We start from the raw sequence: 63115 nt of genomic DNA, 5'->3' as shown, positions 1-63115 counted from the left end.
CTTATTTAACTGCTGTTTCAGGTACCATACATCTCATAATATTTCAGTGCTCTAGTCATATACACAATGTAGAATTTTAATTTCCTTTTACAGTCAGTGGATTGAATTCCAATTCCCATTCACACCATGTGCACAGTATTCTAGTACTCATTTAAATCTGTTGTCTAGAATCCTGTATCATTTATTTCTAGTTTGCAAGACTCCACTTTATATCCAATTTCAGTTATCAATTTCTGTCAATACTTCACCAAATTGCACGTTTGATCATGTTCTAAATTTACATTATGCAAATACTTATATTGTTATGGAAATTAAGCTATAAAACCATACTAACCTAAAAGTGGTAGCAGTGGAGGGATAACCAAGTAATAGTTAAAATCAAAGGAGGCCTAGGCGTAAATAATGACAACCTATTTACCTTAGCATAGGGATCAAAAACTAGGGAGCATGAATGTATAAGTAATTAGTGGAAGGATTAGGAGGGAGATGAGCAAACATTTTCTCACCTAGAGGTTGGTAGGTACCTGGAACACTCTGCCTGATAGAGTGGTAGAGGCAGAAACCTTCATTATGTTTAAAAAGTATTTGTGTGTCTACTTGAAGAGCCATGATCTGCAGGGCTATAGAACAAGTGCAGGAAGGTAGGGTAGCTCTTCATCAACTGACATGGAGAAAATGGGCCAAGTGCCCTCCTTCAGTGTTGTAAATTTTCTATGATTCTATTTGATTAATTTCATATTCCAGTGACTGTCAGTAGTAAGTTATTGGTACTGTCATCCTGCACCAAATATGATTTGTTATTAAACGAGTATGTTCTAAATATGTACTTCTGATACTGTAATGGTAATTGAGCTAAAATAATGAAAGTATAACTAACTGCTTTGTTTTAAAAATGTATAAATGATGAAGTACAGCACAAGAAGTCACACCAGTTTATTGGTTGCCTTAAATAGTCCCTCATCAGAGGCTTTTGCTACTTTTTATTTTGGGATATTGATCTGATACTAAAAGTCAATGAACCTATAATTTATGCAAAAAAGAAAAGCTGCTCTCAATTCTGAAACATACTTGATGAAAACCTACTTTAAACTCTATTTTTTTAAGCACAATTTCCCATTCTATCTCATGCCACAGCATCTCTGTTACCTCATCCTAGTGGTGGAATTTTCTTCACTAAGCCTATTGCTCCCTGAGTCTCATCACAGCTGATGTGTATAGCCATGCACTTTCTAAAATGGTGTCAGTCTATAGAAATTGACAGATGAACCCGAGCTGTTTTTGTAACCACGCTGGAGCCTGGAAATGCTGAGATAAGTTGTGGTTGCTGAAAACTAATAAAGCATGACCACCTAATTACATATTCACTCCCATGAGACAGGCTGTTTCCATGGTGGGCGGGCTCTCATTTGCCCGGCTCGCCATCATCCTGGCTGTTATCTTTAGAAGGCAGCCGCCAGCAAAGTTCTCATCACCACCAGCTCACTACCACTGCTTGGCAGACACGGCCAGCAAAGGAAAAAAGGCTGCAGCCCCCCCAACTTCGACGACGGGTCCCTCGAGCAACTGCATAATGCCGTGGAGGTTCCCCAGGATGTGCTCTACCCCTGTTCTGACTGCAAGATGGGTAGCAATGTCACCAACCCAGCTTGGGAGGTGGTGGCAGTGGTGGTCAGTGCAACTGCCCTGCAGAGGAGGGCAGCCACCCAGTGCTGCAAAAGGATGAATGATCTCCATTCTGCCAGGGTAAGTCACTGTTTTCATCACTCCCAACTCACATTTGCAAAGCAATCACACACACACAGGGCCTTCACTCACTACCAATGCAAGGGACATCACCTTTCACTCTCTCACAATCATCGTCATTGTCCTCCTTCTATCCAGGGGACCACTCATCATCCACACATTCCAGGCATACTTATCATCTAGCCTGGCAGACATCCTGATCCACTCTCCCCATCTGTATCTATGCAGGACAAACTGATTCACAACAGGAGGGAAAGGTTGCAGATAGGTGGAGGAATGCTGGAATTCAAAGTTCTCTCAGAATTTGAAAACAGAGCCATCCAGCTGGCCAGCGATGACCGGGACCGGTCCTGTGCAGACAGTCAGGTTGGCACTGCTCTACCAAGTGAGGATCCAGCAGTGCAATATCCATCAGACAACCGTACCTCGTTCACAGGTCACTGCCATACATTAATTATCTCCCCTTGCTTTTGCAGGCACATCTAGGAAGCAGCCGATGGAGTCCACGGGCCCAGAGCCTAGAAGCAAGCTCCAAAGAAACCTCTGACAAGGAATCTGAAGGCACCCTCCCTGAAGTCCCGTCACAGCACTCACCTACATTGTCCAACTGTGCAGAGAGAGAAATCTCGGTGGGACCTAGCATTTGAGTAGCCTCACACTCACAATCACAATCTGGTGAGCACATCATTTTTCTGATCCACTGCAGGCAGAGGCAGGGATTTCCCAGGTCCCCGGCACTCGAGGGATTGCTGGAGGCCAGAATGTTGCTGGGTCTGGGTCAGATTATGAGCCTCTGGACTTGGTCATGTCACAGATACTGGGGCTGCAAAGACAAGCTGGGGAACAACAGGAATGGATGTCCACTGCACTCCTCGGATTGCAAAGCAGGATGGAGGAGTCCATCTGTCTTCAGGCTGAGGTGATAGCACCGGCATTGCAATGTACCAATGTCAACACTAGCAGGATGGCAGCCGCTATGGAGACCTTGGACCAGAAAATCACTCCCACTGGGGACCTCTGCCGATGGATAGCAACAAGGCACACCAGCACGTGTCCAAGTGGTGGGTGAGGGCAAGGAAGTGAAAGGTGTGCAGCAGCAGCCCATACAGGAAACCCCTCCGTACTGTGCTAAAGGACACAGAGGGCAATTCTGTGAGGTAGCTCAGTTTGCAACACCGGCTTCCAAGGGAGAGTTTGGGTCTCCGGGTCAATGTGGAATTCTGTCCGAATAGTGGTATGCTCAGATGGAAGACCACTGCGCATCTGTGCCACCTTGAGACCCAGGATGAGATTAGGGATGAGCACAACCGTCCAAAAGTCATGACTGGCATTGGCTGCGAGTCGGATGTCCATGGGCATGTGATGCACCAACTCCTGTGGCTGTTGGCTACCCAGCATGTCCCCGATTCTGGTCACCCTGGCAGCCACAACCCTCTTCTCCACCAGCCGCTGAAAAGAGTGGAAGGGCAGATTCCTGAGCAGCGGCTCTCTGATGATAGCTGCTACTGCCTTTGATGGAGAACTGCGTCATGAGGCAGCCATGTTCCAGACTTTGATCAGGTCCTAGTAAAAGACGAGCAACACCTGCAAGGAGTCACGAAGGCCCCTCTGGTCTACAAACAGGAGCTGCACGTCATAAATCAGGCCATGCACCTGGCGGAAAAATTACATCACCAGGGCACACCATCTCAGAGGGGGCTTGACATAAAGACATCACTGCAGGGCCTGAAAGTGGAAAGTCGCCACCTGGGTCCGTAGGCACACCAATGCCTGACCACCCTCCCTAAGCGGGAGACTCAGAACCTCAGCAGTGATAAAGTGTAGCCTTTTGTCCCAGAAGAAGAAGTCAATGAGCATTTTCTGGATTTTTGTGACAAAGTCCGGAGGAGGGGTTAAAGTGACCAGCCAGTCCCACAACATGGTGGCAATCAGCTGGTTTATGACCAGAACTCGACCCCAGTAAGACAGCATTCGGAGCAGTCCTGTCCAGCACCACAGGCAAGAGGTGGCTTCCAGCTCCCGCCAATTCGCCGGCCAGGATTCCTCAGCAGGGCGAAGGTGGACCCACAGGTACAGGAGGCTGGTCCTTCTCCAGGTGAAAGGCCTGCACACCTCAGATAGGGGTTCCATCTGCCACTGACTGACCAGGAGGCCTGCACATTTGCCCCAGTTGATCCTGGCAGACAACGCAACAGACTAGACCTCCTGGCACTCGCACATCCTCTGCAGGTCAGCCTGGTCGGTGAAGATGAGGAGCATGTCATTGGCATGAGCTGAGAGGACCACCCTGATGCCAGGTCTGTGCAAAACCAATCCCGACAACCACCTCTGCAAGAGGCACAGGAAAGGATCCACAAGGTAGAATACAATTGGCCAGGCGCGGGCAGCCCTGATGCACCCCTTTCTCCAAAGCAAAGGTGTGCCGTTAACCTTAACTAGTCACTCTGTGGCAGTGAACAGAACTCAGACCCGGGCACAAAATGTGTCCCGAACCCGAATGCTCACAGAGTGCCGTATAAATATTCATGATCCACCCTGTTGAACAGCTTCGCCTAGTCAAGAAACAGGAAGGCGCTCGACAGACTAGCCCTCTGGGAAAAGTGGAGGATGTGCCAGACCAGATGGATGTTATCAAATATAGAACAGCCCAGGCCATGTAGGACTGGTCAGGGTGGATCATGAGGTCCAGCACAGCACCAAGGCGGGAAGACATTGCTCTGGCAAAGATCTTGTAATTTGTGCTGAGATTCGTGCCAGTTTTTAAGTAGGCGGAGATACCCCCTTCTTATGCAGCGGGGCAATAACTGCCCTCCGCCAAGAGAGGGGCATCTCCCCAGTTGTGATACTCTCCCTCTGGACCCCCACGTAGTCACTACCCAAGACACCTCAGAACGCCGTGAATAACTCCAGGATCAACCCGTCCAACCCCAGGGATTTCCCCTTGAAGACACGGTCGTGGGTGCCGGTCAGCTCCCCGAGACTTACAGGGGAGTCAAGCTTTCCGGTGACCTCCAGGCCAACCTGCGGCAGGTGCTCCCACAAACCTCTGCAAGCCGCCTCGCTGGATGGATCCAGAGAGACTAGGGCAGTGTAAAGGTCTCAGGCGATGTTCCTGATGACTTCTGGATCCAAGGGAAGGGATCCGCTGTCGGCCAGCAGTGTAAGGAGCTGCTGACAGACCCCGTGCCTTTTTTACAGCAAGTAGAAAAAGGGGGAGCCACAGTCCAGGCCCCGGAGGAACTGGATCCGCGACCTCATGTATGTGCCACAAGACCCAATGAGTTGCAAGTCCCACAGCGCGCAATCCTTCTCTCTGTATGCCAGCCGCAGGGCCAGGTCCGCATGGGGCTGATGGAGTTGTGCCTCCAGGTGGACCATCTTCTTCTCCAACTCCTTGACACTGGATTTCCGCCTCTTTGTTGACTTCCTCGCGTACTCCTGACAGAAGACGTGGACGTGGGCCTTGCCCATGATCCACCATAGCCTCTAGGAAGGGAAGCCCCCTGCTTCCTTCTCCAGCCAGCCCAGAAACGATGAAATGAGTCCAGGAACAGCTCATCCTCCAGCAGCAGGTTGTTAAAGTGCCAGTATGCGGACCCTATCTGAGCGCAGAATGGAGCGAGCTCCTCCCATGCCAGATGGTGATCTGTGTGTGGCACTTGCTGCACAGAAGCAGACAGAACGCAGGACACAAATGCTTGGGAAACACAAAGACAGTTGAGTCTGGACGCTCCAACTCCAGATGACAGGAAAGTAAAAACGCTGGAGTCAGGATGAAAATGTTGCTAGACGTCCATCAAGTCAAAGGGCCCGACTAGGTCCCGCAACTTACTCACACCTAGTGAGCAGTGCTGGGCACTGTGATAGTCCTGGGCCTCGGGGGTACAGTTGAAATCCCCCCCCCCGCCCCCAAGGACGATGCACTGACTCTCATTGATGGAGCCCAGATGAGTGGACACTTCCTCAATGAAACTCACTGGCTGCTGCACGCCCAGGGGAGTGTACACATTCACAAAGTGAAGCGCCGCACCCCCGAGGTGCACAGTAAGGTGCAGCAACTGGCCTGGCACTGGCTCCTTGACCCCCAAGATCTCTGGTTGAAAGTGTGGGGCCAACAAAGTAGCCACCCCACCAGAATTGGAGGCTAGGTGACTCATGTGGACACCCCCTCACCGTTCCAGGAGCGAGGCAGCTTTGTCTCCTGGAACAGTATGGGTTTCCTGCAAGAACCACACCACATACTTCCTGTCCCTGAGGACCGAGAGGTTCTGCATCATGCGCTATGTGTCCCTGCTCCCTTTGGTGTTGAGGCTGGCTATGGTAGTCTTCGTTGTCAGAAGTATGTGCTACCAACACCCAGAAAAAGTGTAAAAAGGAGAGGACATTTTTATGTCTTTCTTTCCTTCAAAAACCCAGCGAGAAATGTCTCAACCCTCCGCCGGGTGTTCTGGTCCATCTTGGGGGCTTTTAATGCCTTGCGGGTGGGCCAGAACACCAGTGGATATGAATGCCACCGGTCCAAGACCAACTCGGTGACTGTGATTGCTCACCAAAAAATCCCAGAGCTCCCCAACGGGGATGAGGGGGGAATCAACAATAGAAACCAAAGCCCCCATCACCTCACCAGGCTCCAATGACTCTGGGTCATCAGTGGTGCTGGCTATCGACTTCTCATCTTCTTCCGAGTCGTGGCCTCCGTCTTCTGAACCCTCCCCTGCATTGGATGCGAGGGCTGTTTCAGAGCTGCCAGCTGGTTCTATCCCTGCCTCAATCCCACCCCCAGGATCAAGGCCAGAGGGGTTCCAGGCCCAGAACAGTAGCACCCAGTGCCAGAGGCTGAGATGGAGTGGGAAGGCCCTCCTCACCACCTCCACCCAATGGCCCAGGTGTTGGTGCCATGAAAGGGCTGCCACAGTCCCCTGGTGAGCCGGATGGCTTCTCGTGGGTACAAGGTGGGTCAGGGTGGGGCACCACCGCTTGGGTTCTACCCTCAGCAACCACCAAGGGGCCCTGCTCAGGGGACAACAGTGAGGGGCCAGGGGTTTAGACTCCCCCCAGGGGACAGAGCAAGGACTTCTGAGATGAAGATGCCACGACATCTTCACTGGGGGAGGGGACACATACAGCCTCACTTGTCAGGATGTTCTCCTCCTCTGAGGGGTAGGCTGGGGGCTTGGGAGACCTCCATCTTTGAGGCCCCCATTGCCTCATCCAGCCCTCCTGGATGCTCTGTCCTCTGGGGTTTGGGAAAGTCCACCCTTTTTAACAAGACCACCGGCTCTGTTTCATGTGCCCCACCACCGCGGGACCTGGGAACTCATGCCAGGACAACGTCAGACCCAGCACATGGCACTGAGGTGCTCACTGGCCCGGGAGCATGTGTGGACACCTCGCCGGGCCGGCTGATTTCTTTCCCCCCGAGCCAGCGTCATCAAGGGTGTTTGGTTCAGATGGTTTTGAGGGGTCTGGGGAGTCAGAGGGGCCACCCCCAGGTGGCGGGTTTTCCTCTGCACCTTATTGTGGCGCAAGAGCTCTCCCCCGCCTCGCTGACAGCCAAGATGGCAGTGGCTACCGGCGGCACCTCCCCTTGCATGGAGCAAGATGGAGTGGTGGCGGGGGAGGAGCGGCGGTGCCAGCTGCAGCTGCCTGGGTGGTGCTGGCAGCCTTTGAGGCAGGGCAGTTCTTTTGGATATGCCCCACCTCCTTGCAGGATGACACTGTCCGCCGACAAGAAGACGCAGTAGGAAGCCCCTTCAAATTTGGAATCAAACCACCCCTATGTGCACTCATCCTGGGCCAGGCAAAAAAGGACTTGGTGCCAGAAGGTGTACACATGGTGGAGACTGTGCTCCCTGAGGCCGAGCAGGATCGGCACCACCCTGGACGAAACCTCCCCAAGTTGGTGAAGGTGGGGGAGGAGAAGCACACTGGGAATGAAGGGCAGGACATTGGATAAGACCTGCCTCTCCGCGGTAGCCTCAAGCGGATCCACCACCAGATAGGTGCCACCTACGGTGAGCCCCTTGGCCAGGGCCAGGTGTATCGCCTGCTAAGGCCTCAGGAAGAACACTGCCTTCCCATACACATGTGAGGGTACAACAATGGCCGAGGGGCTGACAACCCCAGCTAAAGCCTTCACACATGTTTCTACAGTCATCTTGGGGTGAATGTAGCCCTTTACCCCCATGGCCCTGGTCAGGAGGTGGAACAGTGACAGGGCCGCGGGAGCAGTGGAGGCCACTGAAACAGCCAATCCCACATGGGTCTTCTTGGTGGGCCCTGCCACTGGTGATAGAACTGCCTCCACAGCTGCCCTGGAGGGCCTGGCCACCAGTGACCTCGAGGCAGGCATAGGGGGATGAGCCAAAACCACCCCAAGCTCTGTTGGTGGTAGCAAAAGTGTTTATAAAGGGGAAGATGGGGAAATAAGGATTATCCTCTCCCTCCTGATGGTGTATAAAGACAGAAGGGGAGGGGAGAGAGAGAGGGGAAAAGGACAGAGAGGCACAGAAGGGGAAGGGGTAATGGGTGCAGGGTGGTTGGGTGTCACTGGGTGGAGTGGAGCAGGGTGGTGGAGGCTTAGCTGTTCCTCCCGTAAGAAGAGGGTGATGTCTTTGCCAGGCAGCCGGTATTGCCTGGCACATGGAAGTAATGTCCGTCCATGTTCACCAGGCAGCACCCACTACCTGGACTTGGACAAGGGCCGGGTGAGAAGGGTGGAAGCAGGGAGAAGGCGGTGGTGGAAGATCTTATATGGACACACGCATGCACCCCTTCTCCCTAAGTCCCTTCAGTAGTCTTCTTCCTCCCTCTACAGAACACCACAATCTTCACAATCCCGACCAGACAAAAGTCCAGACACCCACTGCAGATCAAATGAAAAAGTCCTTGCCTCCCAGCATCCCTGTCTTGCAGCACCTCCTCTCTCTCTCTGTCTCTCCTCCAATTCTTCAGAACTCAGCCTTGCAGGAACAACAGTAGAAAAACAGCCACAGAGAAATGGTAGTACGAACAGCCAGAAGGAAATCCCAGAGCAGCAGCAAAACTGCAGCCAGATCCACAGGAGTAACAAACCCAACTCCCATCTGCGGTAGCAAAAAGGTGCAACTGAGACCATTCAGGGAGAATTAACTCTTTTGCGTCCATCCAATTAAACTAACTTAACAAAATGAGGGACAAAATAAAAGTAGCCCCTTGAATTAAGGAGACTGCAAACAAAAAGACAATTTAAAGGAAACTTACAAACTTTAAACCAAAATGTGATTGGGAGGGTGAATAAAGCACCCCAGTCACTGCGGTGCCCACCGGGCATGGAAGGCCTTGACAGTGCCGGCTGACACCGTGTTCTCCCTCTTCAGGGACACTGGCTGTGGACATAGCCATGGAAGAGGGGCAGACAGTCGGGTCAGACGACCTCCTTGATTGCCCACTGCCTGGGCCTGTTAATGGCCAACTTGGCTGGGCCCAGGAGCAGGTTCATGAGGAGGTCCTCCTCCCTCCCAGCACCCCCCTCTGCACTGGGTGCCCGTAAATCAGGAGCGTGGGACTGAAATTCAAACAAAACTTCAATAAAATGTTTTTCCGGAAACTGAAAAGGGTGTGCAGCCTATGACATCCTAATAATATATGGTCCATGGTCCCCACAAGGCCGCAAAAGATGCTATCCTGGGAGCCTGTGAACTGACGCAACTGACTGCTGTATGAGACTGCTGCATGCAACACCCTCCACCTCAGGTCTCCAATAGAAACTGGGAGAACACCCCCGTAGAGGACACCCCACAGTGGACCTCCGCTGCTGGACGGCACCAAGGCACGCCAGGGTGTGTCTGGGAGGTGGGCAAAGACAAGGAAGGGTGTGCAGCAGCAGCCCATACAGGAAACACTTCTGTGCCATGCTAAAGGACAAGGAGGGCGATTCTGTGAGGTGACTCAAGTTGCAGGGCACCGGCTCCCAAGGGAGGGCTCTGGTCTTGGAGCCAATGTGGAAATCCGTCCGAACAGGGATAGGCTCAGTTGGAAGACCACCACGCGCTATGACACCTCAAGAACTGGGGTGATGCCAGGGCTGAGCATGACTGTCTTAAGGTAATGAATGGCACTGGCTGCGAGCCATTCATCCACGGACGCACGAGGCACCAACGCCTATGGAAGCATCCAGCCCACTCATCCACTACCCAGCACATTCCTGATCCTGCTCACCATGGCAGCCACAGCCCTCCACTCCACCAGCCACTGTAAAGGGTGGAAGGGTGGATTCCTGAGTAGCAGCTCTCTGATGATAGGCCCTACTCCTGATAACAAAGAGCTGCGTTGCGAGATGACCATGTTCCGGACTTTGATCGGGCCCTGGTAAAAGATATGCAATGCCTGCAAGGAGTCACAAAGGCCCCTCCAATCTACAAACAGGAGCTGCACATCATAATTCAGGCTCGGCACCTGGCAGAAGAAATGCTTCACCAGAACACACCATCTCGGAGAGGATGTAACAGTATCGCTGCAGGGCCTGAAGGTGAAAAGTCATCACCTGACCGCCCTCCCTAAGCAGGAGACTCAGAACCTCAGCAGTGACCCAGTGCAGCCTTTTGTCCCAGAAGTCGTCGAAGAGCATGATCTGGATTTTTGTGACAAAGTCTGGGGGAGGGGTCAAAGTGAGCAGCTGGTACCAGAACACAGCGGCAATCAACTGGTTTACAACCAGCAGTCGACTCTGGTAAGACAGCACTCGGAGCAGTCCTGTCCAGCACTGCAAGCTATTGGTGACTTTGGTCTCCAGCTCCTGCCAGTTCGCTGGCCAGGATTCTTTGGGCAGGGATCCACCCACCATGGATTGACCAGGAGTCCAGAACATTTGCCCCCCTTCACCTCCTCATCCTCACCTTGTCCCCTTCTCCCCACTTCGCCCTCTCCTCCCCACCTTGCCCCCTCCCTCCCCTACCCCCCCACCTTGGCCCTCCCCACACCTTGCTCCCCCACCTCCCTCTTGACCCCTTCCCACTTCACCCCTCCCCACCTCGCCCCCTTCCCCCTCCCAACACCCCTCCTACCCCCTTGGCCTCTCACCCCCTTGCCCTCTCAGCTCACAACGTCCCCCTTGCCCCCTCCCCCTCTCCCTAGACCCCTCCCCTGCCCCTCCCCACCTCACCTCACGTCCTTCCCCCTCCCAGCTACATCATCCCCTCCATGCTCCCCCCCACATCCCCTCCCCGTACCCTAACCACTCCCACCTCATTCCCTCCACTGCCCTCTCCCCACTCCCATGTCTCCCTTCCCCTCCCACCTCGTCCCCTCCCATTTTGATCCCTCCCCTCTTGCCTCCTCTGCCCTCCGACTGCTCCCCCTCCCTCCCACCTCGCCCCCTTCCCCCACATCACCCCCTTGCTCCCCACATCACCCTTCCCCACCACCTCACTTCCTACACCCTCCCTCCTACCTCGCCCTCCCCTCTCCCTCCCACCTCCCCTCTCCCTCCCGCCTCCCACTCCCCTCCTTCCACCTCCTCCCCCCACCTCGACCCCTTCACAGACCCTCCCCCTATCCCCACACACCTACCCCATCCCCCCACAAACCCTCCCCTTCCATCCCTCCCTCTTCCCACTGCTCCCTCACCCCCTTCTCCCCTCTCCTTCCCCCCGCCCCCCTCCCCCTCCTCCTGCCCCCTCTCCTTTTCTTCTTCCCCCTCCCCTCCTCCGTCCCCTTTCCCTCCCCTCCCTCCCTCGCCCCCTCTCGAGGTGGAGCCTCTTGCGCGTTTAGCTTTTGTGCAGCTGTGAATTGTGCAGCTAACGTGTGTGTGTGGGTGTGTGATGCCCGCGGCACTGGCTTGAAGAGAGGAAACCGAGTGGACAACACAGCTCCCGCCCCGCCCCCCCCCACCCCCTCTCAGACTAATATCCCCAACACCTCTTCTTGCGCATGACGTGACCTTTGATTTCAGGTTTAGATAATAGGCTTTCAAAAGTTGGTGAGATCTAAACCGCTGCAATTTATGCTTACAGCTCACACCGTGGCTTGCAGGTTTTACTTACAAAGTGCACCCAGTATTGAAACCGGAAGATTGTAAGCCTGATATCGAACGATTGCACATCGCATTAACTGGAAAACAAAGTCACCTTCCTCTCCCCGCGCCCCGCCCAACCAACTGAGGGTCTGGTGCTCAGCCGGTACTCAGTTCCAAATGTCAGTATGTCTGGAAGTACCCACCTTCAGCCCATACTCATCCTGGCCCTTTCTTGCACAGGTACGTGTCTTCAGTTTAACAACCCCTACATCGAAAAGGCTGTAAATTAAGCTGATGGGAATAATTAGAATGTATATGTGTCAAATTGCATCGCAAGTTAGAGCAGAAGTAGTTTTATATTGTTCCTTATAGAGTTTATTCTGGTCGCTCTATATTCAAGAAAGGAGATATATCGAATTCAATTATTTTTGTCCCGTTTCCTTCCAGAGGTATTCCACTCGCCCTCTTCCTCCCAGAAATACATGTTTTGTGTTTTTGTTTTTTGCAGTAGTCGCCGGCAAAGTGGTACAATTACCTCCTAAGAAAAATGCAACCACAGGACAGACGGTGACTTTTCACTGCTCGTTCCCGCTGTTCAGAGATAAATATAAAATCGTAGTGCGCTGGTGGAAAGGTGGCGAACAGGAATTCTTAAACTCGCAGCACGATCCGAGGAGAAGCTTCAGGGTTGAGAGCAAAGCGAGCGCCATTCTGCGCCTCCAGAAGGTGCGTTTTGGAGACGCTGGAGTCTATTATTGCAGAGTGGAAGGAGAATTTACTGGAAATGGGACCGGCACACAGCTGGATGTAAGCGGTGAGTAATCATTCACAGCGAAGTGGAAAATATAGCAGTTACATTTACAAATAATAGCAATCGGGTCCAGTGATATAGGACAGAGGGATGGCGTGAGGAACGGCTGGGATGGATAAAGCTAACTGTCATTAATTTCTCATTTGTGACCTTTCCTTATGGTACATTTACGATGCACAACCGGCCATTGTGACTGTGGTTTGAAGCTGGCAGAATTTGGCCACAGAAGGTCAGCGCTTTTGTTAGTGAAAGCTCAGAACAAAAAAAAAACAAAATGCTGAGTATTGCGCAAATCGACTCATACCTCGGCATTTGTCTGTTGGGTTCTGGGGTTTCCGTGAGACCGTGCTTTAACTGCTATTTCGAAATCATTTTCTGCAGAAAGTGACATTCATTTTAAAATATATACTTCACAATCTTTTCTAACAGTTACAAGACGTCGTTGAGAAATATAACAAGCGTTTGCAATTATCTATCGCCTCGCGTCCGGTGAAATCGCTAATTAACCCTCCAGTCTTGAGTCCTTTACGTTTAGAACAAAATCCGCTACTTTTAATGCACTTTTTAAAATCTTTCATTATTACTCCCTTCAAAAAGTTAGTCGGGGTTTTCTGAAATGAAAATCGAGGGCTTGGCAACACAGAAGCGTAAACCTAGGCTAAGGTATTTGCTGGGCGGCTGCAGGACGGAATCTTTTTTATATAATAATAACAGAAGGTGCTAGAAATATTCAGCCAGTTTGGTAGTGTCTGTGGTGAAAGAAACAGAGTTAATGATTAGAATCGAATGTCTCTTCAGCAGAAGAATACTGAGAATTTCAGAGTTCTCCTCCAGGATACATTGGAGGTACTTCCGCGGAACTGAACAGAAACAGATCCGAATAACATGGAAACTTGTCCACTGGAGGGTGAAGAATGTTTCACGTTCAAGGATGTGTAGGATCTGTCTCTTACGGTCGGCGTTAGACACGAATGGAGATTTTTTTGATTGGGAATCTGGAGCGAAATGGTCGTCAACAATGTTATTTTGAACCAATTGTTCCAGTTCGTCAATTCTCCCAAACTCAGAATGCAATTTCACTCGGATCAGAGAGATTCTAAAGATAGAGGATTATAACCGCATTGTGGCATTCCGTCGACTCTAGTTATTGCTCGACTCTTGAGCATCAGACGGCGTTGTAAATCAAACATGAAAGTATTACCGCCACCTGTAATTGATACAGTCTGCAATTTAATGTATCCGCAGCTCTCCTGCCTTTGCTTAATTTGTTTAAGTATGCTCCGACTAGGAGTATCAAAGGCATTTTAAACAACAGGCCAAAATTAAATTACCCTCTATGTAGTCAGAGGTACATTACTGAACGAAGAGTGTTGATAGCGAATCGACAAGCCCATGTTACATCTCTCCAATGTTTTATTCCCATTGATATCATTCGTTTAGCATTATTGCCAAAATCACTCCCAGTCGCCCTAAAGTATAAAAGCAAAAAAAACTGCGGATGCTGGAAATCCAAAACAAAAACAGAATTACCTGGAAAAACTCAGCAGGTCTGGCAGTATCGGCGGAGAAGAAAACTCTTTCTTGGACTCGAACTCAAGTTCTGTCGAAGGGTCATGAGGACTCGAAACGTCAACTCTTTTCTTCTTCGCCGATGCTGCCAGACCTGCTGAGTTTTTCCAGGTAATTCTGTTTTTGCCCTAAAGTATTGTTGCGAATTATTACAACAAACTGCAACTTTCTCCACAGATGCTGCTAGACTTCAGTTTTTCCAGCATTTTCTGTTTTTGTTTTAGATTTCCAGCATTCGCAGTATTTTGTTTGTATCCTGTATTAACTGATCATTTTGTTTTAACTCACGGGCTACACACAAAGAATCAGGTTAGCAAACACCGAAATTCGGGATTACACGAGCGAAATGCGTCCCTAACTGAAGTTATTAGAAGGCGTGTTAGTGCTGCGGCTGTTATTTCAGGAGCGATCTTCAACAGGACCCGTCTCCCTATGGAGAGAGTGTCTGCCGCATCTGGCCCGCCGGCTCTTCCTCTGGTCTAAGTGAAATACCCAAAAGATTAATCCCAAATCTACATAACAAACTCTTCTATCCCTATAAAGTAAAAGTATTTAAATGTTAAAACTTATTTCAACTTTGTATCAAATGTATGTTCTTGCCAAGCTGTTAACAGACAATTCAGTGGGTTTAAACCCAACCATTCACTTCAACCTTGATGCGCATGAATAAATAGTTGAGCCAACTAATAACTGGGTAAGAAAATTCAAGGTCTGAGTCTGAGGCGAATCTTTAATCGTCGTTTGAATCAAGGGTTAGCCTTGGGATTTAATTTGTGGTGCACATTGTGCCCTATAATTTATGACCTTAGCTAACAAACAGTATTTCTGAATTCTAATATAAATTAGGATGTTTGGTGTATTTTAAAAATGCTGTCACTAGCCTGAAGTTAGCTGGCCCTTCACGCACCTGCCGTTGTAAATGCAAAGAGTGCAACGACTTTTATCTCGTCGTTTTCTTCAACATTCCAGATATTTTGAACCTTACGACAAAACAGGAAAGGTAAAGAATGACAATTTCAGTTTCATCCAGCGACTCGCCTTTTACCCACAGCACCAAGCTATTGTTTAATTATTGCATCATATTGCTGAACGCAAATTATTTATAGCATAGATATACCGGGAAAATGGACCGTGTGGCTTATGTAGTCGATGTGAAGAACCTAAGAAAAGAAAGTAAGAAATATGACCTGAGGAAGGACATTTGACCCTTCCAGCCTGCTCCGCCATTCAGCTAGATCTTGACTGACATTTTAGCCAACTCGGCCTTCACGCACTATCCTTATATCCCTTCCATCCCTATCCCAATATCCCTTTCATCCCTGTCGCAATATCCCTTAATTCCCCAGGTGTTCAAAAATCTATTGATCCCTGCATCAATACAATCAACGACTGAGCGTCCACCGCCCTGTGGGGTAGATAATTCCAGATTCACAATCCTGTGAGTGAAGAAATTTCTCTCCATTTCAGTCTTAAATGCTCGACCTTTATTTTGAAACTGTCACCCTTTGTTCTAGATTCCCCAGGCAGGGGAAACACTCTCTACCCCATCAAGCCTCTTTTAAAATATTTTACAGGTTTCAATTAGATCAACTCACATTCTTCTAAACTCTAGGAAACATTGGGCAAGCCTACTCAGCCTCTCCTCATAGGACAATTCCCTCATCTTTTTCTGAGCCCCCGTTGCACTCCCTCTAGGGCAAGTATGTCCTTCTTTAAGCACGGACAGCAAAACTGCACATGCTGCTCCAGGTGTGGTCTCACCAATGCCCTGTATAATTGTAGTGAGACTAATTTTACTTTTATACTCTAATCCCTTTGCCACAAAACTTAACACATCATTGGCCTTCCTAAGTGCTTGCTGTACCTGCAAGTTAACTTTGTGATTCTTGTACAAGAACACCCATGTCCCCCTGAAATGAAACATCTTCCCAGCCTCTCACCATTCAAAAAATATTCTGCTTTTCTATTTTTTTTAACCAAAGTGGGCAACTTCACCTTCACCATATTATATTTCATCTGCCTTGCTCTTGTCCACTCACCCAACTTGTCTATGTTTCTCTGCAGCCTCTTTGCATTCTCTTCGTGGTTTACTTCTCCATCTAACTTTGTATCATAAGCAAGTTTGACTACATTGCACTCACTCCCCTTATCTAAGTTACCAATATAGATTGTAAGTAGCTGAGATCTAAATATTGATCCTTGTGGCACCCTGCTAACTGCAGCCTGTCAAACTAAAAATGCCCTACTTTTTTGTTTTCTCTCCATCCATGCTAATATATTATCACAAATCCTATGAGTCCTAATTTTGTTTAATAACCCCTTGTGCAGCACCTTATTGAATGCTTTTCGAAAATCCAAATACACTATCTAGCCTTTATCCATCTTCCTAGTCACATTCTCAGAAACCCTTAACAGATTTGTTAAACCTAAGTTTCCTTTCCTAAATCCACGTTGACTCTGCTTAATTATATTATGATTTTCTAAGTGCCCTGTTACCATGCCCCAAACAATAGATTCTCCATTCTGCCTGCTACTGATGTTAGAATAACTGGTTCATTGTTCCCAGCTTTATCTCTTTCTCATTTATTAAATAGTTGGGTTTATGCTTGCTACCTTCCACTCCTTCGGAATTGTTTTCAAATCTAAGGAATTCTGGAAGATCAAAAATTCATCCATTATCACTTGCAGCTCCCTCCGTTAAAACCCAGGATGCAGCTTATCAGGTTCAGGGATTTGTCACCTTAGTCCCATTAATTTCTCCAGTACTATTTTTCTACTCATACTGATTTTCAAGTTCCTCATTTTTGCTAGACATTTGGTAGCTCATTATTTGCAGAATATTTCTTCCCACCGTGAAGGCAGATACAAAATATCTGTTTAATGTCTCTGTCACTTCCTTATTCCCCATTATAACTTCAATTTTCTCTGCCTCATTTGGACCCGCATTTACTTTCAGTAATCTCTTTCAATTTACATATATATAGAAAAAAACCACAATCGGTTTTTATGAATTTAGTCATAGAGTTATACAACACAGAAACAGGTCCTTTGGCCCATCATGTCTGCGCTGCCCAACAGTCGCCCATGTATTCTAGTCTCATTTTCCAGCACTTGGCCTGTAGCCCTGCTTGCTATGGTATTTCAAGTGCTCATGTAAATACGTCTTAAATGTTGTGAGGGCTCCTGTCCCTACCAACCCCTCAAGCAGTGTGTCCCAAGTTTCAATGACCCTCTGGGTGAAAAAAAAATCCTCAAATCCCCTCTAAACCACCTGCCCCTTCTCTTAAGTCTATGCCCCCTGGTTATTGACTACTCCGCTAAGGGGAAAAGCTTCTTCCTATCTACCCTATCTATGAACCCATAATGTCCCCCCTCAGCCTTCCCTGCTCTAAGGAAAACAACCCGAGCCAACCCAATCTCTCCTCATAGCTGAAACGCTCCTGCCCAGGCAATGTCCTGTTGAATCTCCTCTGCACCCTTTCCAGAGCAATCACATCCTTCCTAGAGTATGGCGACAAGAACTGCACACATTACTCCAGCTGCGGCCTAACTAGCATTTTATACAGCTCCAACATAACCTCCCTGCTCCTATATTCTACTTCTCAGCCATTAAAGGCAAGTATCCTATCTGCCTTCTTAACCACCTTAACTACCAGTGCTGCTGCCTTCAGGGGTCCGTGGACATGTATACTAAGGTCCCTCTGATCCCCGTACTGCCCAGGGTCCTACCATTCACTGTGTATTCGTTTTCCATGTTAGTCTTCTCAAAATGCATCACCTCACACTTCTCTGGATTAAATTCCACTTGCCACTGCTATGCCCGTTTTACCAGCCAATCTACATTATCCTAAGGCTTTCCTCCTCACTATTTACAACACCAATTTTTGTGTCATCTATGAACTTACAGATCATACCTACTATATTCATGTCTAAATCATTCATGCACACTACAAACAACGAGGGTCCCAGTACTGATTCCTGTAGTACACCACTTGTCACAGGCTTCCAATCACAAAAACAACCTTTGACCATCACCCTCTGCCTCCTGCCATTAAGCCAATTTTGGATCCAATTTGCCAAATTGCCTGGATCCCATGGGCTCTTAACCAACTTGACTATTATCCCATGTGGGACCTAGTCAAAACCCTTACTGAAGTCCATGTAGACGACAGCAATTGCACTACCCTCATCTACACAACTAGTCACCTCCTCAAAAATTTCAATCAAATGTTAACCTCTTTTTTCTTAGTCTCTTTTCTCTCTCCTTATCAATTTCTTGGCCCTCCTTTTCTGAATATTAATACTCTTCATAATACTCAGGCTTACTGCTCATTTCCAACATTGTAAATTTCTTCCTTGACCTTTTCTTTTCCTTAGCTCCTGTGATTAACCATGGTTGAACCACTTTTTCAGTGAATTTTTTTGTGCCTTAAAGGAATTTATAGTTGATGCAAACCATGTCGCAATTCTAGAAGTGCTAGACATTGCTTGTCCACTGTCATCATTTTTAATGTAGTTTCCCAATTTATCTTCATCCACATAGTTTATTTTAAAATTTAAGAGCCTAGTTTCAATCTTAACTAAATCATTTTCAAACTCAATATAAAATTCTATTATTTTATGGCCACTCTTCCCCAAAGGTCCCTACAAGTCTATTAATCAACTCCTTCTCATTGCACAATGTTAAATCCAAAATCACCTTTTCCCTGGCTGGTTCCTTACCATACTGATTTATATAACTATCTTCTATACATTCCATGAACTTTTCCCCTTCCACACTGTTACTGCCAATTTGGTCTGTACAGCCTAAATGAAGATTACTGTCCCGCTGACTACTGTATTATCTTTATTTTATGCACGTCGAATTTCCTGATTTATAATCTGCCCTACACCACAACTAAAGCTAGGTGGCCTACAAATAACTCCCAACAATGTTTCTGCACCTTGCTTTTTCTTAGCTCCCCTTCCTCCTTCAGGTACCATGCCCATGGCGACCATTGCATTGCTCAATTGTTATGTTTGGCAAAGTACTGCAGTAGTTTGCTGTTGCCTTCTGCAGTATGACTGACCAGGAAACTCACCAGCTCTTTCCACCTGCCATCAGGCATATTGGAAGGATTTACAGGTTGATGATCAACCTCTTTGGCCACATCATGAACACACCTTCCATGTTCTTAGCTCTACCTTTACTGATTCCACTTCTTGATTTTCTGAGTAAGATCCATTTTTTCTCCACTGACTTCACCCCATTCTTTATTTTCACGGCTATCCTCCTCCTTTTCTATTTTGCCTATGTCTTCTAAAAGTTAAGTATCATGAATATTTAGTTGCCAACCATGGTCACTTTGCAATCACATCCCTGTAATAGCTATTAGGTCAAACCTATGAATTTCTGTCTGTTTTTCCTGTCCTTTTTCTTAAACCTTTCGCATTCAATCAAAAATCTTGATCCTCTGGTTCTAGACTGATTTATTATAATTTCATAGATTCGATTTAATTGTAGATTAGGATAACCATATTTAACAGCCTTGGGTTTGAATTCAAGCAGCACTTCAGAGGCTTGGGCTCATGGGCTGAAATTCAGTGCAATCCAGATGGAACAATAAGCCAAGTACAGGACCACCCACTCGGGTGCAAGTATAAAATCTCATGGCACTATTTAAAAAAGTCGTGTTGTCCCAGTGTCCTGGTCAGCATATATCCCTCAAGCAATATCATCCAAAAGCTGATCTCATTGTCTATCACAGAATCGCAGAATTGTTATGGTGCAGAAGAACATTTGGCCCATCATAACTGCACTGGCTCTCTGAATGAACATTAAGACTCAGCACCATTATTCTCCCTTTTCTCCATAACCCTGCACATTGTTTCTATTTAAATAATCATCTAATGCCCTCTTGAATACCTTGATTGAACCTATCTCCATCACACTTCCAGGCAGTGCATTCCACTGAACCACTTGCTGGGAGAAAAAGATTTTTCTCACATCACATTTGATATTTTTGCAAATCACTTTAAATCTCATCGTTCTTGATTGTTATACAAGTGGGAACAATTCTCTCTATCTACTATGTCCACCCACCTCATGATTTTGAACACCTCTATCAAATCTCCTCTTAGCCGTCTCCTTTTCTCCTCTCCTCTTTATAGGAATTTGCTGTGGCCAAATAGGCTGCATTGTAAAAGAGGCTATGTAAATGGAAGTTCAACTTTAATAGTGATGTGCATTTCATCTGACAAAGGAAACAATCAGATGGAACTGTTTTTTATGGTTTAGCTCCTGACAATAAATAACATCACAGCATCTTTTTGTGATTTTAAAAGAAAAAATGCTCTTTAAGGTTAATGCTGCAGAATGCAAATCATCCCATTTGGACACCCAGTGTTAGCCCTCCGTCCCTCCGTTTGGGAGGATGCACCTCCCAGGTCAGGTGTAGCATAGCCAAATGAAGTTTCACTTAGGCAGTGGAAGTTAAAATTCCACATTTTTCCCTGCTTTGAGACCATTTCTCACCAGTTTTGTGAATGTTTAAATGAAAATGAATTTAAGTATTTGCATTTTAATTATGCTTGCATGTCCCTGAACACAGTGATATGAAGCAGAAAGATAAACTTAATATGAAAATGTAAAAATTCGGGGAAAAATCTGTCTTAGTTGCATTTTTTATGTTAAAATGTCTGCTAGAACACATCAGGAGGAATGAAAATTACTATGGTTTTATGTTACACCATGTAAACATAGTCATAAAGATTTCCTGTGAATGGAGATTCTAGTGAAATTGGAAAGAATACATTTAGAATTTTACTATAAACTTTAACTAAGAGAATTCTTTCCCCTTAAAGGAGAATCTATAATTAGAGATTCAATTTCACAATAAGGTGTTGTCCATTTAGGATGAAGCTGAGGAGGAATTTCTTCTCTCAAATTCATGAATCTTTGGAATTCTCTACATCAGACAGCGGTGGAAGCTAAGTCATTGAATATATTCAAGGCTGAGACAGACAAATTCATGAACTATAGGGAGGTCAAGGTAATAAGGAGCAGACTGGAAAGTGGAATTGAAATCAGAACAACCATTGTTTTATTTAATGGAAGAGCAAGCCTGAGGGATCATCTGGTGGTCTCCTGCTCCTAACTGTAATGTTAAGTCTTGAAGCTGTACTGTGCGATAATGTGTAAATGATTTAACGTATTTATATGAAATTGACCCACATGAATGCACTTAAACTGTTGCTATGCAGAGTAACCAGCAATTTTCCTCCCCCACAACCGTGTAAGAGCTAAATCTATTAGTGTTTAAAGAAGATTGCATCGTCACCTTTTAAGGAAGGCTTGATGAACAAATGAAGAAGGGAATAGAGAGATATTAGGTAGCATGGGAAATGGATTGTTTGGTGTATAAACGCCAGCATAGACTAGCTTGGCCGAATTATCTGTTCTGTGCTGTAGATTGTGGTGCTGGGTCTTCTATTAAAATTGACAATTATTATTCTTGTTGAAACAGTATTCTGGAAAAAAGTCATAATTAGTTTAAAATTTTTCTTGATCCTAGCTAATACAAATTTATAGCAACAGAATAGAATCATAAAATGGATGTGGCACAAAAGGATGCCATTCAGCCCTTTGTGTCTGTGCCAGCTCTCTGCAAGAGCAACTCCTGCTCCCCTGCCCTTTCCCCAAAGCTCTGCATTTTTTTTTTACAAATTTAGCAAAGTGAAATGTCACATTGTACACAAGTAGTTTACATCATTTACCATTATCATTCAGCTCCCTCTCTTTTATCTGTTGAACAGCAATGGTGCTTAAATATCCAATGTGTTAGCCTGGGCAATGGGTTTCATGAAACATTGCAATTAAACTCAATTGTAGCCTGGACTGATGTTCTCACGTGACAGTTCCACAGGCACTGTTATGTATGCAATTTGAAACATGGGCTGATTTAATTTTCTCTACCTAGCTCTGGGATGCTGAGCCAAATTTTAATTATGCATAAATGAGACTGGTTAATCCAGAGCAGACCAGAGATTGAACCAACAAACAACATATTCATCGAATAAATTCTTGGATAACCTACATTTTTGTATGCAGTGTTATTGCATGGCAATGTGTTGTGAACACGCCACGTTTCTCATTTTTGCTTGTTCTCAGTTGCCCAGCTCTGAAAATTGATGCAACATAATTGACAGCCAGAATGCAGTTTCGATGAACTACGGAACAGTTAATACTCATAGGTAAAGCACAACTGCAATATTGTGAAATGATGTCCAAGAGGAATAAAAACAAAAAAACTGCGGATGCTGGAAATCCAAAACAAAAGCAGAATTACCTGGAAAAACTCAGCAGGTCTGTCGAAGGGTCATGAGGACTCGAAATGTCAACTCTTTTCTTCTCCACCGATGCTGTCAGACCTGCTGAGTTTTTCCACATAATTCTGTTTTTGTCCAAGAGGAATATATCAGTATATCGTATCCAACTTGGAAATTCAGAAATTTGTTGTTTTTTAATTTTTCTCTAGCTTCTCCACATCCTCTGACGATTTTGCCAAACTTTTCTGCAAATGGCTCTCTAACGTGTTTGTGTAAAACATCTGAGTTCTATCCTGCTGATGTCACCATTGTTTGGCATAAAGATGGTCAAAAAGTTACAGCTGGAGTCAAGACATCCAGCGAGAAGAATGCTAAGGGACTATATGAAGCTTCCAGTTATTTGGAAGAGCCACAGCCTCCTCAGAGTGGGACCGTTTTTATCTGTGAGGTCTATCACTCGACTCTCAAGGTTCCAACTTGGGTCAATTACACTGTTCGCTTTGCAGGTAGGAACAAAACCTATTTAATTGTGAAAACACTGTATATTGTGGTTTCACTGCTATTGGTAGGAAATATTTTCACGGTGATGCCAGGAAGGCAGTAAGTGCAGTGCTGGTGATTTTTCAGTTATTGTGAACTCGGTGGAGCTGGTTCAGACTCGCACAGTCCATCAGCTGCATCTGCTGAGCTCAGTGATATGATTTTACACAACTTTTAAAACTTAATTTTATGCAATGTTTTTCTTTGTTCTCTCTGTTCCTTTCCTCAGTGCCTTGAGCCTTGCTGACGTAATCTCATAGTACCTCACTTAATTGCTTGTTCTTCATGTGTGATCAGGACACATATGCATGCCCACATGCACGTACACATGTAATTGTTAATGGAAATCAATTAGGCATTTTGGCTGATCTGTTCTTTTATTCTCCTTAGAAGACTAGTATTAAGACCAAAAACAAAAATACCTGGAAAAACTCAGCAGGTCTGACAGTATCTGTGGAGAGGGACACAGTTGACCTTTCGAGTTTGGATGACCCTTCATCAGAACTAAGACATACAGAAATGAGATGAAATATAAGTTAGAAGAAGGGGGTGGGACAGGAGAGCTCGACAGAGGGCCAGTGGAAGCCAAGAAGAGACTGCCAAAGATGTCATAGACAAAAGGACAAAGGAGTGTTGATGGTGGTGGTATTATCTAAAAGGTGCGCTAATGGGGACAGTGGGGGTAGCAAACAGGACAAGCTAGTGGCAGATGGCCCTAGTGCGGGTGGGGTGGGGGGAAGGGATCAAAATGGGCTAAAAGGTGGAAGCTGAAACAATAGATAAAAATAAATTTAAAAATAGGAGGGAAAAGGAAAAATAGTGTATAAAAAAATAAAAAAAAAATTATAATTAAAAACACTATAAATTATTGGAAAAGGGAGGGATCAGAAAGGGGGTGGGGATGGAGGAGAGAGTTCATGATCTGAAATTGTTGAACTCAATATTAAGTTCAGAAGGCTGCAAAGTGCCGAGTCGGTAGATGAGGTGCTGTTCCTCCAGTTTGCATTGAGCTTCACTGGAACAATGCAGCAAGCCAAGGACGGACATATGGGCATGAGAGCAGGGTGCTGTGTTGAAATGGCAAGCGACAGGGAGGTCTGGGTCATGCCTGTGGACAGTTTGCATTTGGTCTCTCCAATGTAGAGGAGACCACATTGGGAGCATCGAATGCAGTAGACTAAATTGAGGGAAGTGCAAGTGAAGTGCTGCTTCACTTGAAAGGAATGTTTGGGCCCTTGGACGGTGAGGAAAGGGGAAGTAAAGGGGCAGGTGTTGCACCTTCTGTGGTTGCATGGGAAAGTGCTGTGGGAGGGGGTTGAGGTGTAGGTGGTGATGGAGGAGTGGACCAGGGTATCCTGGAGGGAATGATCCCTGTGGAAAGCCACCAGTGGAGGGTGAAGGGAAGATGTATTTGGTAGTGGAATCATGCTGGAGTTGGTGGAAATGGCAGAGGATGATCCTTTGAACATGGAGGCTGGTGGGATAATAAGTGCAGACAAGGGGGACCCTATCATGGTTCTGGGAGTGAAAGGAAGGTGTGAGGGCGGATGCTCGGAAGATGGGCTGGACACGGTCGAGGGCCCTGTCAACCACCATGGTTGGAAAACCTCAGTTAAGGAAGAAGAAAGACATTCACAGGAACTGTTTTGGAAAGTGGCATCATCAGATCAGATGCAACGGAGGCGAAGGAACTGAGAGAATGGGATGGAGTCCTTACAGGAAGTGGGGTGTGAGGAGCTGTAGTCAAGGTAGCAGTGGGAGTTGGTAGGCTTGTAATGAATATTGGTGGACAGTCTATCACCAGAAATTGAGACTGAGGTCAAGGAAGGGAAGGGAAATGTCAGTGATGGACCACATGAAAATGATGGGGGGTGGGGGGGTGGAAATTAGAAAAAAATTAATAAATTTTTCCAGATCCAGAAGAGAGCATGAAGCGGCACCGAAGCAGTCATCAATGTACCGGAGAAAGAGTTATGGGAGGGGGCCAGAGTAGGAACTGGAACAAGGAATGTTCCACATACCCCATAAAGGGACAGGCATAACTGGGGCCCATGTCCCAGTATATTAGTATTAAGACCACTTGCAGCACATCAACAGTTGCTCCCTCTGGCTAGCCTAACACAGATTATGATTTAAATTTGGGACTTTTTGACTGAACATGAGTGAAAAGACAGAAGACATAAAAGGGCAAAAAAACCCAAACTAACAATTTAAGTCAACCCAGGAATTACATGGTCACCATCATTGATTCTAGATTTAATTAATTAAATGAATTTAAATTTTCCAACTTCTGTTGTGGTATTTAAACTCTTGTGTCTGGATCATTAGTCCATGCTTATGGGTTGCTTCTCCACTATACTACCATTGCTCATTGCCACAGCCTGCCGTTTTGTATGATTGAAGTACAGATCTCAGATGATATGTTCTGAGGGCTACAATACAGCAATAGCATGGCAATTTGTGGATAGTAATTATGAAAGATTAAAGTTAGAGTGAGAATAACTAAGAAACACGGTTGTCTCACTATCCCACCAATTGTTTTCAAGTCGCCAGAAAGTTACTTGTTAGTGGAGATCAGTGGATGATGGCCCTTCATAAGTTTTAGAGTGTTTGCCTAACTCTGCCTTTCACATTTCAGTGACATGAGCAAGCAGTGATACCTTGCTGACCAGCGGCTTCACTGTTTGATGCACACTAATTCTTGTAGGACAAAGGGGTCTTAGAGCAGATAACCTAATAAGTAAAAGATAGAATACATTCCCATTGGCAGTAACCTCATGTTTTTCCTACCTTTCTCTTCCCTCCTCTTCTAAGAGACAGACATCTACCACATCACCAGTACCTCATCGATATGTAAATTTAGACACTGTCTGTCACCAATTATTTAACCCACAGGAGACAGGCAACTTAGTCTGTCCTCTCAGGTGGTCGTGAAATATTCCTTGACACTTTTGAAAGAAGAGCAGGGTAGATCTCCCAATGTCCTGGCCATCATTTATCTCAACTAACGTTACTGAAACAGATGAAGCAGTCATTTATTTTATTGGTGTTTGTGGGACCTTGCTGTACACAAATTGGCTGCATGTTTCCAACATTATTACGATAACTACACTTTAAAATGTACTAAGCTGGTTGTAAGGCACTTCAGGATTGACCAAGGGTGTGACGCATATTTATATAAATGTAAGTTCTTTCATTACGCAGGATAGACAGAAACAAATGGTGGCCAATTATCCTAATTATTCATGTGATTTCTATATAAAGAGTTAAAGATTCAACATTTGACTTTTGAAATATGTGCAAACCGAGATATTGTAGCAAGAGTTCAAGCAATAAATACATGTTTAAAGATCTACTCTCTTCAGCATTTCTAAATAAACTGTGTTCTTTACCAGCATATTTATAATTTCTTTGGAAATAGGAGCAAAAGTGTTCACAAACATTTATGAAGTTGTTGCTGCATTTTTACAAATGTGTTTCCCCCAGTGTAAAAATCTTTTATTGCTGCTTTATGTTGGACATATCATTTTTAAAAATTATGTCCGGCGGAGCTTTATTTTGATCTACACCAAGGCAAATGCTGCGGAGAAGAATATTTTCTTTGTTAGAGCTTCAAACACTTCTGAGTCCAATTAAGAACACAAAAACGCACAAAATAGGAGCTGTAGTAGACTATGCAGCCCATTGAGCCTGTGCCACCATTCATTGTTATCATGGCTGATCTTGGGCTTCAACTCTACATGCCTAAGATGCAGAGTAAATGCTCTTAACATCATCTTTATGAGAGCACCATCAACTATACCTATGCCATTTGTTCACTTCTATTAACCAACCTTGTTTAATTGATAAAACCTAACCTGGACTTAATCGTGGACAGATTTAGCCCACACCAACCAGGAACAAGTTTGAGATTCTCACACTCATTACACCTCATGAAGTGGAAGTTTATGGGTTTGACAGTCATGATTCAAACCTTTTATGGCCCAAGAGCTGTAATTGGAATATTGGGTGTGAAGATTGGTATTCTGTATTTGTGCAGGAAGTGTATATTCATAACATCACCCATATAGAGCCATGAGAAAGCACTGGGGTCTAAGAATCTGCTAACATACTTCTGAAAGTGAATGACTATGTTTTTGTTTTGCATGTGTCTTGCAGAAAATGAATCCAATCCCACTTTTCCTTGGTGGATCTACCTCTGTGGAGCAATAGCTTTACTGCTTCTAATTATTGCATTGGCACTTTGTTGTAAATTCTGCTGTTGCAAAAAATCTAAAGGTAAGGAGGAGCCACCTCACTACATTAATGGTTGACTTCTTGAGTTAATATTCATCAATTATACAAATACAGAAATGATAACAGATTGAAAGGATATGTGAACTAATTTATTAATCTGCAATAAGTAAACTTTTGGATGAAAAATTCTACTTCAATTCTTAGATGATATTTTATGCAATTTACTTTTGAGTTCATCAAGGTGAACAATGTTAATTTTGCAGATTGGAACATTTCCATTCTAGGCACTAAGAACTTCCAGATTAGGTATAGAATATTTAAAGCCAGATAAAGCTCCTCTGTCTCTCTAAAGTAATGTGGTACAATTCAGAGGGTTGGATTTTGAATCGCCCATTAGAGCAATATTGGTTGTGGGTGCACTTTGAAAATGGAACTCCCAGCTGGTGTGTCAACCTTCCAATGCCTCAGGATTGTGACTCAATTTTGAAAGTGATGGTGAGGGGGTGAGCAGCCAGCAACCCACAGGCCTCCAATTAAGAAAATGAAAGAGGAGCAGGAGTGCACCATACAGCCCATTGAGCCTGCACTGCCATTGAATATGACTTGGCTGACCTTGGGCTTCAACTCTACTTTCCCACCTGTTCCCCCTATCCCTGGATTCCCTGAGAGACCAAAGATCTGTCTACCCAGCCTTTAATGTATTCAATGTTGGATCATCCACAGCCCTCTGGGGTAGAGAATTCCAAAGATTCACAACCATTTGAGTGAAATAATTTCTCCTCATCTCAGTCCTAAATGAGCCGCCTTTTGTCCTGAGACTGTGCCGCTCATGCTTTAGATTTCTTGACCAGTGGGAAAAAATCTCTCATCATCTATCCTATCAAGCCTCCTTCAGTTTCTTGTATGTTTCAATGAGTTGCCTCTCATTCTTCTAAACTCCAGGGAATATAAGCCCAATTTACTCAGTCCCTTATCATAGGACAACCCTTCATCCTAGGGGCTAATCTAGTGAACATTCTTGGTAGCGCCTCCGATGCAACACCTTAAATTCCTTAAATATGGAGATGAAAGCTGCACACAGTGTTCCAGATAGGGTCTCTCCAAAGTCCTATACAATTGTAGCAAGACTTCTTTATTCCAATACTCCAATCACCTTTCAATGAAGGCCAATATGCCATTTACCTTCCTAAATACTTGCTGTACCTGTATGCTAACTTTCTGCATCCCTTGTACAAGCACATCCAGGCTTTGCTGAACGTCAACATTTACAAATTTCATATTTTTCAAAATATTTCCTGCTTTCCTATTCTTATGACCACACTTCTCCACATTATACTCCATCAGCCACCTTGTTTCTTACTCACTTAAGCTGTCTTTCTCTCTTTGCAGCCTCTCTATGTCCTCTCCATTTGATTACCTTCTTATCGAGCTTTGTAACATCAGTAAACTTAGACACAATATTAATGACTTAGATGAAGAGAGTATAGATTATATATAGCTGAGGCCCTAGCCCTGATCCTTGCGGTGCTCCATGAGTCAGTCTGCCAACCTGAAAATGGCCCATTTACACCTATTCTTTGCTTCCTGTCCATTAACCAATCCTTTATCCATTGCCATATATTGCCCCAAACTCCATGAGCCATTGCCTATTAAGCTTTTGTATGGACCTTATTAAACGCCTTTTGGAAATCACAGTATATGACATATACTGGTTTCACTTCATTTACCCTACTAGTTACATCCTCAAAAATGCTGATAAATTTGTTAAAAAGGATTTCCCTTTCGTAAAACCATGTTGACTTGCTCCAACCATGCTATGCTTTGCTAAGCGCATTGCTAAAGTTTCCTTATAATAGATTCCAAATAATAGATTAGCTGTGACCTGGTAGAGGTCACAGGTTTAGATGGTGCTGCGGAAGGATCCTTGATGAGTTTGTGCAGTGCATCTTGTAGATGGTACACCCTGCTACCACTGCGTGTTGATGGTGGAGGGAATGAATGTTGAATGTGGTGGATGAGGTGCCAATCAAGTAGATTGCATTGTCCTGGATGGTGTTGAGTTTCTTGAGTATTGTTGGAGCTATATTCCTCCAGGCAAGTGGAGGGTATTCCATCATAGTCCTGACTTGTGTCTTGTAGATGATGGACGGACTATAACGAGACAGGAGGTCAGTTATTCACCACAGGATTCCCAATCTCTGACCTGCTGTTGTAACCACAGTATTTTTATGGCTCGTCCAATTCAGTTTCTGGTCAGTAGTAACTTCCAGGATGTTGATAGTGACTAGCAGGCTGATCACGACTTAGCATTGGCCAAACTCGCCAAATTGCTACTAACCTTTCTGCACGCCCTGATACACATACCTGGCAATGATTATGTGAGCCAATCTTTTTAAGGTCTTGGCCAACAGGCAGATGCAGAGCTGTACCATCATCTACAAATACATTCAGCTTGAAACAGCAGCACACAAGGATAATAATAGTCAGTTGTTTCTCGAAACTTGGCTGAATCTCTTTGCAGACCTGTTTGCAATGCTAGTCTATGGAAAAATGGTACCAAAGAGTGGTACAGAGGGCAACTACCTCTTCAGTATCTCAAGCAGCATCACCACAAGTTACACTAACATCAGACAGTAGAATATTATTTAAATGGAGAGTAGCTGCAGAATTTTGCTGTACAGGGGGATCTGAATGTCCTTGTCCAAGAAGAAACAAAAGTTAGCATGCTGGTACAGCAAGTAATTAGAAAGGCGAATTCAGTGTTGGCCTTTATTGCAAGGGAGATGGAGATACTGCAACTGAACAGGGCATTGGTGAGCCCACACCTACAGTACTGTGTACATTTTTGGTTTTCTTATTTAAGGAGGGATATACATGCAATGGAGACAGTTCAGAGAAATTTGACTAGCTTTATCCCTGGAATGAAAGGGATGAAGATGTAGTCTTACGAGGAACGTTTGAGCAGTTTGGGGCTTTAATCATTGGAGTTTAGAAGAATGAAAGGATCATAGATGCTGAGAGGAAGTTTCCTCTCGTGGGGAACCTAGAACTAGGGGGCACAATTTAAAAGCATTGGGTCTCCCATTAAAGGTGGAGATGAGGTGGAATTTCTTCTGCCAGACGGTGGTTAATCTTTGGAATTCAGTATTCCAGAGAGCAGTGAAGACTGGGCCATTGAATATGTTTAAGACACAGTTAGACTGATTTTTGATCTACAAGACAGCCAAAGATTATTGGGGCAGGCAGGGAACTGGAATTAAAACCACGGTCAGATCAACCATGATCTTGTTGAATGGCAGAGCAGGTTTGAGGGGCCAAATTGGTTACTCCTCCTATTTCTTAAGTTCTTATGAGGTTGGGCATTTGTTTTCCCACCATTATTTTGCAGGCTCATACATAGACCTAGGGTTCCCTTTCCCTTTTTTTACAGTCTGTTTTTAAATTCCCTTTCCCTACAGCCTTGGCAAAGATTCCTAAGTGTCTGACATGGCTTTTGGACTATTTCAAGATGTTCTGAATTTTTTTGCTTATTCATTGTTCCCACCCCTTAACTCTGAGTTACATATAATTTTCCTCTCCCACCATTACTGTCCTTTCTAGACCTGTTTGACTCTACATAGTTTCTTGTGAATAATTATGCCAATTAGTTTACAACAGAACATTCAGAACAACAAAGAAATGATTGTTTTCAACTGTTTAGAAACAGTTTTTTTATGTTGTTTGCAAATTATGCAACAAGTCTAACCTCATCTGTTTTGTCAATAATTAGACCTTCATCCACTGAATTAGTTATCAACATTATTTCACCACTAAATTTTGCCTCCAGGAAGATTGATATCCGCTTTAAGACTGAATACTTTCTTTCAATTATTTCCAAGATTTAAATTCTGCTATATCGAAAGAGGGTCTCTTATGACCAATCTTATCCGTTAGTGCATCCTTATTTCCCTTCTTGTCTCCAACTTCTCTCTACATTTTCTTGTCTATCTTTATTTTGAAGATACTACAATAGTCATTTATCTATTGAATTTCCTCTCTTGTTTTTTCTAAGTTCAAAATAAGTCATCATTCACACTGTACCTCCTCCCTGTAACCTCACTTTATTAAAATGAAGATTCATGGAACTGTCTCAACCACTAATTGTGAAACTCCTTATCTCTGATGGTCTTCACTTCCTCTAAAAATCGACAGGGATTTCACAGCCAAGCTTGACATTGACTAATTATGACTCCCTGAATCAGATTTTTTTTCCCTTTTGCTCTCTTCAGCTTTAGTTGTATTCTACACGGAGTCTTGGTCTGTAACTTAGTTTCCCCAATTTGTAATGAAGTCTGCCTACTCTGAATACAGTAATAAATCATTTTTTGCATTCATTGAAAATATGAAACAAGAATCGCTTTATGTGAGCATTTCTCTGAAGAGAGCACAAACGGAAACCAAATCCCAAGTTTGTCAGTCATTGCAGCTGTAAATTCATTTTCAGCCAACATCAGTTCAACTCACAAACAACATATGCTCCATGTACCTTTGGCCCATAGCTCAAAAGTCTCAGTTTAATTAGGAAGTGCTGATTCAGTATTCGAGAGCTCTTTTTACATTTAATTTTTCTTCTGACTCTATTGCAACTTCCAAAATTTCTTTTTAGTGTTATGAAGGTTGCTGGATGAAGCAAGTATGTTATGTTCTTACCTGTATTTCTCAGTCAGAAGGATTAATATTCTATTATATTTCAGCAGTATACTGTTAAAGTCTTAAGCAATCACTACCATAATAAGTTTCGGGTGGGGGAAAGTTTTCTCCCACGTGTAGCTGAAGTTTCCACTGCAATACCATGGAAATGCTAGTGAGAAGCCATTTACAAAGTTGTTCCTGGGTCCGTGCTGCTCTTCTGCTGAAGTTACAGTGGATGAGTGAGAGAACATACTTGATGCTTTCATGCTTTACAAACTGGGAGGCCACTCTCATTTGTCGTCTTGATGACATTAGCTGGCAAGTTCTCAATGAACTAACCCACACAGGGAGACCACATTTCAATTGTCATCAAGATGCCCCTGGTATTGATGTCCCTCAGGGCTCAGTTGAATTTGCACTCGTCATGGATGATACAGTTACCGGCTCTGAAAGTGGACTAGGAGGGGTGACATAAGTACAATTGTGGCCATGCATCACAGAGCATGGAACACGTCACATCAGCCTGCTCACTGAGGTCTGTCCACCATCTGCCATTTCAGGAAGCTATCAAATGGATAACCAAACTAGCCATCACTTGGCGAACTTTTACCATCAACCAAAAGTAGTTCTGGTAGTGGAGAACCTCAGGAGAAGTAACCACATTGGCCTCAATTCATATTTATAGAAACCTTAATGCTTTAAGATACGTTAGAAGCAAATAGTACAAACTTTTAAATAATAGGTTATTTTAAATATACAAAAGGTTACTTTTTTATCCTTTTATGGGATGTGGGCACCACTGGCAAGGGCAGCATTTGTTGTCTGTCTGAGAGGTGGTGGTGAGCTGCCTTCTTGAACCACTGCAGTCTATTTGATGTAGGTACATGCACTGTGCTGATAGGAAAGGAGTTCCAGGATCTTGACCCAACGACAACGAAGCAACAGCAATTTAGTTCAGGATGGCGTGTAGCTTGGTGGGGAACTTTCAGGTAATGATGTTCTCATGTCTCTGCTGCCCTTGTCCTGATAGGCTTATAGAAGTTGTGTGTTTGGGAGGTGTTGTTGAGTTTCTGCAGTACATAATGTAAATGGTACACACTGCTGCCAATGTGTATCAATGCTGGAGGAAGTGAATGTTTAAGGTGGTGGATGGGAACCAATCAAGTGGACATCTTTGTCCTGGATGATATTAAGTTCCTGAGCAAAAATGGAGCTGCAGTCATCCAGGCAAGGGAAGAGTATTCCATTTTATTCATGATTTGTGCCTTGTAAATGGTGAACAGGCCTTGCAGAGTCAGGAGGTGAGTTACTTGCCACAAATTTGCCAGCTTCTGACCTGCTCTTATAGCCATAGTATTTATAGGGCAGGTCCAGTTCAATTTCTGGTCAATGGTAACCTCCAGGATGTTGATGGGAGGGCATTCAACACTGCTAATGCTGTAGAATGGGATTTGGTTATATTTTCTCTTACTGGGGATGGTCATTGCCTGGCATTTGTGCGGCATCAATGTTACTTGCCATTTATCAGCCTACATCTGAATGTAAAATAAAAATGTTTCTCCCTTTTGAAGCCTGAAGTGTTGATATCTGGTTTGTAGCTTAATGTGCACATTGGCAAGATTTTCTGGTCCACAAAATGCTTTCAGACTATTGTGGTTTTACAGCATCTCTCCTGCAACACCATTTCAATTTCATATTCTGTGTCAGTTATCCTTCATTAGAAGGATTGAGTCACTTGTTTAGGGCTTTATAACAAATTAGTTACCACATGTTGTACCATAGTTAACTAGAAGGAGACTTAAGCTTCAGCTAACATCACTAAAACAGATAAACTTGTAATTATCTCATTGCTGTCCATAGGCAATGCTGTTGGAAAATTGATTGTTTCTTATGATACAATGGTGACTACATTTCAAAATATACTTGTGGAGTGATCAGAGATGTTATGAATATTGTTACATAAATGTGTAACTTCTTAGAAAATTGATTCATTCAAAAATTTGACAAACACAAAACCCTCTGGTCAACATGGTTCAAAGTACCAATCCAGGCAATAAAGTTGCTGACATATCTGAGGTGTTCCGCCATCTTCTGTACCTTATATTTCATGCTGTTTTTCTTACAGCTCATGGAAACAACATTCGAATGAAGCAATGTGTTCGCTGCTCTGAGCCAATAACACAAAATCCCAAATGCAAGGAACAAGGAGTAAAAAAAGATAACATTCAGATGCTATCTCAGAGGAATCCAGGCAGAGTAGAAAAAGTTAACGAAACTGCACCAAAGCACAAGGAGCACCGTAAGAGAGACAGAGACGCCATGTGTGCCTGATAGTGGGGAAAAAAATCTGAAAAGTATCTTGTAAAAATCATAGTTTCTCTTTAAAGAACACCATTATTGTATTCTTCGTAAGTAATTCAACAAGGGGATCCAGCAAGACTCAATATCATAAAATTACTGCATTTATCTGTACTTGATTACTCACTGAAAGATTATTTCTGTTCTGTGAATTAATATTTCTGAATTGATAACATTTTTTATCTCCGATCACTTTCGGTTGTTATGACAGGGTCTTCAGAAAGGTGTTCATATTTCACTGAGGATCGTTGTGAGTGAATTAGTTTCTGAAGGAGTTGAAAAGTGTGATATACACATGTCACTCCATTCCAGTGCTCCAGCCACGCGCACACTGGAATTTGTGTGCCTGTTCACCTACAGCTTATAGAATAAATTGCCTCATTCATATCCAGTACACATAATTTGATTCCATCGTTGACAGCCAGTATATAAAATTTCATTCTCCATTCATACCCCTTCCATGGAATTCAGGGCTACATTTGCACCTGATTTGGGTAACTTGGAATTTGTGTGCTAGTATAAAATAGGTGACAGGGAATCAATACATCATTTTCCATCTCAAATTTTTACTACCACTGCAGAATTTTAGTGCCCATTTCCATCCAATATGTTACCTTTTATTGGCTCCTTATTTAACTGCTGTTTCAGGTACTGTACATCTCACAACATTTCAGTGCCCTAGTCATGTAAACTATGTAAAATTTTAATTTCCTTTTACATTTGGTGGATTGAATTCCAATTCGCATTCAAACTTTGCGCACAGAATTCTAATACTCATTGAAATCTGAGTCCAGAATTCTGTATCATTTATTACTAGTTTGTAAGACTCCAGTTTATATCCAATTTCAGTTATCAATTTCTGTCAATACTTCACCAAATTACACGTTTGATCATGTTCTAAATCTACATAATACAAATGTTTATATTGTTAAGTAAATCAAACTATAATACCGTACTAACCTAAAAGTGATAGCAGTTGAGGGATAAGCAAGTAATATTTAAAATCATAGGAGGCCTAGTTGGAGTAAATAGGGACAACCTGTTTACCTCAGCAAAAGGATCAAAAACGAGGGAGCATGGAGTTAAAGATATTAGTGGAAGGATTAGGAGGGAGATGAGGAAACATTTTTTCACCTAGTGGTTGGTAGGGACCTGGAACTCTCTGCCTGATAGGGTGGTAGAGGCAGAAACCTTCACCATGTTTAAAAAGCATTTGCATGTCTACTTGAAGAGCCATGACCTGTAGGGCTACAAAACAAGTGCAGGAAGTCTCGGTTACACTGGGTAGCTCTTCATCGACTGACATGGAGGAAATGGGCCAAATGCCCTCCTTCCGTGCTGTAAATTTTCTATGATTCTATTTTTATTAATTTCATATTCCAGTGAATGTCAGTAGTAAGTTATTTATACTGTTATCCTGCACCAAATATGATTTGTTATTGAAGAACTGAGTTCCAAATATGTACTTTTGTACAATACTGTTATGGTAATTGAGCTAAATATAATTAAAATATAACTAACTCCTTTGTTTTAAAAATGTGTAAATGATGAAGTACAACACAGGAAGCCACACCAGTTTATTGGTTGCATTAAATAGTCCCTCATAGGTTTTTGCTTCTTCTTGTTTTGGGATATTGACCTGATACTAAAAATCAATGAATAACTTATCAACCTGTAATTTATGCAAAAAGAAAAGCCACTTTTAATTCTGAAACACACTTGATGAAAACCTACTTTAAGCACAATTGTTTTATTCACTATTTTCCATTCTATCTCATGCCACAGCATCTGTTACCTCATCCTAGTGGTGGAATTTTCATCACTAAGCCTATTGCTCTCTGAGTCTCATCACAGCTGATGTGCATAGCCATGCACTTTCTAAAATGGGGCCAGTATATAGAAATTGACAGATGAACCCGATCTGTTTTTGTAACCACCCTGGAGCCTGGAAGTACTGAGATACGTTGTAGTTGATAACTAATAAAGCACAAACATGTGATTGATGTTGGGATTTTCCTTTCCTTCCTTGGTCCCCATCACACTATTTGATTTACAACTCAGTTAGATACATTGGGCTGAATTTTCCCAGAATTGCACTCATGTGGTAGCGGGCGGGTAAAATGGAGTCCTCCCCACCGTTGAAAATGGTGGGTTTTCACGCCGTATTTTCCCAAGCCCACCTCATTATATATTCACTCCTGCGAGACACGTTGGGTGAGCTTCCATGGTGGGCGAGCTCTCATGTGCCTGCTTGTCATTACCCCAGCTGCCATCATTAAAAGGCAGCCGCCAGCAAAGTGCTCATCGCCACCAGCTCACAACCACTGCCTGGCAGACGTGGCAAGCAACGGAAAAAAGACTGCAGCCCCCCTCCCCCTCCTGCCCCCACACTTCAACAGCGAGTTCCTCGAGCAAGTGCTTGATGCCGTGGAGTCTCCCCAGGATGTGTTCTATCCCTGCTCTGTCCGGAGGAATGGTAGCAATGTCATCAATCTGGCTTGGGAGGCGGTGGCAGCGATGGTCAGCACAAATGCCCTGTAGAGGAGGACTGCCACCCAGTGCCACAAAATGATGAATGATCTCCATTCCGCCAAGTTAAGTCACTCTTCATCACTCCCAACTTTCTCACTCACAAGCCCATCACATACCCACAGGGCCCTCACTCACTACCAGCGCAAGGAGCATCGCCATTCACTCTTACACACACCATCATTGTCCTCATGCTGTCCATGGGACCACTCACCACCCACACAGGCCAGGCATACCTATAATCTGGCCCGATAGGTGTTCTGATACACACTCCCCATCACTATCTATGCAGGACAAACTGACTCACAACAGGAGGGAAAGGTCGCAGACAGGTGGAGGGATGCTGGAATTCGAAGTTCTCACAGAATTTGAAAACAGAGCCATCTAGCTGGCCAGCGATGACCAGGACTGTTCCTGTGCTGACAGTGAGGTCGGTGCTGCTCTACCAAGTGAGGATCCAGCAGTTTAATATACATCAGAAAACCATGCCGTGAGTCATGTGTCCTCTTTCACAGGCCACTGTCATGCATTAATTATCTCCCCTTGCTTTCACAGGCATATCGAGGAAGCAGCCAATGGAGTCCATGGCCCAGAGCCTCCATTCGAGCTCCAAGGAAACCTCTGACAAGGAATCTGAAGGCACCCTCCCTGAATACTCATCACAGTGCTCACCCACACCCTTCACCAGAGCACAGTCACACCTAGATGGGACCTAGCTTTAGAGTAGCCCCGGGATCACAATCTGGTGAGCACATCGCACTTTCTGATCCACAGCAGGCGGAGGCAGGTCCCCGGCGCTCTGACGACCACTGGAGGCCAGGATGTTGCTGAGCCCGGGTCAGATGATGAGCCTCTGGACTCGGTCATGTCTCAGTTGCTGGAACTCCAAAGGCAAGCTAGGGAATAACAGGAAGGGATGTCCACTGCACTCCTCAGATTGCAAGGCATGATGGAGGAGTCCATCCATCTTCAGGCTGAGGTGATAGCACCAGCATTGCAATGCACTGATGTCAACACTGGCAGGATGGCGGCTGCCATGGAGACTTTGTCCAGGAAGTCACTCCCGCTGGGAGCCTCCAGCACTAGACAGCAACAAGGCACACTAGGGTGTGTCCAGGCGGCGGATGAGGGCAAGGAAGTGAAAGGTGTGCAGCAGCAGCCCACTCAGGAAACCCCTCCATGCTGTGCTAAAGGACATGAAGTGCAATCCCGTAAGGTGACTCAGGTTGCGGGGCTCCGGCTTCTGAGGGAGGATTTGGGGCTTGGGGAAAAGGTGGAATCCTACCCAAACAGGATGACATTGAGTCTGACTGTTCTAAGGTCATGAATGGCATTGGCTGAGAGCCATACGTCCATGGACACGCAATGCGCCAACTCCTGTGGCAGCATCCAGTCCACTCCTCTGCCACCCAACATGCCCCCAACCCTGGCCATCCTGACAACCACAGCCTTCCACTCCGCCAGCCACTGAAAAGGGTGGAGGGGCAGATTCCTAAGCAGCGGCTTTCTGATGACAGCCACCACTCTTGATGGTGGAGAGCTGCCTTGAGAGGCGACCATGTTCCAGACTTTGATCAGTTCCTGGTAAAAGACGGGCAATACCTGCAAGGAGACACGAAGGCCCTTTTGGTCTACAAACAAGAGCTGCACATCATAATTCAGGCCGTGCACCTGGCAAAAAAAATACATGGCATACCATCTTGGAGATGTCTCGATGTAACGGTATCACTGCAGGGCCTGAAAGTGGTAAGTTGCCACCTGGGTGCGTAGGCACACCAATGCCTGCCTGACCGCCCTCTCTAAGCAGGGGACTCAGAACCTCAGCAGTGATCCAATGCAGCCTTTTGTCCCAGAAGAAGTCGACAAGCATTCTCTGGACTTTTGTGACTAAGTCCGGGAGAGGAGTTAAAGTGACCAGCCGGTTCCACAACCGTTGGCAATCAGCTGGTTAAAGGCCAGAACTCGACTCCGGTAAGACAGCACTCAGAGCAGTCCTGTCTAGTGCCGCAGGTGGGTGGTGCCTTTGGCCTCCAGTTCCTGCCCATTCGCCGGCCAGGATTCCTCAGCAGGTCGGAGGTGGACCCCCAGGTACAGGAGGCTGGTCCGGCTCCAGGTAAAAGGCTGGGCTCCTCGGGTAGGGGATCCATCTGCCACTGATCGACCAGGAGTTCAGAACTTTTGCCCCAGCTGATCCTGGCAGAGGACGGGGCAGAGTAGACCTCCTGGCACTCGCGCATCCTCCGCTCTTATGAAATAAAATAAGGTACTCTCTGACTCTGGGGACTTGGGGTGGGGGTTTCTGGTTACCATAAGAACAAGGACAGGGTGGGGACAGTGATGGTCCCATGCTCAGAGAAGAAAAAAGAGAGACAAAGAGGTGATCCCCAGGCTCAGTAACTCACAGGCTGTCCTAGGAATAAAGGACAAAATGAGTTCCTTAAGGGACATGGGATAAACAGACAAAATAAGGGACAATACCTTAAAATACTGGACAGTTAGTCACATTGTCTTATGGTGGGCAGGGGAGGTGAGGCCTGGAGCATTGGGGCGAGATGGGTAGAGGTCTTAATGGAGAGGCCAGGAGGGTGAGGAGCAGTGGGCAAACCCTGGCGTGGGGCGGTGGGGAGGGCCTGATATGGAAAGCAGGCTGTTGAGGGAGGTACTTCCCCCTTCCCACCTGAGGTCTGAGCAGGGTGATATGCCTGACATCCCTTCTGTCCCTGAGCTCCTCCTGCTACCCTCAAAATTGAGGGTTGGTGGGAAATGGCCCATGAGTGGTCATTAATTGCGCACTTGAGAGTCAATTGTGGCAAAGGTGGGTGGTCTGGCCTAGGCCTTAAACAACCTTGTAAAATTGTGGTCAGGCCAGGGCGATGGACAGGCCGTCCGGTGAATTTTACATGCCAAACATTGCCTGCTAAGCCACCAACAGAGGACCATAAAATTATGCCCGTACGTTGTCATTTTTAAAATTAATTCATAGAATGTGGGCATTACTGACTAGGCCAGTATATATTGCCCATCTCTAATTGGCCCTGAGAAGATGATGGTGAGCTGTCTTCTTGAACTGCTGCAGTCCATGTGTTGTAGGTACACCCACAGTGCTGTTGGGTAGGGGGTGTCCAGGATTTTGACCCAGCAGTAGTGAAGGAATGGTGATGTATTTCAAAGTCAGGATGGTACGTGGCTTGGAGGGGAGATTCAAGGTGTGGTGTTCCCATGTGTCTGTTGCCCTTGTCCTTCTATATCATGGTGGTCATGGATTTAGAAGGTGTTCGGTGAGTTCCTGCATTGTATCTTGTAAATGGTGCACGCTGCTGCCACCTTGTGCCGTTGGTGGAGAGAGTAAATGTTAATGCATAGAGTGCTGATCAAGCGGGCTGCATTGTCCTGGATGGTGTCAAGCTTCTTGAGTGTAGTTCGAGCTGCATTCATCCAGGGAAGCAGGGAGTATTCCATCACACTCCTGACTTGTGCCTTGTAGAAGTTGGACTCACTTTGAGGAGTCAGGAGGTGAGTTACTCACTGCAGGATTCCTGGCCTCTAATGTGCTCTTGTAGTCACTGTATTTACATGGCTAGTCCAGTTCAGCTTATGGTCAATGGTAACCCACAGGGTGTTGACATTGGAGGATTCAGCGATGGTAATGCCATTGACTCTCAAGGGGCAATGTTTAGGTCTCTCTTGTTGAAGATGGCCATTGCCTGGCACTTGTGTAGCACAAATGTTACTTGCCACTCATCAGCGCAAGCCTGAATATTGTCCAAGTCTTGCTGTATTTGGACATGGACTGCTTCAGTACCTGAGGAGTTGTGAGTGCTGCTGAATGTTGTACAATCATCAGCAAACATCCCCATTTTTGACCTTATGATGGAAGGAAGGTCATTGATGAAGCAGCTGAAGATGATTGATCCCAGGACACTACCCTGAGGACGTCCTGCAATGATGTCCTGGAACTGAGATAATTGACCTCCAACAACGACAACCATCTTCCTTTGTACTAGGTATGACTCAACTGCCTACCTAACAGCTACTCTGTTGTTACTTGCATAAGTTCCATGTTCCAACATTAGTGCTGCTGGTGTTAGTGTATAAGTGCTTATGGTTTGCCCATGTGTAAATATTGGGATTGGTTTTCAGCTGCCTGTTTCTCGCAAAGAAATTGAGCGAAGCACACTAATGCCTGATTCAATTTTCAGGTAGGTTTGTAAATGGGTGAGCAGGTGCCTTGTCTGTTTTCAGTCAGAGGTTTCCCTACTTTGTGAAGTTAGTTCCTGCACCAATCTGAAAACCCCGGTTGCAATTTTGTGAAGCAATTAGGTGTGTAGCATCACCCACATGATATGTGTTGAACAATCTTTAACTATCCATTGGAGGCCACTGAAAATGCAATGAAAGAAATTTCTAACCTTTATTTTTGTGAGCCCATGAAGAATAGGCTTGCACTTCCTGTATCCAAAATATTCCGGTCCTTGGCTGGCAATGTGAGTACATTGGCCTCCTGGATTTTCTCCAACTCTTCATGCTCAGCTCAGAAACTGGCCGATTTCCTACCTTTTTGTAACAGGAAAGCTGTAGCAACTTTGCTGTTTTGTACCTGAAGCTCTCCACTGGCATGAGGCCTGGGCCTAAAGATTTGCTCCTTTCTCAAGTGGAAATTGAAGATTGCCCCACTGCATTTTAGTGGCTCCTTGTCACGTGGGTGCACTTCACCTGCCTGCCAAAAACTGCTGATTTTGTTATAGTTCCATTTTCTATTTACTATTGTCAACCCCATACCCAGGTTTCCCAATCACAGAGAGATGTTGATTAAATTAACGTTTACCCAATCTTTGTACCCAAGGTTACTCATAAACCTTTTGAATCATTAATGTATGACTTGCATGCTTTGATATATGTATTGGAACAACTTGTACTGTCAACAATTGGTTGAAGTTGGTATTGTGAGAGCCAGTAGATGATGGGAACCTAGTGTCACTTTGCTGAGCTGACCTGCCCTGCCAGATACTTCATACATGAGGCGTCCTCTTGAGAATGACATCCAGTTTGGAAGGCTGTTCCAATGTTACACAGCTCAGCTGATAATTTGATCCATGCAGGTCCAGGCAATGAACTTGTGCATTACTTTGCAAATGACAAACATTAAGCTGTGAGATGCACTAGCATTCTTTAAATGGCCAGGTGGCTATATTGCAGGTAAGGTCATTTTGAACGATTTGAAAAAATATTCATTCATGGGAATTGGGCTTTGCTGGCTGGGCCAACATTTATTGCCCATCCCTAATTGCCCTTTAGAAGGTGGTGGTGAGCTTCCTTCTTGAACCACTGCAGTTCATGTGGTGTAGGGACGCCCAGAGTGCTGTTAGGGAGGGAGTTCCAGGATTTTGACCCAGTGACAGTGAAGGAATGGCGATATATTTCCAAGTCAGGATGTTGAGTGACTTGGAGGGGAACTTCCAAGTGGTAGTGGTCCCATCTATCTGCTGCCCTTGTCCTTCTTGATGGAACTGGTTGTGGGTTTGGAAGGCGCTGTCAAAGGAGCCTTGGTGAATTCCTGCAATGCATCTTGTAGATGGTAGACACTGCTGCTACTGTGCTTCGATGGTGGAGAGAGTGAATGTTTGTGGATGTGGTGCTAATGCAGAGGACTGCTTTTTCCTGGACGGTATCAAGCTTCTTGAGTGTTGTTCAAGCTGCACTCATCTAGGCAAGTGGGGAATATTCCATCACATTCCTGACTTGTGGCTTGTAGGTGGAGAACAGGCTTTAGGGAATCAGGAGGTGGGTTACTTGTCGCAGGATTCCTAGACTCTGTCCTTCTCTTGTCCAGGTCTTGCTGCATTTGTACATGGACTATTTTGGGATCTGAGGAGTCGCGAATGGTGCTGAACATTGTGCAATCATCAGTGAATATCCCCACTTCTGACCTTAAGATTGGGAAAAAGGTCATTGATGAAGCAGCTGAAGATGATTGGGCCGAGACCGCTACCCTGAAGGGCTCCTTCGGTGATGTCCTGAAGCTGAGATGACTGACCTCCAACAACACAGCCATCTTCCTTTGTGATAGACATGACTCCAACCAGGCAAGAGTTTTCCCCCAGTTGCATTGGCTCCAGTTTTGCTTGGGCTCCATGATGACACACTCTGTCAAATGTGGCCTTGATGTTAAGGGCAGTAACTCTCACCTCACCTCGGGAGTTCAGCTCTTTTGTCCATGTTTGAACCTAGTCTATAATGCGGCCAGGAGCTGACTGGCCAAGGTGGAGCCCAAGCTGGGCATCAGTGAGCAGGTTATTGCTAAGCAAGTGCTGTTTGATAGCACTGTTGATGACCCCTTGCATTACTTTACCGATGATGGAGAGTAGACTGATGGGGCGGTAATTGGCCGTGTTGGATTTGACCTGCTTTTTGTGTACATGACATATCTGGGCAATAGCCAGGAGATGCCAGTGGTGTAGCTGTGCTGGAACAACTTCGCTAGGGGCGTGGCAAGTACTGGAGCACAAATCTTCAGTACTATTGCCGGAATATTGTCAGGGCCCATAGCCTTTGCGTATCCAGTGCCTTCAGATGTTTCTTGATTTCACATGGAGTGAATACAATTGGCTGAAGACCGGCATCTGTGATGCTGCAGACCTCCGGAGGAGGCCAAGATGGATCATCCACTGAGGACTTCTGACTGAAGATTGTAGGAAATGATTCAGCCTTATCTTTTGAACTGGTGAGCTGGGCTCCTCCATCATTGAGGATGGGCATATTTTGGAGTCTCCTCCTCCTCTACTATTGCAAACTGACTGTAGTTCTCTGGAGTTATTTTGGAGGTGTTGTGGTGAGTTGCGGTGAGTTTCTGGATTGCCAGAAAGTGTTGTTGCATCCCCACTGGGATGGAGAAGGAGTAGGTGTCCATTCCATGCAAAGGATGTACTAGTTATGGCAGTGTCTCTGGACACACAGCATGACAGGGAGATGGATTTGAGGCTGTGTAGAGGGCAAGTTGTGCCTGATTCCCCAAGTCAAGTTGGAGTCAGACTCTGTCATGCTCCTGGAAGTGACTGGAAGCTGTCTGACAGGCCAGCCAATGGACCCAGGAGCATTGCGTGCATGCATATCAGCACTCTGATTGCTTGCCCTATTGAAATACCTATCTAAGTCCTCTGCAACAGGTCCCATCTCTGAACTCATCTTCTGGTGAGCTAAATAAACCACCCTTTCCCCTGACCTAGCTGCAACATTCATGGTCAGATGATTCACCACACGATGATCCCAACTCTATGATCCCATTGGTGTGCAGCATTAATATCTGAGCCGGTGGCCTCAGGTGTCAGGTCAAGGATGGGGCCTCTCCATTAGGACTGTACGGTTGGTTTTCCCTCTCTCTTCCTCCTTGGGCTTTTTGTATTTGTGTGTCTGTGGGTGAGTAGGTGACAGATCTTGGCCATCAAAAGCATGAATTCAGAAAGCGAAGGTTGTTGTGAGGAAAGGGTGGTGGAGTAGGAAGCAGTGGCCCATTGCCACATCATCAGTAGTTTATTCATCATGTCAGATGCAGGATGCGGGTGTGCTGGGTATGGAGAAGGGGCATAAGGCAGAAACATCCCATCATTCCTAGTGATGCTAGATGCCAGGGGCCCCACCATATCCAGCACCCATGATCCGATAACAATCTACTCCTTAGCATTTGAGACGCAGGCTTCCTTATTCCCCACAGGTTCTGCTCTGGTCCTTTCTATTGTGTGCCATATCTCACAAGAGAGGAGGCAGAACGTCGTTGATTGTGTAGTGCTATGTTTGGACGATGTGCATGCGATAATCAAAAAGCTGGCAGTTATGTGGAGGTATTGAGATGTTAGTGTGAGGCTGGCTGCATTAGCAAGAGTGTGAAGTTGGTGGAGTATCTGAATGCCAGGGAATGCTGCTCAGTGAGTGATGAACATGCGGTGGATTGAGCAGCTTGAGAGGTTGGTACCGTGGTACCGTGCATTCACTGACCTTGATCATTTGTGTGAGGTCATTCAACCTCTTGGGGCACCACTGCCAGTTCCTCAGGTCCAGTCTTGGTAGTTGATCTTCTTGGTCACCTGCTCTGACTCCCTTCTTAGGATGGTCATTAGGGGACCCCTGACCCCTTGTGAAATCATGACAACTCTCCGCCTGCCCGCCTTGACCAGTAATGTGTCCAGCACTGCATCCATTGATATGGAACTCTATCTATGCTCCATTTTTTATTGTTTAAGTTCCAGCAATATTATTCAGTGCAGCTTCTCTTTAATAGGGACATCATGCCTTTAAGAGCAGAATGCTGCCTGCACCACATGCACTCAGCTGAACACTGTCCTGTTGAGTGCAGAGGCAACCAGCAGAATAGAGAAACCAGCTCAGCCCCATGTTACAATCATAGTAATGAAGAGCTGCCTGCCTCCAATTGTGTGGGCAGGTCACATATAATGACCCCATGGCCAAATCATGGGGCAACAGAATATTTAGCCACATATGACTGAAAAATTGGACATCAGGAATCAAGGTAGCAAAACTCTAGCTGCAACTGGATAAATTTTACAAAGTAGGTGCTAAGCAAGAAATGGTTGTGTGATATTATGCTAGAACATTAATTGCATTGTCAATATGCACACCAAACCCATATACCAATAAGTGGGCTAATAAATTAATTCATATAGCAGACATGTTGTCTTTATTTACCATAAGAAAAGCTACGAGTCATTGAAAATCTCTTCTCTCCTCCAAAGGGAAGGCTGACATGTAGGAATAAGGTTCCACAACATGACCTTACCTAAGTGGCCATTCTTCATGACTGAAAGTACATGGTGAATATCAAATTGCATCTCCATCATGGGTGGTGTCATGGCCAATTCTGATCCTGTTCCCACCTAAATATTTTGGCTGAATGAAAAATGTACTGCTATGTTGCAACATTTGTGTTGCAACTAAATCAAACCATGTCATTCTTTCTCGGGTCATTCACTGAATATGATAGCTAGCATGAGAGATTGTGCAATTGAAACCAGTAACATGTGAGATTGTGCAACTGAAGAATTGTAGGTCAGGAAATGAAGTTGCTGTTTCCTGTCACTCAGAACCATAGAGTAAGAGATATAAATTCCATGAAGTATGTTTCTAACCTAGAAGGGTGTGCAACAATATTTTGGTGATTATTTAAACTTGTTACATTCCTGGCTAATTTATGTGTATGGTGAATAGCATTGTGTGCTTCAAGATTAGCAATCTAACTTCACTTATTGGAGTATACATTGGAAGTAGCATAGTACCCTAAGTGTATTCGTAATCTCCTTGATGAATTGAAAAATACTACAGCGTCAGATTATATAATTCAGGCTGAAATAGTAGTGCTTATTTTGAGTTCAAACTTTATACACAAGCAAAATAAACCATCAAATAAATAGCAATAGAGTACTGAACTTTCAGCCATACTCAAAACAATTTTCTGAAGCCAAAATAAGAATTTTTCAATTCTTGAGTCTGCAAACTGAACTGTAGGCATTCTATATGGAATGTGCCTTTGTCTTCACAGATTTGTATCTCACTGCTATGATGCTCAATTGAATTAACTCAAGAGTTTAGGACTGATCTCTCCTGGTATATCTCAGTTGCTCTGAAATAGACAGAGGGTGGAATTGTCCCAGATTCGCACAAAGTGTGGTCATAGGTGGGAAAAAGGACATTTTACCCACTGGACACAATAGTGGCTTTTCATGCCATTTTGTCCCAATCCTGGTGTGTCACACCTCATTAATAATACATTCCTGGGAAATGCTCTGGATCGCTGGTGGGGCAGCCTCTGATTTGCCCAGCCCATCATCACAACAGGCCTTCAGTAATCCGGCGCCAAATTTAAAGGGTGCCCCTGCACAGAGCTTGCTCTCTTTAAGGCATCAGAAGCTGCTGGAAAGTCATCATTGCCAAAGGGAGGAAACATGCAGCCCCCAACTTTAGCAACACCTCACTTGGGCGCATACTGGACACTATGGAGGCCTGCCATAAGTCCTCTACCCCTGCCGTGGGCAAGGACCAGCAAGCAAGGTCACCAATCCAGCATGGGAAGTAGTGGCAGTGGTGGTTTGTGCCAATACCCTACCAAATTGGACAGCCACACTGTGCTGAAAGAGGATGGATGATTTCCTCCATTCCACCAGGCTAAGTCACTCTTCTCATCACTCTCAAATCACAAACCCAACACACATCCACAGGGATCTCACTTACTGCCAGTTCAAGGGACATGACCATTCACTCTCTCACACACACCTTCATTTGCCCTGTGGATCATGTCCTCATCCCATCCATAGCACCACTCATCACCTACACATGCCAAGCATCCTTATCATCTGGCCTGGCAGGCATCCTGTTACACTCTTTCCTGTATTCATGCAGGACAAGCTGGCACACAACAAAAGGGAAAGGCTGCAGACTGGTGGAGGACTGCCTGACATCAAAGTCCTCAAGAATTTTGAAAATAGAGTCATCCGGTTGGCTGGTGATGGTCTGGACTTTTCCTGTGCAGATGGTAAGGTTGGCAATGCTCAACCAAGTGAGAACCCAGCAGTGCAACTTCCATCAGACAAATATGCTGTGGGCCAATTGCCCTGTTCCTCAGTCCCCTGCCTTGCCCTAATTATCTCTTCTTGCTTTCGCAGGCACACCTGGGAAGCAGCTAAGGGGACCACGGTCCAGGTTCTCAACTCAAGCCCCGAAAGCACCTCAGAAGAAGAATCTGATGACATCCTAATTGAAGACACATCACAACAATCACTCACATTTTCCACCAGACCAGAGGCACACACCTCAGTGGGACTTTGTTCTAGAATAGCTTTGCGGTCACAATCTGGCAAGCTAATCCATACTATCTGATCCACAGCAGGCAGCCGCAGGGACCTCCCAGTGTCCTGGCAGTCAGAGGACTGCTGGAGGCCAGAAATCTGCTGAGTCTGAGTTAGGTGAGGAGCCGCTGGACTCGGTTATCTCACAGTTGCTGGAGCTGCCACCAAGACATAGCAGCAGGGTTAGGAAAGTATAGTTGCACAGCCTGGTGCAGGTGTTAATCATTTGTACTAATGTTCACTATTGTAAATAAGCTCCCAGGAATTCCTCCTCACCCATGGCTCCTTGTTCATTGTTCACGTTCGTGTCACTCAGATGTGAAACCTTAGTTCCTGCACAAGATAAAGGCAGGTGTCTCAGTTCAGGGCCTCTTTCCTGTGCAGTGTGTAACCTTCAGACAAAAGTGATGGTCTGACTTAACACTCACTGGCCACATTAATGATGCCTGCCCCTCAATGATGCTTGTCATTGCTGCCAGAATGTTGTGCGCAGGCATGACAGATTTCCATCATTCTCTGTGTGCTCTCAGCACCTTTGAGGTGGGGCTGGCTCCTATCTCTTCAGCATCTGTGACTGGTGTCACTGTGCTCCTGAAAGGGTCAGGTGCTGAAGGCTGCCAAAGGATCAGGTACATTTAAAGTTTCATGGCTGCATCTCCATTATATGACCTTGATCACAGAGTGCAAGTGAGCTGCCCTCACCCAGACAGGAGTAAGACATTCACAGAGGCAGTGTGAAGTTCTATGGAGTGTCTGCACTGCATGTCATCATCATCCTCCTGGAAACTAGTGACTATTAGGGCCTCCGCTATGTCTCCATGACATAGGCCTGAGTACTGAGGATATATGTGCTGCCATCAGCCACACAGGAGTCAAACACTCACAGATGCAAAGTGAGGATGTCCTCATTGCATCTCACCATCATCTTCCATGAATTTGCAGCAGTGAGGGCCTCCCTTGTGCGCTTGCCTCATCTGGCCAGTGCGAAGGTCTCATCACTGGCATCCCTACCTTTAAGGACCTCATCACCATCATCCCCTTTGATGTCCTCCTCACTGGAGGATATGTGTAACTCCTCCATTTCCTCCTCAACCAGGTCCCTTCCCTGTTGCAGTGCCAGGTTGTGGAGCCACCTTGGGGCTGTATTGCAGTGCTCCACCAGACCTGTCGAGGCACTGGAACCTCATTTTCAAAATCCCAATCGTTTGCTCCACCAAAGTCCGGGCCGTGGCATAATCCTCATTGTACTGTTGCTCTGCTGCAGTCTGGGCCACCGCACGGGCATCATCAGCCACATCATCTGTGGGTAGCCTTTGCCCTGGAGGAACCAACCCTGCAGCCTCTCTGGACCCTGGAAGATGTCAGGGATCTGAGACCTGCTAAGGATGTAGGAGTCCTGGATGGTCCCTGGGAAATGTGCGCAGATCTGCAGGATGTGTTTGTGGTGGTCATGCACCAGCTGAGCATTGAGCGAGTGGAAGCATTTACTTTTGACGTAGTTGACTGCTTGTTGCCACAGAGATCAAAGCATCACATGAGTGCAGTGGATGGCACCCTGCACCTGTGGGAAACATGAGATCAGTGCAAACCCCAGTGCTCTGGCATCCTGGATTTCCTGACCCAGGGCAAAATGCATAGAGTTCTGTGCCTTTGCGAAGATCGCTTCCGTGATCTCCTGGATACACTTGTGTGTGGAGGCTTGCAAGATCCTGCTCAGGTCACCTCTGGAGCCCTGGATGGAGCCACTGGTATAAAAATCATGGTCACTGACAGTGGACGCCCTCCATATCGCCGTGATGCCAAATCCTGCAGCAGGTGGCGCATGTGACCAATCAGTTCCCAAGACAAGTGCCATCTTTGGTGACACTGGTTTTCAGCCATCTGCAGGAATGACAGGCGCCATCTATAGACCCTGTGTCTAGCGAGGCACCTACGAGTGTGTGTGCAGCAGACCCTGCTGCCCCTTCATCTTGATCCCCCTTCGCTGAGCCAGGCATCTCCTCTGCTCTCTTCTTCTTCTTTTCTGGTTTCTGTAAACGAGGAGGCATACTGCTAAATCACCAGGCTCCATGATCATGCAGGATCAAAGAGAGGGATGCATGGGTTAGCATGGATGGGGTGTACTAAATAACCTTTCATGGTTAAATCTGAAGGCCCCTTCTCGCATGCAGGAGAGTGCTGGCCAGCACTTGGGTGGCCAGTGTATAGTGCTCTTCATAGCTTCCCAAAACGACACCAAACCCCGCCCACTCCACTTGACAAATTGGTGGCAGCTTCAGCTACTGGACTGCATGCTGTACTCTCAACTCAGGTGCAGGCATTCCACTAGCCTGCACTGCAAGGCTGCACTGTTGGCTTGAGCCATAATGGATGTTGGTCCAAATTTTAATAAAGGCACTGCATTGGGATGTGAGCACCTCCACCAGTGGTTGCGTCATGTCCACCTTTTGCAAGGGGATGCTACAATATTCCCAGTCAGCCAATTACTTTCCTGCTCCCTAAAACATACATTAATTTGCAGTCTGCACCCGAGGGGTGAAAAGCTTCGGAGCATTTGGTGGTACCTTCATGATTTTGTGCTGCTTTAGTGGGCAGAGAAGCTTCAGAGGCTCAACACGAAACATATCAATGGAGCAGCAGAGTAATTGGCCAACTGGGAATATTGTAGTATCCTCTTGTGAAAGGTGGACATGACACAATCACTGGTGGAGGTGCTGAATGCTCTCAGCTGCAGAAGAATGCTCACTTTTGACAAGCTTTCTCAAGTGCATGGCCACTTCCTTCCTTTATTTCCCCCCACTCCCCTGGCACGTACTTGATTCTTTCCTGCGGCCTGCCTGTGCTGCTTTGCACCAAACCCCATCCCTCACCCTATTCCCCCCCCAAGTCTTGCTCGCACTGGAGCACTTGCCCTGGCACTGCATTGAAAGGCAGCCAGGACAAAACAACTTGCCTGTGCCCCCTGCGAATGCGCAGTGCCTCACCCTTGATATCCAATGGGCAGCAGTTCAGGTCGCCAGGTGCACGCTTTTTAAAGGCAGTCATGAAGCATGCCATTCTGAAGTCCCACCTACGTGGGCAGTAAATTTGAAGTGGGGGGATGTTTCCAGTGAGTGGGGTTTATAATTAGATGCAAATGTATTGAAATTACATTCCTGATGTCCAGTGACGTGAAATATGGCCCATCATTGACGGGTGGAATGGATGATCGCAAACTGGTTTCATGATGACATAAAACTGATTTTTGGCCTTCTCACCATATTGTTCCTCCCCCACCTGCCATGATGCCTGACGCCAACAGGGCTGGAAATTCCTGCCAGATTCTGTGAAGAATAACCCTGCCCTTGACAAAGCAAAGTGTGTGTGTCACAGGTGTTACTCTGCAGACACACACTGCCTGCCCAGCACAATCCCATCAATAACCATTGCGGGTGACATTTATGTCTCGTTTTCTCTGTGGCAAACTTCACTACATTCTCTGAGATGTTAGCCAAACATTTTTAACATAATGCAGGCTGGCTGTAGACACTGGACTGAATATTACATGAAGATTGATGGTGAAGCTCACAGCAGTTCCTGCTATTGTGGAGTAAATTGAACAGAAACTTCTGGAGTCTGCATATGTGCAGATAAACATGAAAATCCAGGCGTTGCTGAACCAAGTTGCTTTGCCCTTCCACAAGCCTTGCTATGTCTCAATTATGGCACTAACTGAGACAGTTAGGCCTCTTCAGTGTGTGCCGGCTCTCCATAGAGCAATCCAATCAGTTTAAATTTTTCATAAAAGCAAAATATTGCAGATGCTGGAAATCTAGAACAAAATCAAAAATACCTGGAAAAACTCAGCAGGTCTGACAGCATCTGCAGAGAGGGATACAGTTGACGTTTTGAGTCCATGTGACCCTTCATCAGATACTACCTTTTCATTGATTTAAGGGAAATTACACAAGGAACGGATCCACAGTTTGGTTTTAATGAAATACATGCTTCCAAATATTAATCACAAAGGGAAATCTTTCATTCTACCACATAAAGGCTTCAGCAATAACAAGATTAGAATGGTAGCTCCCCCCACAATTCAATAGTCTATTGATATTCAGCATTTATATTAAGACTTTATAAATTACAACCCAACAAAGGTAGTGGAAGTTGATCCATGCCTGTGGAAACATCCCCTAGATGAGTCAACTCTTAAAGGAGAGGGGAGAAAATTGACAGGGTATTCCACTGAAGGTGCTTAAAGCATAGAAACTACCTTGAAAATTGTACCTATCTTTATGATGTTATTTTGTATGCTACATAAATTGAGTTGTTCACAGTGTTGAAAGGGGCATGGGATCTATTCTTATATAAAGTACATTTATGGGTTATAAAATTGTTTATGTAAGCCCTTTATTTGACAAATTGGTCAGTTTTCAAAAGCACCTGTGAATGTGCTTAGAGCCCAGAAACTACTTCGAAAATTGTACCTATCTGTATGATGTTACTTTGTATGTTATATAAATGGAGTTGTTCACAGTGTTGAAAGGTGCGTGGGATCTATTCTTATACAAAGTACATTTATGGGTTATAAAATTGTTTATGTAAGCCCTTTATTTGACCAATTGATCAGTTTTCAAAAGCACCTGTATCTGATGTTTGTGGAAAAATTGACTTTTGCCCTGAATATAACTAATCCATGTTTATTGCCTTGACATCCAAGAATAAAAGAAAACAATCCACCTTGATTACATTTATTATCTGGATTTTGTAGTCAATGGACAAGGAATGGTACTCACCATTTGCTATGCTTACAGCTTCACACAGATCTTTTTGCAAGCTTTTGAGTGCCAACTTGCTGTCACCAAGAGTCTCATCCAGCACAGCATCTTCCACAAGCAATCTGTAGCATGTGTGAGCAGGGAAAGTTACAGCAAGGCTCGTCAACTAATCAGATTGAAGAATGTTCACTGCTAAACTTGCAAAGCTACAGGGATAGAGTGGAGAAAAATTGGAACTAAAACAAAAATACTTGGAAAAACTCAGCAGGTCTGACAGCATCTGCAGAGTGGGATACAATTGACATTTCAAGAGCATATGACCCTTCATCAGAGTTTTCATTTTATAACCCATAAATGTACTTTATATAAGAATAGATCCCATGCCCCTTTCAACACTGTGAACAACTCAATTTATGTAGCATACAAAATAACATCATAAAGATAGGTACAATTTTCAAGGTAGTTTCTATGCTTTAAGCACATTCAGTGGAATACCCTATCAATTTTCTCCCCTCTCCTTTAAGAGTTGACTCATCTAGGGGATGTTTCCACAGGCATGGATCAACTTCCACTACCTTTGTTGGGTTGTAATTTATAAAGTCTTAATATAAATGCTGAATATCAATAGACTATTGAATTGTGGGGGGAGCTACCATTCTAATCTTGTTATTGCTGAAGCCTTTATGTGGTAGAATGAAAGATTTCCCTTTGTGATTAATATTTGGAAGCATGTATTTCATTAAAACCAAACTGTGGATCCGTTCCTTGTGTAATTTCCCTTAAATCAATGAAAAGGTAGTATCACATCCAAGTCCAAAGGCACTGAGGTCAATTCTAGTACCTATTTTGTTTGAGGTAAGTTAACTCTAAGCATTGAACTTGGGACCTGTCTTTCCATATGGTTCTGTTTTGATGGAGAGTTACCCACTGGATTACGAACCATGGGAGGAGTGGATGAATAAAATCTAAACTGATTTCAGCACCAGTGTCCATGAAACTGTTGGAATGTTGTAAAAACCAAGCTGTCATTATCTATTCTGGCCTATTTATGATTCCAGTTCCACAACATTATGGTCGCCTCTTAACTGCACTCTAAAATATCCTAGCAAATTACTCAGTTGTAACAAACTGCTGCAAAGAATTCTAGTGGTTCAAAAAGACATACCATCACATTCTCAGGAAACGAGCCATGTGTAAGTCATGCTGACTTTACTAGCAAAGAGCTCTCCCAAGAATGAATAATAACAAACTGCACAGCAGCTCCTTCTCAAGAGGTTTTATGATAAAGCAAATGTTCCCATTTGAGGTTACCAGAATAAACTTTAATTTTAACTGCTCTTCCAGTGGCAAAAGTGTTAAATGTCAGAATATAATTCCCTTTACTGTTTTAATAAACTGCAATCCATCAAAACGGGAAGCAGCTGCAGTTTCAACTTTAATATATGTGGTTTGTATGACACTTCAGGAGCCTTCAAACTTGTTTATGACTATTGCATGGAGATAATTATCTCAGGTTAAGAAAGGAAATATAATCTTGTGCTACCCGGCTTTTAGCGAATCGTCAATTATTTAGGTCACTTTGTTGCAACAGAGTGGAAACAAAATGTATGCTCAATTGTCTTGGTTATTGTTATCATAATAACATAAGAAATAGGAGCAGGAGTAGGCAATTCAGACCCTCGAGCCTGCCCAGCCATTCAATACGATCATGGCTGATCTCATTTCAGCCTCAGCTCCAATTTTCCGCCCTCTCCCCATAACCTTCCAAATCATTACGAATTAAAAATCTGTCTATCTCCTCCTTAAATTTATTCAGTGTCCCGGCATCCACTTCACTCTAAGGTAGAGAATTCCACAGATTCACGACCCTTTGAGAAAAGCAATTCCTCCTCATCTCTGATTTGAATCTACCACCCCTTAGCCTAAAACTATGGCCTCTCATTCTAGAATGCCCCACAAGGGGAAACATCTGCTCCACATCTGCTTTGTCTTTCCCCTTTAGCATCTTATATACCTCAATTAGATCTCATCACATCCTTCTAAACTCTAGCGAGTATAGGCCTAAATTGCTCAATCTCTCCTCATAAGACAAGCCCTACATCTCTGGAATCAATCTAGTGAACCTCCTCCAATGCAACTACATCCTTCCTCAAGTAAGGGGACCAAAACTGTGCACAGTACCCCAGGTGTGGTCTCACCAATGCCTTGTCCAGTTGCAACAGCACTTCCCTATTTTTATACTCTCTTCCTTTAGCATTAAATGCCAAAATTCCATTTGCCTTCCTTATTACCTGCTGTACCTGCTTTTCAGCGATTCATGCACGAGAACACTCAGGTCTCTCTGCACTGAAGTATTCTGAAGTTTCTCTCCATTTAAATAATAAGTCACCTATCATCCCTCAATATAAATGCAACAACACGGTTGAGTCAACTTAAAAAAGGATGTCCAACCTCCTGGAGCCGGGGTAAAAAAATCTGCTGTCCAATGGAATAAAGTAAGCCCATATCACACAGAAAATTCAAACCCCATATATAAAAATTCTAAGGTCACGTATATAATCAGGACCTCCGCCACACAAAAAGTTAGACTACTGATTAAAACAAGAAGCAACCCTGCAAAGAAACATCAACACAACACATCCACTCAGCAAATACGAAATATTAAAACCCTCCTTATTTCCTATAAGCTTGAACCTCAATGTCACCCTTTCACCCTACCTGACACTTCATTGACACTTTAAAATTGGGAAGATTCAAAGACATGCAATTTTTACTGAGTGCAACCCAAAGTCAGCCTTGTAAAGCTGCCCATTACTGTGCTCATGCAACCAATGTTAATTTCTGTTCGAATTCCCTGCCAATCTCACCAGACTATTATCAGCATAAAACTGGAGATAAATTAGTGGAAATAAATTCCCCAAAGGGAATCACAAAAATAACATAATATACTACTTGAAATGTAGAAGCTAACGTTTCAATTCATTCATGGATATTGGACAGAACATTTTTAGGAATCTACGATCACGGATCCCTTTCACTTTTTAACGTGATTTATGCTATAAAAACGCATTAAAAGAAACAGAAATTGGGCAGCTCTCAGTGAGGATAAGTTAAAAGGAATTAAAAATTGGAATAAAATGGCTTTATTGACTCCCACACCTGAAATCAGGTCATAATTTCTCAAGAGTCTCGAAGCAAGCGGAATTTCAGGAAACCGTTCTGAGTCTTCTTACGTGGGGTCAAGGCCAGTGTTCTGCTTAGCGATGCTTTTGGTTGGAGGGATTGATAGATGATCGTAAAGGGTCAAGAGTTTTTGTGTATACTGTAGTTATGTATCTAGCTTATTTAAGTTCAAATTTCCGTGATCTAACTTACATAATCAGTTTGCGTCTCGGTACTCATGTGAGTGCAACTACGGAGGAAATTCAAGGGCCTGGAATTTGGAGGGGCTTTGATAATTAACACTCGGCGTTATCATTCCTCTGAATCTAACCGACTCCAGGATTTAGCACAAGCGCAGAAAGATGTGTAAGCCCTAAAGTTGTGACCTGTCATTCACTGCTCCACCACAGACTGCACAATGGCACTATGGACATTTTCCCAATCCTCCCCCTCCCAGAACTAACAGTTAGCGAAATGAATTAACCTGGCGAGAACTTCCACTTTTCCGTTCTCATAAATCTTTGAGAAAACCTACATGAAGTTAAACCCTTTTCAGTGACATGTAAATGTTTTTTTTAAATGACAACCTGTGCATTAACTCCCGAAAAACCGATCCAGCCCCGAAAAAATCTGTAATGTTAAATTTCTCACTTATGTTCAGTTGTTGATTTAAAAAAATTTTTTTTTCATGTTGTTTAGTTTTTATCTTAACCCCATGTGTATAACCTAATCTTTATTCACTCTGTACAAAATGTTTAAAAAATGCTTTATTAGTGCGTTTCACTTCCGGACTGGTTGGCTGTGAAATCCTTTAACGTGATTCGTTGCTTGAGTGGCATGATGCCATCACTGCAGCTTCACAAAACAGAGCGACAATCAATTGCACGTCGAAGTGACGAATTACTCTTCAAAGAGGTTACTAGATCTCCCAGCTTTTTGGGGGTCAAAGGCTTTTGCTTTGCCATTGATTGCAAAATCTGAGACCAAGACCGTCCTCTTTAAACTCCCTGGACTGCTGTCCTGTTTGGTGCAAGTCGATTGCTGCATAATGGACATCAATGAATGCGCAAACATAGCTTGTCCTCAGGGAAGGAACATTAAAAGGTTACAGCTGACCCATTCATCTGACCGCCCCTTTTCATGTAAAGTCCACAGAATCACAGAATTGTACCGTCACGGAAGGAGGCCATTCGGCCCATCGTGTCTGCACCGGCTCTCCGAATGCGCATTGTGACCTAGTGTCATTGTTCTGCCTTTTCCCCACGCCTTTGCACATTATTTCTATTCAAATAATCATCTAATTCCCTTTTGAATGCCTCGATTGAACCTGCCTCCATCACTCTTCCTGGCAGTGCATTCCAGACCCGAACCACGCGTTGTTTGAAAGGCTTTTTCTCTGTGCCCTCTGGTTCTTGATCCTGTTACAAGCAGGGACAGCTTCTACCTATTTACTCTGTCCAGCCCCCTCATGATTTTGAACAACTCTATCAAATCCCCTCTTAGCCTTCTTCAACAAACGAGAACAGTCCCAAGCTGTCCAATCTATCCTCATAGTTGCAGTTTCTTATCCCTGGGACCATTCTTGTGAATCTGTTCTGCACTCTCTCCAATGTGTTCACATCCTTCCTATAACGTGGCGCCCAGAACTGTACACAATATTCCTGCTGAGGTCTAATGAGTGTCTTATATAAATGCAACATAACCTCCCTGCTCTTGTGCTCAATGCCCTATTAATAAAGCCTAGGATACTGTATGCTTTATTTACTGTTCTCTCCACCTGCCCTGCCACCTTCAATGATCTATACACACACACACCCAAGCCTTTCTGCTCCTACACCCCCTTCAAAATTTCACCCCTTATTTTAAATTGCCTGTCCATGTTCTTCATACCAAGATGCATCACCTCACACTTCTCCACATTGAACTTCATCTGCCACCTATCTGCCCACTCCACCAACTTGTCTATGTCCTTCTGAAGTTCTACACTGTCCTCCTCGCAGTTCACAACACTCCCAAGCTTCATATTAGCTGCAAACTCTGAAATTGTCCCCTGCACATCAAGATCTAGATCAATAATATATATCAGGAAAAGGAAGGGCCCCAATACTGAACCCTTGGGAACTCCACTACTAACCTTCCTCCAGCCCAAAAAATATACGTTGATCATTACTCTCTGCTTCCTATTTTTCAGCCAATTTTGTATCCACTTTGCTATTGTACCTTTTGTTCCATGAGCAGTATATTTCTCACAAGTCTGTTGTGTGACATGGTGTCAAATGCCTTTTGAAAATCCATGTACAGTACATCAACAACCTTACCCTCATCGACCTTTCCTGTTACCTCTTCAAAAATCTCCAGCAAGTTAGTTAAACACGATTTCCCCTTTAGAAGCTTGTGCTGGCTTTCCTTATCAACCCATATGTTTCTATGTGACAATTAATTCTATCCTGATTGTTTCTAGAAACATGCCTGCGACTGAAGTTAAACTGGTCTGTAATTGCTGGGCTTATCCTGACAAGCTATTTTGAACAAGGGCGTAATGTTTGCAATTCTCCAATCCTCTGGCAGCACCCCCAAGTTTCGGGAAGATTGAAAGATTATGCCCAGTGCCCCTGAAATTTCTACTCCTACTTCCTTCAATACTCTTGGAGGCATCTCATTGGGTCCTGGTGCCTTGTCAACTTTAAGTACTGACAGTCTATTCAATACTTCCTCCTTGTCAATTTTGAACCTTTCTCCTGACAGAGTTTCTTCATCTGTCACCACGGCCTGGGTAACATCTACCTCCTTAGTAAAGACGGATGCAAAGTATTCATTTAATACCGCAGCCATGTTCCCTTCACCCATGTGTAAATTCCCTTTTAGGTCCCTAATCGGCCCCACTCCTCCTTTTACCAACTTTTTCTTATTTATATGCTTATTGAAGGCTTTTGGATTCCCCTTTATATTGGTTACCAGTCTTTTCTCATCACCCTCTTTGCTTCTCTAATATGTTTTTCACCTCCCCTCTGAACCTTCTATATTCCTCTTGGTCCTCAATTGTATTTTCTACCTGACACCTGTCATAAGTACACTTTTCTTCTTTATCTTAATTTCAATCTCCTTTTTCATCCAGGGAGCTCTGGATTTGTTTGCCCTACTTTCCCCTTTCAAATGTACCTTGACTGTCCTCGAACCAATTTGTTTTTGAAGGTAGCCCATTGTTCAACTATAGTTTTTCCTGTCACTCTTTCATTCCAGTCTACCTGGCCCAGCTCTGTTCTTGCCCCATCAAAGTCGGCTCTTGAGCAGTTAAGTATTCTTACTCTGGATTGCCTATCACCCTTTTCTTTCATCATCCTAAAATGTACAATACAATGATCACTATCTCCTAAATGTTCCTCCAATGACACCTGACTTACTTGGCCCATCTCATGTCTAAGAACCAGGTCCAACAGTGCATCTTTTTTGATGGATTGGACACATACTGTTGTAGAAAATTCTCCTGAATACAATCTAGGAACTTTTGACCCTCTCCAACCTTTACGCTACCACTGTCCCAGTCTACATTCAGGTAATTAAAGTCCACCATTATAAATACTCTATAATACTTGCATCACTCTGTAATTTCCCTGCAGATTTGTTCTTCTACATCCTTCTCACTATTTGGCGGTCTATTGACTCCACCGAGCAATGTAATTGCACCCTTTTTGTTCCTCAGCTCTAGGGAAGTTAATACTGTCCTTGAACCCTCTGGGGAATTCTCTTTCACTAGCACTGCAATGCTCTCCTTAACCAATGCCACGAGATACCCGCCCCCCCCCCCCACCACTCCATCCCTTCCTTTCCTATCTCTTCTGAACACGTTTTCCCTGGGACTATTTAACATTCAGTTCTGCCCTTCCTTGAGCCAGGTCTCTGTTATTGCCACAAAAATGAGACTCTGGTGTCTAGATCAGTCTGGTGGTGCCCTTCAACATGCCCCAGCAAGAGTCTCACAGGTTGTGGTGGTCTGCTGCACGTTGTACAACTTACTGCTGCAGAACGGGGAGACCCTGCGCCACAGGGACACAATGGAGGGGGAGGCTTCCTCAACCGAGGATGATGAGACAAATGATGACCAACTGCAGCATCCTGAAAGACATGAGGGGGCTGCATGGAATGTGCAATGAAATAGGCAGAGAGAAGGAGGACTTTATTCACTCAAAGGGTTGTGAATCTTTGCAATTCTTTTCTCCAGAGGGTTGTGGATGCTCAGCCACAAAGTGTATTTAAAAGAGTATTGATAGACATTTGGATACTAAGGACGTTACGGGATATAGATGTAATGTGAAAAGCTGGAGTTGAAGTAGAAGATCAGCTATGTTTGTATTGGATGTGGGAGCAGACTCAAAGGGTCAAATGTTCTACTCCTCTTATTCCTTATGTTCTTCAATGATCCAATATAGTCCAAACCTTGCTTGTGTGACAGTTGAGACTAGTTAGCAGACAATCTGTTTTGGTGTAACATCTGTGTATTTATATTGTCTCCTTTTTCTGACCCCATCAATATGCTTGCTGTCTCTTATTTCTTTTAGCCATATAGAGAACATGAATCCAAATGTTGACTTTGAATCTGAGACATTGACTTGACTATGTGTTTCTCTCCATAGATGCTGGTTGACCTGCTGTGTGTTGTAGCCTTTTCTGTTTTTTTCAGATTTTGCTTTTAACTTCTGACATAAACAAGGAACGGCCAAAGGGACTCTGAACCAGTGAATGTATTGCATTATGCTTTTAACCCATTGGATCAGGGTTGCCATGAGAAGTATCCCATGTTTACCTGGTAAATTGAATATTGCAAATAGAAGCGGTGGTACAGCTGGGCACCAGCACAAATAAGGTGATTGAATTCAATATGATCTGGGATAGACCAATCCTGAAGGATTATGCTTTGGTAAACAACTTCAAAAGCTGCACATGAAAAGCATTACAGAAATGCAAGTTGGTGTTTTCACAAGTTTAAGCCAGCAACAACTAATTTAATTTGCATGATGCCTTTAATGCAGACAAAAAGCATCCTACAATATTTTACAGAGAACAAAATAATTAATTGAGTAAGAGCCAAGCGGTGTTTTGAAATGAGATTGAATCCCAGGGTAAAAACATGAGCCTTGGGAATGTTTCTTTCACAATTGACCCTCCAGATGTGGGCTGGCATTTATTGTTCACCTCTAGTTGCCCTTGAGAAGAGGGCAGCAAACCTTCTTCTTCTACAGCTGCACTCTTTGTCACAAAGATCCTTCCACAATGCTGTTAGGTAGGGAGTTCCAGGATTTTGATTCATGGTGAAGGAACTTTGGTATATGTCCAGTTCAGAATGTTGTGTGACTTTCAGGGCAACTTGAAGGTGACAGAGTTTCTAAGCACCTACTGACTTTTCCATTTTAGGTTATGAGGTTTTGTTGAAGAAGCATTGAAGAATTATTGCAGTGAATCCTGAAGATAGTATCTACTGCAGCCATCATGCAGAAGTGTGGAAAGTTAGATATTAGGCCAATTGGTTATACATAGTTCAATCAAACTGTCTCTTGGATAGTTTCAAGTTTATTTTTTAAATGTTGTTGTAGCTGCACCTTTCCAGAAAAGTGGGTGATTTTCCATCATGCTCCTGGCTTGCTCATTTTAATGGTGTTGACGCTTTGGGGAGTCAGGAGGTAAGCCAGTCACTGCAAAACACTCAGTCTCTGATATGCTCTAGTGGCCACAGCAATTATGGCTGTTCAGTTCATGTTCCAGTCACTGGTTACCTCCAAATCAAAGATGGTGGGGGATTTTGCAGCTGTAATTAGGTTAACTGTCAAGGAGAACTGGCTAGGATCCCTTACATTGGAGATGGTCATTATTTGGATCTTGTATGGCATGAATCTTGTAAATTGTCGGCCAAATCTTAGATAGTGCCCAAGATCTTGCATGTGCAGGGATGAACTACATATGAGGAATTGCAATTAAAACTGATTATTGTGCAATCATTGGCAAACAGCCCCACTGCTGACCTTAAAATAGACAGAATGTAATTGGTTAAGTAGATGAAGAGAGCTGGGCCGGGAAAAATAACCCATGGAACTGTTGCAGCCCAGGGGGTGAGATGATTAGTTTCCAACAAACACAATCATTTTCCTGCCAGGTATGACTACAGCTATTGGAAAGATTTCCCCCGATCTCTGTTAACTTCAGTTTCTCTGCGGCTCCTTCTTGAGCTTGGGGAGATGCAGATGTATAATTATTTCGGAAAGGAGTTTCAGGCAGCAGGGTTGAAGCAGTAAAGATCTGCCACCAGTGCTAGCATGAAGGCCGGGCATATATATCAGTCAGTTAGGAGGTTTATGGGTGTCATAAGGTTGGAAAAGCTTGCAAAGGTAGACTGTGTGAATTTATGGAGAGATTTGAACATTACAATGGGAGTTTAAACTCAATGATTTGATAGCAGCGAGTCTGTGTCAAGAAACTGACTTCCATTCACTTCCCATTGAGGATGAGGAGTGCAGGAGGTTAGGCATGAGGGCTGAACAGGGCTTAGTGTAGGTTATGGGAAAGTGGTTGAGATTTAACAATAATGGGTTTATGGAATGAGGATTAATGGAGGCTGTGGAGGAAGATATTGAAAAACAATTGAATCTGAATGTGATGGTAGTGTAGCAAATGATTTTGGGAGTGCTGAGAGCAAGATAGGAAAGAGAAGATAATGCGCTTTGGTGAGAAAAGTCAACAATCTTGGTGATACAATGTTTGCAGCTGTCTCATCTTCAAAAAGGTGATCCAATTTTTGCATGGGCTGTTTTGACTTGGGTGATTGGCCAGGGAGCAGCTGTAATCTGTGACAATTAATGGAACAACTTTTAGGTGAGATTTAAGTCTTCCCAGGTCAACTATGGGAAATAAGACTGAACCATGACCTCATTCTGTCAGGCATTCTAAGAGTGTCGATGCAGGTGTGGTGTCTTCTGAAACGATAGGGAGATATAATCTGCATATTAATGGAATCTGACTCTTTGACTGCTTATCCTCTCAGTATGGAGTTGTTTTCAGGTAAGTAAATTGAGGGGAGACGAGGTGTAGGGGGTGATAACATGGGCCTTAGAGAGGAAAAAAAGATTGGAGAGAGTTCTAAGAAAAAGGAATGGATGGGTAAATTGTCTGCTTTATTTTTGGAACAATGAATTTTTTCAAAGAAGGAGAGTTGGTGACAAAGAGAGCTACAAATATAATGCGCTCAAGAATATGGAGCAGGAAAGGTAATTGAGTGCACTGGAGGTTGTGGGGATTGGGTAGAGGGAGAAGGAGGAGAATGAGCTGAAATGAGATAAAAAAAGAAACTACATAGCAAGAGGCAGGGTGAGTGGAATGCCGAATACAACAATCGCAGAGGGAGCGCCTTCTATGGGTACATATTATCAATAGCGATAAGAAGGGGGATACAAGCGTTTAGTGTTAAACCTGGCTGGTAGCGTCTTAAACTTTCAGAGCTCAAATTTCTAAACCTTTTCAGGATTTTTGTAAAGCTGTTTATAAAGTGCCTGCACTAAATGGACTGCAGCTGTTCAAGAAGGCAGCTCACCACCAGTTT

At 44.6% G+C, this 63115-nt stretch overlaps 1 protein-coding gene across 1 annotated transcript; it reads left to right on the top strand.

Annotated features, from left to right (window-relative positions):
• Window positions 1-2400: 2400 nt before the first annotated feature.
• On the top strand, window positions 2401-36232 carry LOC121279590 (immunoglobulin lambda-1 light chain-like). The gene is made up of 6 exons (XM_041190721.1): window positions 2401-2418; window positions 11736-11977; window positions 12246-12551; window positions 22634-22930; window positions 27123-27242; window positions 33997-36232. The coding sequence occupies exons 2-6, from the start codon at window positions 11923-11925 to the stop codon at window positions 34200-34202; spliced, it is 984 nt and encodes a 327-aa protein (XP_041046655.1). The 5' UTR covers window positions 2401-2418; window positions 11736-11922; the 3' UTR covers window positions 34203-36232.
• Window positions 36233-63115: the final 26883 nt, after the last annotated feature.

The sequence above is a fragment of the Carcharodon carcharias genome, chromosome 7 (assembly GCF_017639515.1).
Source record: "Carcharodon carcharias isolate sCarCar2 chromosome 7, sCarCar2.pri, whole genome shotgun sequence".
NCBI classification, from domain to species: domain Eukaryota; kingdom Metazoa; phylum Chordata; class Chondrichthyes; order Lamniformes; family Lamnidae; genus Carcharodon; species Carcharodon carcharias.
This window is presented reverse-complemented; position numbering and strand designations above follow the sequence as displayed.

Excerpts from the sequence above, each read along its gene's own strand:
- LOC121279590 (XM_041190721.1), top strand. The coding sequence starts at position 11,923 with ATGTCTGGAAGTACCCACCTTCAGCCCATACTCATCCTGGCCCTTTCT. Across the intron at positions 11,978-12,245 it reads CCTGGCCCTTTCTTGCACAG|TAGTCGCCGGCAAAGTGGTA; the intron begins GTACGTGTCTTC and ends TGTTTTTTGCAG. Across the intron at positions 12,552-22,633 it reads CACACAGCTGGATGTAAGCG|CTTCTCCACATCCTCTGACG; the intron begins GTGAGTAATCAT and ends ATTTTTCTCTAG.